The sequence below is a fragment of the Sarcophilus harrisii genome, chromosome 5 (assembly GCF_902635505.1).
Source record: "Sarcophilus harrisii chromosome 5, mSarHar1.11, whole genome shotgun sequence".
NCBI classification, from domain to species: Eukaryota; Metazoa; Chordata; class Mammalia; order Dasyuromorphia; family Dasyuridae; genus Sarcophilus; species Sarcophilus harrisii.
The window spans coordinates 267,063,457-267,135,545 of record NC_045430.1 but is presented as its reverse complement, the minus strand read 5'-3'; the positions used below and the strand labels follow the sequence as shown (position 1 = coordinate 267,135,545).

Here is a 72,089-nt window from a genome sequence, read left to right as displayed (position 1 = left end):
TCCTGGCTGCATTTGAGGTGATTATTGAGCTGAACTAAAATGAAGGCTACTCCCAGAAGCCCCCCAAGAAACCTGCACCCGGAGAATGATTATAATTTAGAAAAGAGAACATTACAGGATCAGAGTCAAGAAGACTCATATTCCTAAATTCAAATCTGTCTTCAGACACTTCCCAGCTGTGTTACCCTGAGGGAGTCAAATAACTCTATTTGCCTCATCCATAAAATGAGCTGGAGAAGGAAATGGCAAACAGTATCTTTGTCAAGGAACTACCAAATGAAGTTACGGAGAATAGGATACAACTGAAACACACACACATACACACACACATACAGATGCATGGACAAACACATCCTGGATTTGGGACCCAGTGCTGTTGTATATCATGTGTATGACTTTGGCAGAGTCACTAATCAATCTGGCTTCGGTATTTTGGTCTATAAAATGAGGTATATGTAATAGATTACCACTAAGATCCCTGCCAACTCTGAATCTATGATAGGGTGATTTTGAATCATGTAGAATGATGTATACCCAATCTGTACCTAAATAGGAACCCCCTCTAAAATATGTCCCACGGTGGCTCAGAGGCAGTTTCATGAAAAGAACCTTGGATTTAGGGCCAATGGAGTTGGTCAGTACTTCAGTCCTTTATAGCTGGGCAAGTACCATTCTGGACTCCAGGTTCCTCATATAGTGTAGAGGAGAGAGTCACCAAGATCTGAGTTTAAATCTTACTTTAGATATTTCCTAGTTTCATGACCCTAGGTAAATAATTTAAGCTTTCTTTACTTTATTTTCATTTGTGATATAAGGACAATAATATTACTGACTTTACAGGTTGTAATGATCAAAATGAGATAATATTTGTAAAGTGCTTCGAAAACTATAAAAGTATTATAAAATATATTCTGTTATTGGCTCTAAAATCAAAGGATTCAGCTAGATTATTTCAGCCAGTCAACAGATTTTTATGTCTACTAAGTGCTGGGGATACAATAAGGTGCAAAAGCAAGGATCCTGCTCTCAAGGAGCTTCCAATCCAGTGATTGAGACAGTATGGCAGTAACTCTGTACAAACAAGCTCTAGACAAGACAGATAAGAAATAATAGAACAAAGGAACTAGGATCCAGGGCCATTGGGAAAGGCTTCTTAGTGAAGTTGGAATTTTAGCTCTGGACTTGAAGGGAGCCAGGCAAGCCTAAAATCTGAGATGAGAGAGATTTCCAAGTTCCTTCCATCTATGATTCTAAAACTGCCGATATCTGAGCCTTCTCTTAGCGAGCTTGTTGTTCTTTGTAAAGTCCATTCTTGATCTTAATCTTATAATCTTATGGGTTTCACTTGATGACCTCCAGCAAGAAAAGAATTTGCTACCTCCCGAAATAGCCCTTTTTATTTTTTGATAGTTCTGTTAGGAAATTTTTCTTCATGAGAAGGAAAGCTAGGGTGCACAGTGGATAGAGTATTGGGCTTCAAATCAGAAAGATCTGAATTCAAATCCAGTCATGAAAAATTTTCTAGCTGTGTGATCTTGGGCAAGTCACGTAATCCCTGCCACTGCAGAAGAAAATGGCAAACCAGTCCAATATCTTTGCCAAGAAAACCTCATGGACAGAGAGTTGTGAAGAGTCAGAGATGAGTGAACAATAAGATTTTCTTCATATCCAGCATCAGCCACTTGGTGACTCTTGCTCACTCTTCCTCCCTCTGCCTAGGAGTACCCAAAAGAATAAGTCAAATGAATCAAAACTCATTAATATGGAGAGATGGGGGGGGGGGGAGAAGAAATAGGAACAATGACATTTTTTCTGATTCCTCGTTCCATAAGAAGTCAGGCTGAGTATGATAATGAAAGACATGCTATGAAAGTATGCGTGGGGAGGAAAAATGGCCACATTTTTGCCTTTTTGACTAATTCTTGCCAGGCTGGGGTGGGGGTGAGGGGTACTATACCTGACAGTGAGGCAGCTCCTATCTTTGGCCACTGCCAAAGGATTTGGCCACCAGCCTCTGTTTCCTGGGAGCTGAGAGAGAAGAATTTCAAGGTTCAGGAGACAGTCCTCCTCATGGAAACCCAATGGCATTTCTGTCCAACTGAAGAAAAAGGGCTGAGGGTAAATTGGGCAACTCTGCTACTCATAGGATGATTTCACTTCTGAAATGGCCATCTTTGCCTTTTGAGAGCCTAGGAGAAACAAAGAAGGAAGAGAAGAAAATTATCCCCACACAATGGTCGGCCACATGGCGGCTTTTATTGACTGAATAACTATTAGCTTTCCACAGGGCTTCCATTTCCCGAGGTCTTGTCAGGGGCAGCCCAGGCATTTAAATGAGATGTTTTGGCTGGAGTATTTGGAGCCATTACTTTGTAGTGACGGTGGGGTATTTTTTTAAAAACAGTTTTCTCCGGGGAAATAAAAGCCATCTTGGGAACTCACATGAGGAAGATTCTTTGACTGACTATAGAATCATCATTGGAGACATTTTCTAAAAGGCTTTTTGCTAAATTGCTATAGATATAGTCAATAAAATAATTTAAACAGCTCCGTTAGAGTCTCTCAAGCAAGTCTTTTCCTGTCGATTCTTTGTGGTATGGAAGTAACCCTAGATTCAGAGTGTCAGCAGGTCCTACCATGCTGGGAAGCAGGGGACAGACCGATTGTCTGAGAGCCAATCTGGCTAAGGTCAAAAATACTCATCACTAGCTTGGCTACAGAGGAAGGAGCCAGAGCCAATCTTAAAAGTCTATGTATGCAGTTCTAGAGGGGTTGTGATCTATGTCTGTGAAGGGAAGGCCCACACTTAGGGGAACCAGTAAGGAACAAAGGGTCCTTGAAATCAAAGATTATTTATTTTGGTTTTTGTGTTCCTAGGACATAGCCTGGTGTGTGGCTCATAGTGGGGACTTAATAAGGCTTATTGGATGGAATAAAACCATAGATTTTAGACCCAAAAATGTTACATTGGAAGGAAATTCTGAGTTGGGAGATCCAATCATTTATTTCACAGATGGGGAAGGTGAGGCCCCAGGAAGCTCTGCTTCATACAAGTGGTAGAAGGGGGTGTCAAACCTAGGTCCTATAGTTCTTGGTCTGATTCTGTTTTCATTATATAAATATTGGATCCTGATTCTGTCAAATAAAGAGTTGAACTTAGTGACCACTTGGATTTCTTAGAACTCTGCATCTATGAGCCATTGATTGTGAAAGCACTGAAGTCATCATGGTTTAATACTCTTGAGGTTTATACATCTCGACACAGAGGCTTTGCTTTTGAATGCCTATTTTTAAAATTTTATTCTTTTCTTCCCTTCCCCTTTTCATTTTATTTTTCCTTCCTTCCTTCCAAAATCTCATCTAGATGTGGAAGGAAAAAACATTTAGTTACTTGTCAGCTTTTCTCTCTCTCTTTTCCTTCCTCATTCTTTTCTTCTTTCTCCTCCTCTTCCTTCTTGTTCTTGTTTTTCCTTCCTTCTCTCCTTCCTTCCCTTATTTCTTCCAATTTTCCTTCCCTCCTTCCCTCCCTCCTTCCTTCCAAGTGTATAGAAGAAAATTTTTTTTTCAAAAACAGATCTAGCCCATCAATTAGAATTCACCAAATGTTGTGCAAGTGCTAGTAACCAACTCCATGGTGGAATAGGGATAAAAAAGCTGGAAATATTCAGTTATTAGGATACAATTACATTTCTGGATTTTCAAATTGCCACATGGTGATGAACAATGAAATGACTTATAGGTTTGATGCCTGGAATGAAAGGAGTCAAGCAGTCAGCACCATGTTACAGAAAAAAAATCTATCAGGGTCAAAAAAGAAGACCACATTTACAAAAACTATGCTAAAATGATTCAAAATCTCATCTGGGTGGGAAAGGGAAAGCATTTGTCAGTTTTTTTCTCTCTTTTTCCCTCCCTCCCTCCTCTTCCTCCTCCTCCTTTTTCTCCTCCTCTTCCTCTTCTTCCTTCTCCTCCTCTTCCTCTTCCTCCTCCTCCTCCTTTCTCCTCCTCTCTCTCTCCCTCTCTTTCTTTCTCTCTCCACACTTCCCTTCTTTCTACCTCAACACTTCTGGCTCTCCTCCTTTCCTAACTCCCTGCACCTTCCCCCCCCCCCCCCAGAAGTTAGTCCAAAGCAGGAAGCAGAATGAGGTGATCATTACTTTTATAAAACAAGATCAAAGACAATGATTTGTCTTTGTCTGGCTATTGGGCTCAGAGCCTAAGGTGTCTGATTTAGCTTCATTGCTTTGTTGAGGCTGACTTCAACTCTATTCAGGGAAGTCCGAAGCTCGGTGGAGCATTGCCAAAGGCTTTAGGACTGGAAATGCAGCCAATCTGTGGGAGATTTCTAAACCTCTCTTCCATACATGATCTTAATCTAGTCTTTCTTGAGCTCCCCCTAACTGCTGGTTCCTGAAATGATATGGTCTATCCTGGGGTCAGGAGACATGGGGAATCTTGACTCTGATACTACCTGTGGAACCTAGAAAATCACTCATCCTCTTTGGATCTTAGATTCCTAGTGTAGAATAAAGGGCTTGGATTAAATGGCATTTAAGTTCCTTCCTGCTCTCCATCAGGGACCCCAATTTTTGTTTCTTTATCTCTATGTGTGTTGTTTTCTTCCAATTGAATGTAGGGATGAAAGGAATGAAGGTTAGGAACTTTTCAATTCTGCTTCTGTATTACCAATATCTAGAACAGTAACTTACACATGTTGGTGTTTAATAATTATTTGATGGTTTTAATTGAACTTTAAAAAAAATCTGGATAATCCTTAATGGCATGGGGTTCTTGGACTGCCATTTATCTGCTATTTTTGGAAAAGAGGTTATGTCACTGGGCTAGGCAGCGTTGCTCAATGGGAAGAACAATGCCTCCAGAGTCATATGACTTGGGTTCAACTGGGTTTCAATTTCCTTAAGTGTAAATAAAGGGGTGAAATTATATGACTCCTCTCAAGCCCAGAATCTATGGGCCTATGATGTAGTGGGAGCAGAACACCATCTAGCCCAAGAGAAAAGTACAAGTAGGCTTAGCTATGAATAAGGAAAGAAAAAAGTCTTCATTAACTTGTCAGGAATAAAGAGGGATTTTTGAAAGGAGAGAGAGAGGGAAAAAAAGTATTGCCAGAGAATAAAACGAGAACAGATTAAAGATCTCTCATACAAGTCAGTTCCATCACCCAGAACCTCTCATGTGGGGCTGAAATCATTAACATCCAGTTTTGAGTGCATTGTGTCTGAAACACCCGGCCCCATCCACCGGCTGACAGCTCCCCACTCTGCAGACATTTTCTCTTTCTTCTGCCTTATGCTTGTAATTGAAATATATGACAAAATTTGATCCAAGAGATTTTCCTTGTTTCTTACCTCCTTTCTGTGGCCTCCCCCAAGGGAGGTGATCACAGTGAACCCAGTTGGTTTCTGGGATGTGGTTTTCCAGTTTCATGATTTACATGGCACCCAAGTCAATGGACTGCTCTGAAACTTGTCCCTGTCTATCCGGGGGGAATGACCAATGATCAGTGGGGAAACCTTGAGTCTTTTATGAACTGTGCCAATGAAATGGCAATGCCCTGAAGGTACCTTCTCTATGGGTGCCTCTCTATGAGCTAAGTTGCCAAGCTTTATCTGGCTGGATGCTCAGAAGGACTAAATATTAATGAATGATCTGCCAGCCAAGCATCTTTTGCATATGTTAGCAATCTTAATGAGGTGGAGTGGAGAAACAGTCATGGCTTGGGCTTGTTCTATGGCCAATCTACCACTGCACACTTCCAATGTAAGTGTGAATATTTAGATAAATGAAGAGAAGGAACAATATGCATTCTGAATTATTATGAAAAATATTATTCATACCGAGTGTGATTAAGAGTATATTAAACCCATTTTCTTTTAGATCACATTCATAGGAAGTTAATTGCAGGATGGAATGCTTAATCCTTAGAATTTTCTCTAGAGGGAGAGGAAAATCTCAAGTACATACTAGCTTCCCCCGATGATTTCTGTTGTTACTACCCTGGGCCAGGCTCACGTTACCTTATGCCTGGATTATTGCAGTAGTTTATTAGCTGGTCATTCCCCTCTGGTCAGTCTTTCCCACCTTCAAGCCATTCTGCCCACCACTGCCAGATTAACCTTTATAAATATCTTTAATCATATTATTTCCCTGCTCAAAAGTCTTCGATGGTTCCCCATTACTCATAGTTAAAATCCCAAACTCTTGGTCTCTCAATCAATTCCACAATATGACCCAATTCAACCTTTAATAACATTGGTATTCAGTCATTGCAGTCAAGTTTACTCTTCATGACTTTTCATCGATTTTCTTGCCAAAGAAAATTTTGCCATTCTTTACCTGTTCCTTCTCAAGTTCATTTGGCAAGATAAGGAAACTGAGGTAAACAGGTTGAAGTGACTTGCCTGGGGTCACACAGCTAGTAAGTGCTTGAGGCCATATTGGAACTCAGGAAGAGGAAGCTTCCTGATCCCGGGGTCAGCACCCTGTATATTATGGCAATCCCCTCACTACCTCTTTAATAACATCATTAATTAACATTCATATGGCATTTTAAGGTTTACAAATCCTGCACCTATGCTACCTCATTTGAACTACACAACAAGCCTGTGTGTAGGTGTTATTATGAGCCACATTTTAGAGATGGGGTGTGAAGACTGGATATTTCAAAATCAGTCGGAGTCAGGAATTCAGATTAGGGGAAAATCATCAATCTTTATTCTCAGTAGAGATGAAGAAAGATCGGAGGTGGAAGAGAATGGGCAACAGCAATGTGTGCAGCTGAATCAAGAAGCTAGCTAGACCAGAAGCCACTAGACCCGGAGCCACCAGAGCAGAACCCAGCCAGCAATCTCTCTCCGCCTCTCTTCCTGTCTTGCTGCCTCCACCCACCAAAATCATCATTTCCTATAGAACACATCAGGACTTGCACAGAGAGTGGGCCGGAGCCATTCTTTCTCCAAGCATGTAGATTAATAGAGTATGGTCCAATTACTATTTAGCCTCATGTGCTTGGGACCTCAGTGCATCAACTCAAGCCTCAGCTCATTACAATGGGGAAACTGAGGTTTAGAGAAGCTGAGTGATTTACTCATAGCTGATACATGTCTGAGGCGAGATTTGAACTCAGATTTTCTTGATTCCAAATTCAACTCTCTATCCACTGAATCACCTCGCTGCTTTTCTGGCATTGTCTCCAACTTGTAGCATAGTAGGATTTTATAACTGGAAGGAACTTGAAGAATCAAAGACTCATGAGTGGACTTTCTGGTTCTTTATTCCCTAAGTATTAGACTGAGAATGTTAATGAGAGCCATGACAATGTGAGTGGAGCAAAGAAAAGGGGCCATGACATTTCTGTCTGCTTGGGGAACTCTCACTGGGCTGAGGAAGACCATCCTAAGCTTTGAGCAAATCCCCATCTTTCGCCAAGTGAAAACGTTCCATGATTGAATACAACTGAGGTCCAAGGAGGAAGTTAAATGACTTCCTCAAAGTAGGTAGAAGAAAAAGTATTTGAACTCAGCAACCTTGACTCCACAGCTAATAGCCTTCCCATCATGACCTTCTTCATTTACATTAACTCTGCAACAGCCGAACTAATCTACTCATTTACCCATCAGCATCCCCATTTGAGCCGATCCTAGATTCCCTGCTCAGGTTCTTTTTCCTGGTAGACTCTCTCCCTTCCTCTCCACTTATCTATTTACCTTTCAGAACCTACCTTAATTTCCCTTTCTCCTCCCAGCCCTACTCTATGAAGTCTTTCCTGGCTCTCCAACTCATAGTGACCTCATTCTTTTGTGAACTCAAAGAATTTTACCCATTCACATGACCCTGAATCATCTGCCATTTGGTTCCATTTCTTGCACTGTTATTTAATTATTATTTCTCAATTGTCCAATAGATTGAAACTTTTCAAAAACAGGGACCATGTGTCCAGCTTCTCTAGGCTTCTGAAAATAGCCTCTCCCTTAAATTTCTTAGTGCATGTTATCTGGAACTGTCTGGTATTGCTCTCACAGACTACAATGTATGTAGTATTTTATGTACTTTATCTATGTGCATGTTGTGTTTCTTATTCATTTCCCCATTAGAAGGTAAGCTCCTTGAGGGCAGGGACTGGAGTATTTTTTTTTTTTTTTTTTTTTTTTTGGTCTTTGTATTCCCAGAGCCTAGCACAGTGCCTGGAGCATTGTAGACACTTTTTTTCACCTCATTTTTTGTTCTCCACAGTACCTAGTCTTGTGTTGGCTAGACAGTGGATGGCCAATAAATCTGTGATTCAGGGAAAAGGCAGAAACTCATCTAATTTTAACCATGACCCTAATTACCATGCTCTTGTCCTGTGACCAGATTCTTGTTGTGTGTGTTCTCTGTGGTGAGTTATCTGCCATTCCTTCACTATCCTGATATCCACAGTCATGTTATCAGACTTTCCAAGCACTTACAGGGACTTCACTGTAGCCTCTCCTTCTTTTTGGGGGCTATATTCCCACTGTTCCAGGACCTGGGATGTATTAACTGTGCAAGTCAAGCCCTTTCTCTGGATTAGATGATCTGTGTGGTCTCTTACATTTCTAAACCACACAATTCTAACCTGGGACCTGCTGCCCCTCACAGGTTTCTCTATGGTTGTAATTTAAGGTGATAATCTCTTTAGTACTTCAATTCTAGAGAGAGAAAAAAAGAGGATTCTAATTTGGAATGACCCCCATAACAAAAGTCGTAGTTGTGATTATAACTGGCATTCAAAGGTGGATTAAAAGTATCCTAGAATCAGAGGTTCAAAGCTGAAAGCCCCCTCATAGGTCACTGCTCCAAACTTTTTTATAGATAAGGTCACTGAGGTCTGAAAAAGTAATTGAATTAATTGAATTGCCTGAGTCACCCAGGAAGTGGAAAAGCTTAGATTTGAACTCAGGGCCTCTGACTTTAAGTGCAGTCTTTTTTCTCATGTACCTTAGTGCCTCTCAGAGCTCTTTACATACATCAACTCACTTGTTTATCCCAGTGTTCTGTCAGGTAAAATGCTTTGGGATTTCTTTTCTTTTTTTAAAGCAATATTTTATAAATGAGGAAATCGAATAAGAGACAAGAGAAATTCCTTGCCTGTAATCACTGAGTGATTGTATCTGAGGTAGCTTTTATACTCAGGTCTTCCCGATTCCAAGTTAAATAGCATTCCCATCACCCCCCAGTGCCTTTCAGAAGGAACTCCCGTCCTGATCTTCCCGAATTCATTATCCTCCTGGACTTGGCATTTTACTTGTGAAATGGCTCCAATGCCTGCCCTGCAGAGTTTCACAGCAATTAGGCAGGTTTGTTAAAAAAGCAGGACACTGCCTTTAAATAATGACCCCGCTCCAGGAATATGTTGAATCAAATTGTCACAAATGGGACATCGCTCCACAATGGAGAGCCAGTCCCTTCCTTGGGGAGGAGGCAGCTCAAATCACAGGGTATTGTTCAAAATCCTAAGTGCTAATGCTAAGGCCTGGTGGAGGTCCCCCAATTAACCTGCTTTCCATTTGGGCAGCTTTCCAACGAGCAGGAGAAAGCCATCTCTGCTCAACATGCCTATTAGCCAAAGGCCTCTGAGAGCCCCAGATGGGTAAATCCCAAAGGATGGGTTATTTTGGATTCTGTTCAATACTCAGAAGGCAATAGAATATCAGGGAAGGGTTTTTTTTTTAATTGTTTAATTTAAATTTTTTTTTTTTGGAGGGGAGATGTAAGCAGACAAATGCAGAAGGGAGATTAGTTGGGCAGTCAAGTGGGGGGATGAAGCTGGGGAGAGAACAGAGGAGGGAAGAACTGGTAGGGAATTATGATAACAGTATAGTTGGATGGCAATGAGAGCCTGCAGCAAGGTGGCTGGCCACAGTGGGAAAAGAGCAGAGAGGATGGATACGAGAGAGATTTGTTGTTGTTGTTCAGAAATTTACAGTTGTGTATGACTCTTCATGACCCCATTTGGGGTTTTCTTGGCAGAGAGACTGGATGGTTTGCCATTTCCTTCTCCATCTCACTTTATAGATGCAAGAGGGCAAATCAACAGCACTGGGTAATTTATTAACTATGTGAACTAAGGGAAAGGGGAGAATCACATGACATCAAGGTTTCAAATGTGGGAGTCAACGCAGAGGATGACACTAAAGACAGAATTTGTAATAAGAAAGAGGAGTGGCTTTTGAAGGGAAAATAATCAGTTCCATTTGGAGTATCAGTCTATGACAGGAAAGGGACCTTAGAGGAACCAATCAAAGGAATCAGGAAAGGCTTCCTGCAGGAAATAAAATAAGCTGAATTTCAAAAATGTTGGGGATTTTGTGAAGGCAAAGTAGGATAAAGGGCAGTCCAGGCAAGCAGGATGTGACTATACAATGACACAAAAATAGGAAAGATGGAAGACATTCCTTTGATTTCAACGCCTGTCCTTCTCCCTAATTACTTTCTATTTCAGATTTACTTTTCTTTGTGCATGGTGGTTCCTCCCAAAAGATCAAAAGTTCCTTGCAGACAGGATTATTTCAGATTTACCACTGAATTCCTATAATCAAGAATATTGCTTGGCATTCAGTAGGGGCTTAATAAATGCTTATTGTTTGACTGACTCGACTCAATAAATGAATCTCCTTCTTAGACACAGCAAGGAAGGAGACAGAATGATGTAGAGAAACTTTGAGTCATGTATGTATAAGAGACAGAATCTCTTCTGTTGAATAGAATAAGAAGCCCAAGGCGCCCACTCTAACTGGAAGAGTCTGAGTGCAGCATCATTCTTTGGGTGACTCACAGCTTTAATTATTTGGAGATCATGAGAATCCATGATTCATAGTCACATAGTAGCACTGGAAGGCCATTGGATCATTGTCTCAAAAAGAAGCTTGGGGGCCATTAAAAGTGGGGCACAATTTCCCAACCCAATCTACTGGTTCCTTTTTCTCTTATTTGATTGGGGACTGAGCTAAGCGCAGGGTTTGTTCATGTGTAATGCACATATGGGCCCGCAATCGTGGGCTGCTTGTTCCACTTGGTATCACCATCAGAAACCCAGGTACTGGAGCTCTCTTATAAGCGCTTTCTTTTGCTTTATTCCTCCCCCTTCTTGCTTTATGATCTAGCCACACTGGTCAACTTTCTCCTTATCACAGAAAGTGCTCCATCTCTAGATATGGCTACTCTTGTCTGCTGCTTCTATAACTAGAATGATCTCGCTTCTCCACTTGCCTCTTAGGTTCCCTCAATTCCTTCTATTCTTGGCTGAAATTGTGTGTCTATAGGACATGGGTCCTATAGGACCTATAGGATGTGGGTCTCCTCTTGGCTCACTCCCACTCCCATTCCTAGTGCCTTTCCTTTGAGATTACCTTGTGTTTATTCTGGATGAGCCTGCCCCTGGTTTTTATGGGTCCTTTTGGGATGTAAATGCCTTGAGGGCAACCAAAGTGAGATTTGTCTTTCTTTGAATTTCCCCTGGGTGTGCGATGCTGGCAGGAATGAATGGGTAAGAAACACTCTTGGACTGACTGACCCATCAAGACCCTAGGCCCTTCCAAGGGAGAGCATTGATGACTGGGAGATCCCGAGCTTGAGCTTATGTTTACAGATCATTGAGTGTGAAGGGATGATTAAGAAGAGATGAGGCTCTTTGGACCGTGACTCTGTGCTGTGGTTCTAAGTGGCCATGGCTCATTTGAAACAAATGGAAAGTGACCTGGCACAAAGGGAAGATTGCCTGTTCTCTCCATAAGTGGAGAGCACAGCTGCCATCTGAGTGTCTGGCCCTCTGCTGGACATTCTGGCAATGTCCATTTGTCTGGGTGGATAGTGATTCACCCAGAATAATCTTCCTTCCTTCCTTCCTTCCTTCCTTCCTTCCTTCCTTCCTTCCTTCCTTCCTTCCTTCCTTCCTTCCTTCCTTCCTTCTTTCCTTCCTTCTTTCCTTTTTCTTTTTTAGATTCCAGTACTGCCCTTGAACACAATGCCCTATTTTGAGCTGCCCTTGTCTTTGGAGAAATCTAACTCATTCCTTGGCCATTGTCACAATTTCCTTTCCTGGGAGCCATATTCTTTTAGCTTCTCTTATAAATATTACCCTTGGAATATTCAAAATCTGTTTTTCCTGGCTTCTCTGTTGCTAAATCTGGAATTAGTAGGAAAATCTTTCCCCCCCATCTGATTTTAATTTATTCAGTGATTTGCAAATTAATTCATATACACATGGGACTCCCTCCACATGGAAGCTGTGACTGACGCATTAGGAAATGCAGTTGATGCACCCGGCCCACACATTCTGGTGCAGAGCTCCTTAGATCTGACTGGTCTTGGATCAGCCCAGTCACTGAATCCCAAGATCTCAGAGCTGGGAATCATCCCACTATTCCCATAGACCAATGGTCTCCAAACTGTATAAAACGATCCTTGGTGGTTACATATTGACTGAGAAAATCACATATTACCATTGTCTACATTTTATTGTAATTTTGCTGATTTTGTTGAACATTTCCCAATTATATTTTATATCTGCTTCAACTGTCCTCTGGTTGTTGTGGGCTGTCTTTGAGACTGTGTCCCACACTTCTGCTGTATTAGGCTATGAACTTCTCCAGAGCAGGGATTGCCTTTTCATTTTCTTCATCCCCCCAGCCTTTAACACAGTAACTGGCACATAATGGGCCCTTAATAAATACTTATTGATTGACTGGAAAATGAGCAACCCAGGTTTATCTCACTTGCTCACCTGAATCCTAGATGCATGTTTATTGGTTAAATTAGAGCCATGGGAGTTTGTATTGAGATTTAAAAATTTTAAATTAATCTAAATCAAACCATAGGAAACAAGCAGAAGGACACTTAATACTGATGAAATGTTCATTTGATTTCACAGAGTGAGGCACCTGAGACACAAACAATCAATGACACAACACAGAGCCCATCCTTAAGGTGCTTATATTTAGATGCTATTGGAGAGATTTGACACATACACAATATGGACTGCAAGGAAAAGATCTCAGCAGTATGTTACAGGAAAGTTCGGGGTGGGAGGGAATCCTTGCTGCTTGGGGGCTTCTGGGAAAGTTTCACAGAAGTAGAAGCTGAACTGAACATTGACAGAAGGAAAAGAAAGAATGAAAAAAGTAGCGAAGTAGAAGTACATCTGCGATGACTGTGAAAAAAAGGAAAGAAGGAAGGAAAAAAGAGAGGGAGGGAAGGAGAAAGGAAAGAAAGGAGGGAGGAATGAAAGAAGGAAAAAAGAACTCTATGAAATAATATTGAGAAAAGCAATTCATTTTGAACTCCTAGTCTATTCCAATCAATATTAACCAGTTTGTTAGAATCATATTCAAGTTCTGTATACAAGCCCCCAGAGATATAAGCTGCAGATTCTAAGTTCACTTGCTTAACTATTGGAAGTTAATTAAGGGCACTCCACCCTTGTTTTGCCTCATCATGGTGACCAACTTTAGTGTGACAGAGCTCATAACTACATGGAATGTCCCTCCCCCCCCCCCAAATATTTTATATCTCCGGACCAATCACTTGTCCAGTAGGAGAAAGTGACTATCATATGACCACTGTCCATCTTATGACCACTTAGGTCACTGACTTATAGCTTCACCCATCTTGTGACCATTCATCACCAATGAAATCACTGTTCTTTATGTAGCATAACTGTAACTATAAAAGTATAGCTTTAAGGGGAGAAAACACTTCAGATTTTGAGGACGATCTGAGGTCCCCTTCATTAGTGGGGACCATGTACTCTTTAATAAAGTGCCATTGGCCCAGAGCTCTGTCTCAGTCTCTTTTATTGTAGGTGGGTAATTTTAATCCCCACACTAGGTATCAGGCACTTTGCTAAACGACTTACAAATGCTATTTGATTTGATTTTTAAAAATAATTATAACTTTTTATTGACAGTACATATGCATGGGTAATTTTTTACGACATTATCCCTTGCACTCACTTCTGTTCCAATTTTTCCCTTTGCTCTCTGCACCCCCTCCCCTAAATGGCAGGTAGTCTCATACATGTTAAATAGGTCACAGTATATCCTAGATACAATATATGTGTGCAGAACCAAACAGTTCTCTTATTGCACAGGAAGAATTGGATTCAGAAGGTAGAAATATCCCGGGAGGAAAAACAAAGATGCAAACAGTTTCCCAGTGTTCCTTCTCTGGGTGTAGCTGCTTCTGTCCATCATTGATCAATTGTAACTGAGTTAGATCTTCTCTTTGTCGAAGAAATCCATTTCCATCAGAATACAATTTGATTTGATTTTTGCAATAACCCTAGGAAATAAGGGCTATTATTATCATCCCTATTTTACAATTGAGAAAACCGAGGCAGAGAGAGGTTAAGTGATTTGCCCAAGGCCTCCAAGGGAATCAGAGGTGGTGTGTTAGCATTACAGAGATGAGAGATGTTTCTGCAAGTTTAGGAAGGAGCAGTCCCATTTAATAGGGAAATAAGAGTGAATGAAGGATAGCAATATGAGATAGTAATAAGAAGCGTTGTTTAAAAACTGGTTTTGTATGGTTTCAAATATCAGACAAAGGAGAAATAATAGGGAACCACTGACAATTTTTGGAGACAGGGAGTAACATGATTAGATCTGTGGCTTTGAACCACAGGACTTGGATTTAGTCTACCAAGTCCAACTTTAGCCCTTTGTCCACTGCACCCCCTAGGGGCCGCCTAGAAATTCTGCTGCAAAATTCTTCATTGACAGCATGCTGCAGCTGCCTCATGTCCACCATGAGCTTCTCCATTCCCTTTTGGATGACTCTCAATGTCAATCATGCTATCCTATGATTTCATAGACAAATAGCACCATAAAATGAACATTAATATTTAAAAAGATAAGACATTGTTTCAAGGAGAAGATTGGGATCACAAGAAACCCTCTGATTTTCTCAACTGCACCCTCTTTTAATTCCTTCTTCTAATCTCTTTTGGGACTATTCGTTATCAATTAACTATACCCCTCTGAAGGTATATATGTACTGTCCATCAAACTGCATTTTGCATCCTAGACAACAGACTCTTCATATTCTTCATCCACTTGGTTTTCCCCATGAGGAGAAGAAGATAGAACCTTTCCAAGTGATTCTGGATTTCATTTAGAAGGCTCTGCAAGACCTTCACATTGGAAGCATTTGGAAGATCTGGTTATAGCTATTTGTTTTGGAATACCTCTTTAAGTTCACTTTCTTTAAATTAAGACAATCCTGGAAAGTCCAGGGCACAGTCACCACTCTTATGTGATGAGAAGCCATTGAATCGAGTCACCCAGAAATCTATTGTGTTTTTTTGATGGATGCTTTACATTCCATTAAAATCTCTCTACATCTTCCAACCTACTTTGGGACAAGTGCCAGCCACTAATGGTTTTGCTTGTACTGTTAAACCATGGGAGCCTGGACATCTCACACACTCCCAGGTCCTTTGTCATGTCCTCACTGTGGTGAGATTGAGAGCAGGACTCATTAGTCAACAATGACAGAATTGTTCTCCCCCTCTCCTCAAATATCCAGGAATAATGGTCTTAAAGAAGGCAACTTGTAACTTCAGGTTATCAAATTTCTGGTTTTCAATAACTCTTCTGGGAAATAGGCATAGAAACCACCTTTTAGGCAGGATCTTGCTCACTTATTTGATTCTCCTCCAATGAAGTCACTTATTCAGGATCACACAACTAGTAATAGAACTGGACCCAGAGCATTGGTCTTAGAATTTCCAAATTAGTTGATAAGTCCCTTTTAAATAAATTCCACTGAATGCTGATTCTAACAACTCCATATTTTCCTGATACCATAACTATAAATTGTTCTCATCTTATTTTCCATTGTTCCAAGGTGTTGAAGTGTTTTAGAAAGATTGTGGCCCAAAGTGAATAGTCAAGACCTCTGTTCTAAATATATCAGACATTAAAGAGAAAATAAGAAAATAGTACTTTTCTGGAGCTGAAGAGAAATTTGTAGAGGAAATCTCAGAACTCTGGCCAATAGTCTTTGAAAATTATATGAGTGACAGAAGTGTGAGAAGACTATATATTCTGTGCTAGTTTTTAAAAGGATAAAAGAGGTGGAATCAAGAAACTATGTGAGTCTTCAGCAAAATTCTAGAGTAAATTCATTCATCAGTGGTGGGTGAACTTTTAGAAAAGTATCAGTGATCACCAAGAGCTACCATGAGTTCAATAAGAACAAATTACAACAAACTATATTCATATGGGTGAGTGTCTAGATCACATAAGAGATAGCTTCTTGTATTCTGAGCAGGTCAAGTAATGTCTGAATTATTATGTCCAGTTAAGGATACCACATTTAAAATAGTATATTGACAACTTACTATGCTTTCAGAGGAAGAGAATTGGGGTGGTTTGGGAGTCTGAACATTAAGTCCTCTTTAGTTGACTTCTGTGTTGCAGACAGCATGTGAGGACAAAGACAAAAGCTAAAGTTTCTTCCCTCACAGTGAATTCATCCTACTGATAGGAGTAGGGGTGGAAATGTAACATCGATATAGGTATCACTATACAAGAGAAATTCAGAATGGAGAGAGTCAGAAAGCTAACTGAGGAATGGTACTATGGTTTTTTGTTTGTATTTAAAATTCCTTGTGCTTAGAATAGTGCTTGCCATATAATAAGCTTTTAATAAATAATATTATATTATAATATAATAAATGCTATTCATCTCTCTATCTCTCTTTCTGTCTCTCTCTCACTGTTTTCTCTGTCTCTCTCCAAGCATTCATCTATCTATCAATTTGATTATCTATCTATCGATCTATCCATCTACGAATCATCTAGATATCCATATATCTATCTACCATCTGTTTATATATTAACCTATCTATCTATTTATGATCTCTCTATCTTATGGTCTTCTGAGTTCAAGATCCTTCAGGTCCCTCAGGATCAGCACAATGATATGTCATACATAAATTGAGATCTGAGATATGACCACATTTCTCCTTTTGTTTTCTATTCAAGCATTTGACATGTCATAAATATTTGATAAGTATTTTTGTGCGGTAAACCCCGTTATCTTTAACTGAGCCCCGTCTATCATGGTATTGAAGAGTCCTGGATATAAAAGGCTAGAGTGGACAGTTATCTCTCCCATGTGCCCAAGAGGACAAGTCAGAGCAAATTGCATTAAAAAGGAGAGAACAAAGTTGAACATAATAATAAAAATGACACTTACTCACATTTATTTAATGTGAAATCATTTACAAAACACTTCCTTCACCACTATTCTGGAAGATAAGTAGTGCTGGTTTTATTATCTCCATTTCACAGAAAAGGAAACTGAAGTTTAGGGAAGCAAAATTACTTTCCTCCAAATAATCCAATTAGCCCCTATATTATAATATGTGAGTCCTCATTCTGCTTTTGCCTCAGGGAGGCATAGTTCCAAGGACCAATTTTTCTTGTAGGAGATTGAGAACTTTAGACAAAGAAACAATGAGTATACTTTGCACGCCCAGTGTCATCAGGGCAGTGCCTGGAATTTGCATGAAATCTTTCCTCTTAGAGACTTAAAATGCTTTGCAGATGGTCATGATTTATGGGAAAATCCAACAAGCTGGGCCAGGAACTGGAAGATTGATTTTGTTCTTCTTCTAAGTGTCCCTCCCTTTCCACAGCCCAGAGTTAGAGGAAAACTGTGAAGAAGTCAGATCATGTGGCTGGAGAGGAGGACAAAAGTGAAAGAGGGAGAAAAAAAGTGGTCTTCCTCATTTCTTCTTCTGTTTCAGTTTTTAAAAAATTCTTTATTTGAAACTGATTTAAGGAGTTCTATGATCCAAGAAATTCCTTCCAACCCCCAAATAGTCCATTTGATCTTTAGATACTCCAATTGTCTCTAAAATAAATTTAAACCTTCTTCTTGGAGGTTTATAAACCTTCACAATGTAGCCTTCACTTATATTTCCATCTCCATTATGTTATTTCTCTCTTCCCACAACAAATTGGCTTTTGCTCTGTTCCCCACACATTGTAGCCCATTTCCTGTCTTGGTGCCTTTACCATGGCCATCCCCCATGGCTAGAAATCTTTGTTTCATGGGATCCCTCATTTTCTTCAAGCCCCAGCTCAAGCCTTTCCTGATCCTCCCCAAAGCTAGTGTCCTCTTGCCTTAACTAATAATGGACATTTATTTGTATTTGTTATCTTTATATATTTTTATATACACATTTGTCCAGGCATATGTGTTTATACATGCATGTACATAGACATACACACATGTGTATGCTCACACATATACCAAATATCATGTAAACTCCTTGAAGGCAGGAATTGTTTTTCTTCTATCTTTGCATCCCTGTGCATAGTGTCCAGTGCTTAATGAATGCTTGTTAACTGATAGAACTGCTTGGGGACACAGAGATTAAGTGACTTCGTAGGAATCACATGCTTGTATGTATCTGAAACAGGACTGGAATCTAAGCGTTCCTGGCTCTTGGGTGGACCCTGCATCTAATGAGCCTTGTGTCATATAAAAGGAACGAAGACTGAAGTTCAAATCTGGCTTCAGACTCTTAATGTGTGACTCTAGGCAAGTCACTTAATTCTTCTGGCCACAGTTTCTTCATCTATAAAATGAACTGGAGAAGAAAATGGGAAACTATCCCAGTATCTTTGCCAAGAAAACCCCAAATGGCAACATGAAGAGTCAGACATGACTGAAAAACAAGTTATTAACACTTTCCCTTTCTCCATCTCTCCCTCTCAGTTTTCTTCACTCTCTCCCTCCCTCTCTCATATCTTCTCTCTTTCATCCTCTCTCCTCCCTCCCTTCCTTCCTTATTCCCTCCCTTCCCTCTTCTCTCTCTCTCTCTCTCTCTCTCTCTCTCTCTCTCTCTCTCTCTCTGTCTCTCTGTCCCTCTCTCTCCCTCCCCCCCATCTCTATATATACATATATATGTGTGCATGTTTGTATTGGCTGTCCTTATCAATGGTAAATTCTATATAGATTACAATGCTATAATGGACTTGTTCACTCTCTCCCATTAAATTGGCTACATTAATTCCTTCAAGTATATGAGCATAATTTTGTAACACAGTAGTTTTCCAGAATATAGTTGATAAAGCATGACTGCGTGCATTTCAAGGCGACTAATGTGTTTAATGTTTATTCCAAAATAAAAGAAAAAGACTTGTTAAAATTTTTTCCATAAAGCCAGTCAAAGGACTTCAATGAGATTATTTTGTCTATCTCTATATATCTACATTTCATCATTCAGGGATGGAGCTAATGAAAGAATGAGACAAATTATATCTTCTTTTAGGAAGACAGAATAATAATGGAAGAAGCTGCTTGCCAGAGGAAATAGAATTCTTATCATCACCACCAGACACTTATTGATCACCCCTAGAGTGCAAGGCATGTGCTAGGGGTTTTCAAATTTTCTTCTTCATTTTTTGGGAGAGGAAAAATAATCTAACAAATCAACATCTCAGAGAAATCTGAAGTTTTTGCAATATTCCAAACTCAATTCTGTAAAGAGCAAGGTGGAGGGGGAGGTATTTGCTCACACCTCTTCTTGGGGGCCAAACTTGGATATTCTAATTTTGTAACTTTTAGTCTGATTGTTTTGTCTTTTTCCCCCCACTATGCTATAGAAGAATCTTTAATATATATGCATAATAAGAACCTATCTAAAACCAAATTGTTAAAGATATTGTATGTATCATTTTCTTGACTCTGCTGACACTATTTTGCATGAGTTCATATAAGTCTCAACCTACTTCTCTTCATTTATCATTTTCATCATTTCTCCAGCATGATAATATTCCATTTATATTTATGTGCCTAATGTGTTTAGCCATTCTCCGATGGAAGAACATCTACTTTGCTTCCATTTTTGTGTTATTATAAAAAGAGCTGTTTGTAATATTTTGGTGCATTTCTTTTTGTAAATGACTTCCCTGAGGTAAATGCCTAGAAGTGGAATTTCTAGGTTAAAGGGTATAGATATTTTTTACTTCTTTATTTGCATAAATCCCAAGAGGCTTTCTAGAATCGTTGTACCCGTTTATAGCTCCACCAAAAATTCATTATGTCTGATTTTCCACAAGTCCCCCAAAATTGACTATCACCATCTTTTATCATCTTTGTCATTTTCTGGGTATGAGATATAACTCGAGGGTTGTTTTAATTTATATTTCTATTATTTTTGGCAACATGAAGCCTTTTTTCATATGGTTGCTAACAGCTGTCAATTCTTTTGAGAAATGTTTGCTCCTTAGCCTTTTATCTATTGAGGAATGGCTTTTAGTCATGTATATTTGTTAGTTGTCTATATATCTTCAATATTAAAGTCTAATTAGATATTTGATTTTTTTCTTCCAGGCAACCACTTTCCTTCTTACCCATTTATTTAGTTTGTATAAAGATTTTCAATTTCATGTAATCAAATCAACTGTTTTAACTTTTGTGTTTATTTCTATCCTTTGGTTAAGAAATTACTCCTTACTTATAGTTGTACATGATCTATGTCATTTCTAATTTTTATGGCATTATTTGTAATTAACATCCTATGTTCCTCTGATTTTATTGCAGAATAAATGTTGGTCTAAGCCCAGTTTATTTCCAGCTTCTTTACTCAATTGATCTTTCCTTCAATCAATCAATTTTCTCAGTTGATATTTTCCAGTTGACAGGGTTATTGAGTTATATCATTTTTTATTTTTCCTTTTCTACACTGTTCCATTGTTTTAGGAAGTTGGGTGGTTCAATAGATAGAACACTGACTTGAGTTCAAATCTGTGCTCAAACACTTATAAGCTGTCTGATCATGGATAAGTCCCTTAACTTCTGTCTGCCTTAGTTTCCTCATCTGTAAAAGGGGAGAAATAGTAGCACCTATTCCTCAAGGTTGTTGTAAAGATCAAATGAAATAATAATTGTAAAGGACTTAGCACAGTACCTGACACACAGTGTCATACAAATATTAGCTATTGTTATTATGATGTACTTTTCTGTTTTTAAAATCAATACCAAATGGTTTTGATGATTGCTACTTTATAATGTAGTTGAAGGTATAGAAATATACTTCCCTTTCATTTCTACTCCTTTTTACCCCAATATTTCACAGAAAATTTTGAATCTTTTGTTCTTCCAGATGAAATATTATTTTGTCTGGCTTCATAAAGTATCCTTTTGGTAGTTTGGTTGGAATTGCACTAAACCTGTAAATTAACTTTGGTAGTTTTGGCATTTATATCGGCATGGTCTAGCCATGAGCACTGAATATTACTTTAGCTATTTAAGTTGTTCTGTATCTCTTTAAGCAGTATTTTGTAATTAAATTAAGAGAACTTTGTGAGTTAAACGCTCAACTATCTTATACATTTTATACCTATCATGAATGGGATGTCCTTTTGTTCTTTGGTCTGTTGAATTTTGTCTTTATTACATAGAGGTGCTGTTTTTATCAGTTTGTTTCAGTCTGCCATTTTGCTGGAGCTATTAATTGTTCTAATTAGTTTCTTTGCTGATTTCATTGAATTTTTAAAGTAAACCATCATGTCATCAGAAAATGGAGATAATTAAGACATTCTCCAATTGATAAATGGTCAAAAGATATGAAAAGACAATTTTCAGATGAAGAAATTAAAATTATTTCTAACCATATGAGAAGGTGCTCTGAATCACTATTGACCAGGCAAATGAAAATTAAGACAATTCTGAGATATCATTACATTCCTCTCAGATTGTCTAAGATGACAGGAAAAGATAATCATGAATGTTGGCGAGAATGTGGGAAAACTGGGACGCTGACACATTGTTGGTGGAATTGTGAACTGATCCAACCTTTCTGGAGAGCAATTTGGAAATGTTTGTGGCAGCCCTCTTTGTAGTGGCAAGAAACTGGAAACTGAATGGATGCCCATCAGTGGGAGAATGGCTGAATAAGTTATGGTATATGAAAGTTATGGAATATTATTGTCCTATAAGAAATGAACAGCAGGATGATTTCCCAGAGGCCTGGAGAGACTTACATGAACTGATGCTGAGTGAAATGAGCAGAACCAGGAGATCATTGTACATGACAATATCAATATTATACGATGATTGATTTTGATGAAGGTGACTCTTTCCAACAATGAGATGATTGATATCAGTCCCAATAAACTTGTGATGAAGGGAGCCAACTGCACCCAGAGACAGGACTGTGGGAACTGAATGTGGACCACAACATAACATTTTCACTCTTTTTGTTGTTGTTCACTTGCATTTTGTTTTCTTACTCATTTACTTTCTTTTTTTGATCTGATTTCTCTTGGGTAGCAAAAGAATTGTATAAATGTTTACACATATTAGATTTAACATATATTTTAACATGTTTAACTCGTATTGAATTGCTTGCCATCTAGGGGAGCAGGTGGGGGAAAGTAGGAGAAAATCTGAAACACAAGGGTCAATGTTGTCAAATTATCTATGCATATGTTTTAAAAATAAAAAGCTTTATAAAAAAGAAGGTAGGGATAATTTTGCTTTTTTCTTTTCCTATCTTTATGTTTTTTTTTCCTTTTTTTAAAAATGCTATTGGTAGCAGGTCTAGAAATTTATTAAATAATATCTGGGAAAGAGGACAGCCTTATTTTATCCTATATTTATTAGTAAAATAGACACTTTCCTCCATTGCACATAATTCTTGATTTTGGTTTTGGATCGATTCTTATTAAGCATATTTTAAAAGAAATTCCTCTATGGCATGGTATCTATGCCTATATCTTTCAGACCTTTAATGTTAAGCATAAATCAATGTTATACTGCTCACAGCCTTTTTCTGCATCTATTGAAACAATTATGAGGTTCTGAACTTTTTATTATCAGTTTCACGGTCTATTTCTTGAATGGATCTCTTAGCCTCCTCATTCTTTGCCCAATGGATAGAATGAGGGCAATGATGTCTTTTCTTCTACCTTTGCCCCCACTCCCAAAACATGGAGATTCTATTAAAATAAACAATGTCATCATATTAAGAACATCTGGGAAAATCTGCTAAATTTTATGTTTTATCACTTGTAATATTACATATATGCACATGTGCAAATATGTAGATAAGTAAATATATCTATATATTTTACATATGAATACATACATGATTTAAAATATTGAAAACTGGGTTGTAGATAAGTCCCAGGGAATTAATTGCCTCACTCCCACCCACCACACAATCCATGATATCATGCTTAATCAATATCCCTCATATACATGAAGTATATATCTCATCATATAATGGTGTAGATCAATTATTTCAAACTCAATTAGAAATGGATCCCTGTGGGCTGTTCGTTGACTTAGAAAACCACAAATTAACATTATGTTGTGTTATATTTTTATTTATTTTGTTAAACATTTATCATTTTAATCTGATTCTGGCCCGCTTAGGAGTTCTACAAGTCCTTGCTTGAGTTTGACCCCACAAGAAGATAGTATGTTAGACCTCTTTAAATCAGGAAATCAAGGGTTTGAATCTCACTCTAAGGTGATATGTGTGACCTTGGACACACCACTTAATCTCAAGGGATTCTCTAAGACTTATCTTTAAGTCATGATCATCTGTGACATCAAGTAACAAAACTTCAAATTCAGCTTATGAATTATGCATATAAGTAAAATCTGGTTTTGTCAGATTTAGTCATAAAAACAATATAGTTAAGGTCACATTGGATTGTTTTTATGATTTAAATACATTTGATTAAACTTTGAATTGTACACATGTATATACTCAAGTGGTTTATACTATGTTTTTTGTGTATATCTAACAGAGAGGAGTGTGGATTGCTAATACTACAATAGGCATAGGACCAGAAAGACCTGGATTAAATGCTGCTTCCTATACATACTAACTGAGTATGGCCTTGGGAATTCACTGATGCTCTTAATGCCCCAGGAAACTCTCTAAGATGAAAATTTGCAGAGAAAGTGGTATTGGTAGAGGAAGGTTTCTCATTCAGGAATTCTTTATACCAATGAAACCACAAGTCTAGTTTATAACACATACATAAAAACAAACATACAAGCATACCATCGTGTATAATACTGAAATGGATTGTTTTTATGAATATAAAATATGGTAATATTCAAATTAAATTTTACAGTGAAATAACGGATCCATCATACTTTGACATGACATTTCTCTTCAACAAGATGGATTCCATATTTCTCTTTTTCTCTCATAAATCCTTGAGGGAAGCCCCTCCAATATTTTGGGGATCTCCTTTTGTTTTCTTGATAATACCTCATTCTCCTGATTACCTTAATGCTTCAATGCTTAAAACTCCTTCCAGTGATGCAAATTGAGAGTCATCTCTGCCCATCCTGTTTCTACATCTTTATCAAGGGACACAATAAAATTCTTGGAACCTTCCTTCAGATCTCTTGTTGTTGTGTAGCCAGCTTCCAGTGGCTCACATGGAGTCTCCATCCATCATCTCTTTGTTTTGATCTGTGGCCAGTCCTCCTTTCTTTTGCCTTGTGCCTTCCCAGATATCTCTTTTAGAAATAATTACATTTAGATCATTATTTTTTTCCTCCTTCCCTTTCTCTCCCCTGGACTCCACCATTGAAGCTCCCAGATGATAGGTGAGCTTTCACCTTATCTCGGCTGGAACTAGGTTTTCACACTATTTCTTGGCCATATTCGTATCATGCCTATTGTGTAAGTACCAAATCCCTTTCTACCATTTTCTCCTAATGAATTATCTTCTATCATTAGAATTATCATTCTCTTAAAAGAGGGACTTTGTCGTGTGCTCGCTTTGTATTCCAAGAATTTTACACATTGCTTAACACATAGTAGGTACTTAACAAATACTCTGTTTGTTTGTTGTCTGTCTAATTTATTTAATCTATCTATCTACCTACCTCCTGTCACCCATTTCTCTAAAGACATCTTTTATGTAGCTACGTCTGTGCAATTCTTCACCTATAATATGCACCCTGTAGGCATTCAATACATGTTGTTAAATTGAACTGACATTTTCCCATTTTCTACTAAGAAGAGTTCATAGCAACAATTTCTTCCATTATGTTGCAGAATACTAGTTCCTAGAATAATGCTGAGATGCCAACTAGAGAATTAATTTTATAAAAAGATGTTACTATTAGTGTTATTAGGGTTAGTTATCATTAGCTTATATTTTTGTGGCATTTGAAAAATCCACAAAGCATATTTCTCCAGCTGTTTTATGGGAGAGGGTGGTCAGAGAGCCCTTACTAATGGATGAAAGGAACATATGATGTACTTGGGCTGGCTTTGTTCCTGGATTGAGTAGTTTTCCATAATGGGATTGGCCAGGAGTTGGAGCAAAGGTGTGATCCATTGAGGATGCGAGCCACATTCAGACTTTGCCTAGAAGGAAAATCTGAGGGAGGTAAATGCTAGAAATCAGTGATTTGGAACCCATGTGAGTCAAACACCCATGAGGATGTCCTACAGAGCAGTTTGTGAGAATAGATTCTTTGCATTTGTTGTATGTCAGCTTAAACCACTGAAATGGAGACAGATCTAGGGAGGAGACTTTTAGTACTTCAGCTAGACCTCCTCTTCAGGAAAGTTGTACAATAGCCCCAGGCCTCTCATAAACTGACCCAATGTGAAGAGCCTAAATGGGTACATATCCACCTAGATTATTTACATCCATATGAACTATTCCTTAAATGTATGTTAGCTGCAATGAATAAAATACAATCGAAGGAAAAGTGGTACTGAATTCAGAAGAGCTTTTTGTCATTGTGCATTTTCTTAATCAACAAATATTCTTATGTGGGGATGTCAACAATTTTTTTTTATTTTGAAAAGGGACCCAGCAAAAATGCCTGTAAACCATCAGAGTAAAGGAAAAAAAAAAAAAAGAAGGTATTTCTTCTGGGATCTGAACCTGAAGCATTAAAAAAAAAACCTTTCCCATTTCTTACTCTATACAGATGTTTTTCTTCTATCCCCTCTATGGAATTTCTGTGAAGCAAATGTTTTGTGAATCCTGAAGGACTATTGACAGTTAGCATAGGGCAGATAGTGAGCTGACTTGATTGAAGACCCACATTCAAATCCAGTCTGACACATATTGGCTGTTTCACTAGACAAGTCACTTAACTCTTCAGTGTCCCAGGAAATAATACTATGTAAATTGCCAAGCAGATACAGATCTATATTTATGAAGGAGTTTATTCATTGGAGTGGGGAATGAAATGAAATCCCAATGAAATCATAGGTCTGGACTGCCCCTTTCCCAAAGGTGCAATGCAATATATGCTTTTTTTATCATGCAAAACTAATTCTCTCCTTGACTTCACCATTTTCTAAATATGAGCTAATATTTGTAATATATTGGAGAAAATTGTTGCTTTAAACTCTCTTTAGAGAAGCAAGGGAAAATGTTGATTCAATTCCACCGATGTGTATTATTTAACTACGTAGTTCAAAACATGGTTTTAGATATTATGTCAAGAACCAAAGTTGAGTTCAAAAGGAATTATGGGAGATAGAAATATTGGAAAATATATAGTCTCTGCCATCATAGAGCTTATAATTTCCCTAGAGTACAATAATAACTGGAGTGCAAAATATTACATAAATCTATTAGAGCGTCTACTGACCTCTATATGAGATCAATAAGGAAAAAGGTTGTTACTGATTGGATGAATCAGGGTAATTTTCACTGAGATGGTGGTATTTGAGTCAAACACTGAGGAGCAGATAAGAATTTAATAGACAAAGATGAGGAAGGGTGGCAATCTAGGCATAGGGTATTTCGTATCAGAGGAAAGGAAATGAGAAAACAACAATTCATTTTTAGAAGACAGAGAATAGTCCGGTTTGATCAGAACATGAACTACATTTCAGGGGAGGAGAAAAATATGAATAAGGATGGAAAGGGAGGATGCTACCAGACTGGGGAAAGCAAGAATTAATTTAATTCAGCTCTCTTCCTGACTCTGTGGCAATTACCTCTTTACCCTGAAGATGTCTTCATCTTTGTAGTCTGTCCTATGATTGTTGGGTTGCTTTTTTAGCATCATTATTTCAAGAAGGAATCAGTCTGTCTACAATTACTTCCCTTGTAGCTTCACTCCTGATTCTTTGGATCCATCAAGGTATATGAAGTGCATTCTCTCAATATTCTTCCTTTCTTGCTTTCCAGCTCTCTCTCTCTCTCTCTCTCTCTCTCTCTCTCTCTCTCTCTCTCTCTCTCTCTCTTACTTGTCTCTTTGTTAGCCCATACAACCTTTGAGGATTAAGTAAGTGCCTTTCTTTGCTTTTGTTTGTATAATCATCACTTAGAACAGTGTCTGGCAGATAGTAAGCACTTATTAAATGTTCCATCCATCTATCTACCCACCCATCCATTTATCCATCTATCTATCTATCTATCTCTCTATCTATCTATCCACCTATCCATTCCCCCCCTCTCTCTTCCCCTCCCTCCCTCTCTCCCTCCATCTATCTATCCATCCATCTACTTTGAAGTAAAGGAGTGATACTACTAGCTCTCTAACCATAAAGAAGATGATTTTTGGTAGCAGCATGAAAAACAGATTGGAAGGGGGAAGAGAACAGATATAGAAAGATGAATGATTTAGACATGTGTCAAAATGATGGTGGGAAGGAAGATAATGAAAAGGGGATGAATGTAAATGGTATCTTGGATCTAGAATCATATATATAGGAACTGCAAATGACCTCAGAGGCCATCTTATTTTACAAATGAAAAATCCCAGGTCCAGAGAATTTAATCAAAATATGCAAGCTGATAGTAAATAGTAGAGATAGAATTTGACCCATACCCTCTAAATCCTAATTCAATGCTTGATAGGGCTGAACAACCCATTGGGTATGTGAGATGAGTAGAAGGAGAGTCATTTAGAAGAAGAAAGCATAGTACTAATTTACTTAAATACAAATTAAATAGATTAAAGTTATTACAACTGTCTTTATACTTTAAATTTTGCATTAAAATCTTTCCAAAAATTTTCTAATATTTTATTGGTGGTAGGCTTGAGGGCAAGTTTGGGTCAGTCCTACTGATCTGGAAAGTGTTGGGACACCGGTCTGGTAATAGAATCAAAAGTTGGGTGATTTTTGGACAATGGCTTCTCCTAGTTCAGAGAGGTATCTTCCGGTTAGCTTCAGAAAGATCAAATTTTCATCCAAAGTCATTCTTAAAGACTGCTGTGTTCCATGGGACAAAATCATGGATGCTTGTTACATTGAATTTTACATGATGAGAACCTATTACTAGATACCATTCATTTTGACATTATTCACACCCCCTCCTGGGGGCCCGAGTAATATGTACCTCACCCAGTTGCCCACAAGATGTCAGTGCTTTCCTATACCATTGTAGCCCCAGAAGTAATCATCTGGTAGTGGAAAAACCCTCCCACACATGGCATTTCCATGTAAAAGCCCACCAAGAGTTCCCAGGTGTTTGTTCTCTTGGCAGAAGTCTGGTTTTATCTTCTAAAACTCCATTCCTATTCCAGCTGGAGAGAACTGAGCTACCTTCTGATCGTCAATTGGAAACTCTAGTTTCTTTCTTTGGCCTGTTATGTTTCTGGCACTGATATCTCTAATAGTCCCTCTGTTGTTACATGGTAGGCACAAATTGAAAATTGAGCATGGAGCTGGTGTGAACTGGAAAGAGTAATCAATGCTCTGGGTTCTAGCTTTGGATTAATGACATCACAGAGCGGAATTGGATGGCCCCAGCAGATGATACACAAAAGAATGTGTTTCTGACTCATTTGGCTTATTGGTAATGACCCTTCGGTGAGCCATTATGAAATCCGATTACTGCAGCCATCCTGTTTACTGCCCAAATTAGCTATGAGCCATTGGAAGGTGAGAGGCTGCATGCTAACTCAGAATGGGAATAGACAGTACATTCAGTAGGATAGGAGCAGATGTGCTTGGTGTACCATAAACCAGCCTTGGACTGAGGTTGCTTTGGGGGCTGTATCAATTAATGTTTATGTGGGTGTCAGCTCTGGCTTCAGAAGCTCATTGGAAGGGAAAAGAGGCAAATACTTCACACCGATGTTCTCCAAATGGTGTCTAGTTGACTTAAAGAACAGCCAATACTCTTCATAGCTCTTCAAGGCTTATTCTTATTAGAAAAGTATAGTAAACAACACGTTGGGTACAACTACTTATGATTTCTGTATATGTCAAGATGAACAAGCTGTAGATATGGTTGATTCAGGTTTTTAAATGTGAACATTTTCTGTCCTTCATATATGGAAGTGCTTATGTTTGTTATTACCAGTAAAGCTTATAATAAAAAATTACTTAAAAACAAAAAAATATGGTAATAGAAGGGAAGCAAGAAAATTTTAAATGCCTACTAGGAACCAGGGACTATTCTAAGCCCTTAACAAATATTACCTTATATCCTGAATAAGTTATTGATTAAAAACAGAAGAAAATGGTTTAACATGGAGAAACAGTAAGTCACAGGATGCCATAGAAATTACTTTTTATTTTCTATATGCTTCTCTGGGTACATGAAATGGAAGCTTCACAAATTGGAGCCTCTTCAGGAGCAGGATTTGTTTCATTTCTGTCTTTATATCCCCAGCACTCAGCACAGTGCTTTGCTCATAATGGGACCTTTATAAATGGATATTTCTATTGTTATTATTATGAATGTCTAAAACTAGGGAAAAAAAAAAGCCTAGCAACTGCCCATCAGTAGGTCCCAGTATTTGCTTTTTTCTCAGAGTTTTGTCAGGGATGTAAATAGCAACTTCTGGTGGCTTGTTCTTCTACATTCATTTTTTTAAAAATATATAGCTTTTTATTTACATGCTATATGCATGGGTAATTTTATAGCATTGACAATTGTCAAACCTTTGTTCCAATTTTTCCCCTCCTTTCCCCCACCCCCTTCCCCAGACGGCAGGTTGACCAATACATGTTAAATATGTTGAAGTATAAGTTAAATACAATATAACTATACATGTTGTAACAGTTATTTTGCTGTACAAAAAGAATTGGACTTTGAAATAGTGTACAATTAGCCTGTGAAGGAAATCAAAAATGCAGGTGGACAAAAATAGAGGAATTGGAAATTCTATATAGTGGTTCATAGTCATCTCCCAGAGTACTTTCGCTGGGTGTAGCTGGTTCAGTTCATTACTGTTCTATTAGAACTGATTTGGTTCATCTCATTGCTGAACAGGGCCATGCCCATCAGAATTGATCATCATATAGTATTATTGTTGAAGTATATAATGATCTCCTGGCCCTGCTTGTTTCACTCATCATCAGTTAGCAGGGATAGGAAATAAGAGATATATACAAGCACAATTACAAAGTTGTTGAGGAGTAGAATTTATTAGAAAAAAAGTAAAGCTAGTAATCATTGATCTCAGATAATGTCAAATTTGAAGATTCAATCAAGATAGAAATCTACATTAAATATCAGCCATGTTAATGTTATTTTAGATATATGCCTATGTATATGTAAATGCATATGTATATATATGTATATGTGTGTGTATGCATGTAGGTGCTTGTGTTTATATAGATACATGTATGTGTATGGGTATGTTATGTAGGTGTATATGTATGTATGTAGCTATATCTATATTTAAATCTATGTTTAACTGTAGCCTACTTGGAGTAGGTAGGGAAATGAAAGGAGGAAAAAAGAAAAAAGAAAAAATGTACAGCAGAGTACAAAAGAATAACTTACAAGGAAGCAAAGAAAAGATGGACAATCATGAATATGATGTCTTCTATTTTTATATATGTTTTCTTGAAATGCAAATTTATTGTTACATATGTTAAATATTCCTTAATGTTCTGCTGGGTACATGACAATGTTTTGTTTTGTTTTCCTTTTTCTTTCTTTTTCTATTTAGTTTTTCCTTATTTTGCATTTGGTTTTAAATAAATAATTTAAAAAGTTAGAAGACTAAGAATCTTGCTCTACTTTGCCCTGGCCAGTCCAAATCTACAGTATGTTCATCACAATACGTTGCATGTTAAAAGGGACATTGAAAAGTAAATAAATTTCCTTAGCAAAATGATGACAAGGGAATCTTAGGGTTATAGCACATGGACATTAGCTGAAGGATAAGAAATATTTAAACTCAAGAAGAGAAGAATCAAAAGGGGGCAATAGAATGTAAGCTCCTTGAGGGCAGGGACTGGATTTTTTTTTTGCCTTTTGCCTTTTGCCTGGCACACAGTAGGTATATTATGAATCCTCCTTGATTTGTATCTAATTGAATCAAATTGTACTTCTAGAAAATGACATCTGGTCAGTATGGATTTAGTCTTTACACTTGACAACTCAACTTGGTTAAACAAATGTTTACTGAATTCTTACTATATTCCAACACCAACCTTCAAAGTTCTTCACAACTGGTAGTTGATATAGGGAGGGTGATTGTCAGGATTTGCAGGTGTCCAAATGCACCTTCCTACAATGAAAGCATGGCCCTTCCAATGTGAGCACTCTGAGACAAAGCTCTAGTTATCATTCTGACCATGCCTCCATTGTCTGTCTATTGACAACTGCCTCAGTTTCTCTCAGAAAGGTGTCACCAACCATCACTTTTATTCTCTTATTTTTTTTTTCTGACCAACACTGGAGGAAATTTTCCCAGGTAGAACCTGTGGATTTCACAATTATCCCTTGGAATACCCAAAGTCTCTTTCTCTTGAGTTCAGCTTCATCATTCCTACCTCACACTGTAAATGTTTCATACTTGTTAATTATACTAATGTTTAAGGGCTCAGGGCTGCTTCTCTTGGGTTTCATTATCTGAGGACTAAATCCCAAATTTCTGTTCCTTACTAGGAGAGTGATGGAGTCAAATCAAGGGAAGGCTAGATATGAGGATATTCCTCTAGAAGTTGGTTTATTCTTGCACCCTCTGGTCTCTTTACACTGATCAGATTCCTTCACTATCTCTTCACATCCCTTGTCTTCTAGATTTCCAACTTCCATTCTTCCAAGGAATGTTTCATTCTTGATGACTTGGAGAACATAGACGTATTTCTCCAGCCACTCTGGATCCACAGAGCTGCATGAGCTACCAGCTCAAATATAAATATAACCCATCCTCTCCTGCTCATGATAGACTTCCTTCCCGCCCCCCCCCACTTGTTTGGAAGGAGATATTCCATCCTTTTTCTTTTCTCTTTGTGACTCACTGCTGTTTGACTATCGTTTTTCTGCCATGTCATTGGGTGCTCTTGACAGGAGGTTTAATGGCTAGTCTATGTACTCAGCTGCCTTTAATTGCTTTTTAACACATTCCTGCTATGCCCTAACATAAGCAGAAACAAATTGAATCTTTTTCACAATCACAAATCCAATCATTTAATTAGAGGCAGCATGGCATTTTGGGAAGAGTGCTGGACTTGCAGACAAGAAACCTTAGGTTCACACTTCTTAGTTATTTTGCTTGCTAGTTATTTGCTAACTTGCTAGTTATTTGACCCTGAACAAGTCACTTAACTCACTTTGTTCCTCAACTTTATGATGAGGAGTTAGACTAGAGGTTCCAAAGCCTCCTTCTAGTTTTAAATCTATGGTCCTTTGACCTCAGTGTTTCTCTTTACCAACTCTTCTCCCAATATCTGTATTTCCCAAGACATCTGGATCTGGCTTTTGGAATCCATTTAACAGTTATCATCTAGTCTACATCTCTCTGTCTTATCCACAAAGAAATCATAAGCTTTATAAAATACTTTACTGAACTATGTACAAAGTAAAAGTAATATTGTAAGATAACCAGCTGTAAATGATTTAGCTGTTTTCAGCAACGCACTGATCCAAGACAACTCTGAAGGACCTCTGAAAATTGCTATCCAAATCTAGAGAAAAAACTGATGGAGTGTGAATGCAGATTGAAGCACATTTTTTACTTTATTTTTCTTGAAGGGTTTTCTTTCATAACATGACTATTATAGAAATGTTTTGCATGATTGCACTTGTATAACCTTTATCAAATTGCTTGCTTTCTCAACAAACAGAGTTATGGAGAGAGGAAGGGAAAGAATTTGGAACTCAAAGTTTTAAAAACAAATGTTAAACAATTGTTTTTACATGTAACTGGGGAAAAGTAAAATATTAAATTTTAAAAATACTTATTGAAATTCAGATCATTTCTTGATCTGCTAGTCTAGAATTCCCATCAAAAAAAGAAATAAGACTATTAGAATTTTCATTCTTACAAATTTCAGGATGAGAGCCTGAATTAGTTTCCATCTTATTTAAGTACTCTATAGTTTAGAAAGATAGACAGACAGACAGAAAGATAAATAGGTAGGTAAATAGATAGATGACAGATAAATAGGGAGGTGAGTAAATAGAGAGGTAGATACCTTGTATATATAATCAAAAGAACATTGATTTTATGCCTCTAGCCCACAGCTTTTTTTAACTTTTGCCATTTGTGACCCCTTTCCACCCAAGAAATTTTATGTAAAATAGATATACAAATCAAACATTTACTACTACTATTATTTGTAGAGGGCTGAAACTGTTGGATTGATGCACTGAGGTCCGGACTGCTGAGCGCTTGAGGCTAACTACTGATTGGACAATACTCTATGGGCATATGCTTGGAAAATGGTTCTTTCCACTATCTGTACTGGCTCAATGATTAGTGTATAGAGGATTGTAGGAGGGACTAGAGGGTGGAGTAAGACAAGCAAGGGACACACTCCTGGCAGTGGAAGAGGAGGAAGGCGGTTGGGGAGATCTGCTTCCATCCTGTTCAATCCTGCATCTAAAGACTAAGAATGAAGATTAAGGACTTTTTCTTGTCCTGACTCCGGCTGATTCTGGGGTGTCCTGGGTACTAGCGTGGTCGTTACAACTACTAGCTTCATGATCCCCACATGCAATTTCATGACTCCATATGGGATCACAATCCACAGTTTAAGAAGCTTTGTTCTAGCTGATAGGATTACTATAGCATCTATGAATTTTTTTTAAATCACAGAAAAAAACAAACTGATACATGCATTTTAATATAATTGTTTCCTTTGAAATCTTGTTTTTTTTTATTTTATTTATATAAAAACATTTTTTTTCTGAGAAGCATCATCTCACTGCCAAAGAGGTCCTTGACACAGAAAAGTCCCAGAGTCCTTTCCCTACTCTATCAACTGAGATCAAATGAGATAATATTTGCAAAAACTTGCATGGTACCTGGAACATAGTAGGTGCTTAATGAACGCATGTTCCCTTCTCCTTTTTCCCATCACCTCTCTGCCGAGATATGAGAGAGAGCTGTTTTCATCTTAAGGTTTTTGACCAGGATTAGTCATGACTGAGAACAGAATACTAAGGTCTTTCAGAATTGTTTTTCCTCACATTATTATCACGGTCATCTCATAAATGTTTCCCCTGCTTCTGTTTACTTCATCCAGCCCCATTGGTTCTCACAAATCTCTCGCTATTCCTCTGAATTTCATCATATTCCTTGTTCCTAATGGGACAATAACATTTCACTGTGTCCTGGTCAGTTGAAAGGGCCTGATGATGGTTCATCTAATACCAGGCTTTGGATGGTGCTTGCTTGGTTCCATTCAGTTCAATTTAACAAATATCCATGAAAAGTCTCCTATGGCATGACTATAGCACAAATCACTAGCACTTACACAATTCTTTAATGTTTACAAATGTTTCATTGATATGTTCTCATTTTATCCTTTTAATGATCCCAGAAGGTAGGGGCTATTATTATTCCCATTTTACAGATGAAGAAACTAAAGCAGTCAGAGTTTAATTGATTTACCCAGGTCACACTGCTAATAAGCATCTGAGGTCCACTTTGAAATTATGGCTTCTTATTCCTCTATCCACTGGGCTATCTAGTGGCCTCTGGTATATACCACATGTAAAACATGAAAATACAAAGATAAAAGGAAGAAATCCCTGCCCTCAAGGAGTTTACATTCTACTAGAAGAAAAAGACAATGAGGTGGAGAAGATGGGAGACTGAAACCTTTTTGGAAAGGCCGCCAAAAATAGGTCTCTTTTAGACTTTGCAGAGAAAGAAAGCCCCCAGAAGCACAGGGAAAGCTGTGCCTTGGGAATATCTGAAAGTCTCTGAAAGCTTGCCTAGAGGAAGCAGGAGTATGCCAATCTCAAGGCCAGTTCAGATCACTAGAAATGCAAATGTGGGTAAACTGAGGCCAGGGAGGGACACCAGCTCTTGGGCTAGCAGAATGTAGGTGGGAGTCCTTCCTTCATCAAGCAAAAGCAGATTTTATTAGAGGTAAATAAGAAAGCCATGTCAGGGGCTGGGTCGGGGGGAAGCTGGTATGTTCAACAAGGATGGTCCAACCTCCCTACCCATTTGATGTCTTTGTGCCTCTGTTTCTAAATAGCCGAGAAGAAATAGGGGAAGGAGAGCAAGATAGTAATGGGGGGGGGGGCAACGACAAAATGGCTTTCTCTAGAGAAATCATATAATGCTAGATGCTATTAAAACAAGAGATGGAATAGGGTTTGGCTGGGCAGGCACAGGATTTAGAGTTGAAGGGGCTCAACTAGTTCGACCCTTTCATTTTGATGGAGAAGGAAACTGAGGCATGCAGGGGTTAAATCATACATACAAAGTTATGAAGAATTGGAAGGGACTTCAGAGCCATCTAGTTGACAAGGAAAATTATTTCTAAGCAAAAAAAATTGACTTGTCTCTCTGTCTCCTTCTCTTCTACTCCCCCCTCACCTTCTGTCTCTCTGTCCCCTTCTCTTCTACTCCCCTCCTTGCTCCCTCCTTCTAATGTCAAATGCTGGCCTCTTCCCTCTGGTAAAGTCTGCCCTACATGACCCACATGGCATTGCTGGACACCAGTTTCTCTATTTTAAGAAAGTGCTTTCAGTTAGATAGATGTGAAATTGGAACTAGGGCAAGGCAACCTGGGCTTTGTCCCAGAATGCTGGCATTAAGAGGGCATTGACAAACCTTGAATTCTTCTGGTAGAAAACAACTAAGCTGCCCCATAGCAGGGATAGTTAGGGATATTTAGTTAAAATAGGATGCTAGCAAATAGCAAGTTTCCTCACCTCCCCTTCCCCATCCTTACCCTGTCTTGTTCCTTCTTGCTGTGGCAGCATCCTCAGTAGCATTTTCATAGTGTCTCAGGGTCTCTGTGCACTGGACTGATATTTTAGAAAGCAAGCTCTCTCAGACTGCCTTCTGTCCCCCTCAAAATGGAATTTATTCAAGCTCCTGCCCCAGGCAGACACATTTCATATCCTTCGTGCCAAGTTACATCTCTGCTACGTACCTGCCTCGGTTATCCCTCTTTCTTCTTCTGCCCCTAAATTCTAAAAGAACAATAGATTATGTTGAACATTCTTCATCTGCTCAAGTCTGCAGATGTTCATGTTATTCAAAAATGGAAAAAAAATAGATCCAAAGGAAGTTGTTGGTTGAACTGTTCACCTCCTTGACTCCTACCGCTGGACGAGGTCCAGGATATGCTTTTCATCATGTTTTATTTTTAGAATTGAAGTGTCTTTGAGAGAAGGGGGATGAACTCCAGTTTTAACATCTGCATTTGTTTCATTGCTAGGACCTCAGCAGGATCAGCACCAGGCAAAATTGCTGAGTTATCCAAAATAGCCTTTGTTGTATGGCTTGAATTGATTCTACAAGATGGCAGCACCAGGGAGCTGGATGATTAGAGGAAAAGAGGAATAATGAGATAAAGAAGAACTGTCTTTTGCCCCGACACTGTCTTGCCCCAGCAAGATGCTATTTTTATTTTAGACTAAACTTAGGGCCAAGTCTTCATTGTGATAGACTCAAAATGAAGTCTGGTTTCTTCACCCTGAAGCCAATTTAGATTCACCATGGGGAGGCGAGGATATGAAACTGATCTGGCCTCTCCAAGGTCTTTCAGATAAGTTAAATATAACTACATTTATTAAGCACCTACTATGTGTCTCTATTAGTGTGAATACAAAGACAAAAAAGAAATAATTCCTGTTCTCTGGAGCACATACAATATACAAAGCTGGACCTCCAGAATGACAGTTCTAACAAAATCCTGGAATGATCCAGATGTGTAACTGGCTTTTCTCCCTCTGTCAGCCTCCTATGTACCCTTGGAATGTATCTCATGTTTCCTCTTTGGAAATCTCCGATTCTGCTTTGGAATCTTTTCCAATTCAGACCCATGACTCTCATTCTGGATCAACAGATCCCAGGAATGGGAAAGAAGGGTATGGGATCAACTATGCTCACCTCATTCTTCCCAAGTTACATTTTAGTTCTGGTATAAGACTTGAGAGAACTAACAGAGGACAAGTTCTGAGGAGGGAGAGCTATTTAAATACTAATTACCCTTGGGTCAAATCCATCTTCTATTTACGATTCCAGGGAATCTCTTTTAAATATACCTACAAAGGAGGCAATAATTTATCCTTATTATGATCAATATTAATTATAATAAGAATTAACCATAATCACCTCTGTGAAAAGAGAGGTATAATAGAGTACATACAGAAGAGCCAGAGTTCTCCAATAGCCATCTGTTGGATGACTAAAAGGCTGTAATTAATGAGATCCTTTTAATCAACTCAAACAGTTAATGGAGAAAATAAAGCATTGGACACAGTTAGGACAACCTAGGTTTACGTCCCCCTTTCAAATACTTACAAGTTGTGTGATCCTTGCTACATCACTTAATTTGTCTAGATTTCCACTTCCTCATCGGTACCATGAGAAGATTTGACTCACTGATTTCTGAGGTCATTTCCAGTTCTAAGCCTTTGCCCCTCAGGATTTGATGTAATTGGGATAACCTCTAAATAAGTCAGAATTTTATTTCCTAAATCAATACATAAAACAAATGGCAAAAGTAATGCATGTAAGTTATTTTTGATAAAAATCAATAATCTCTGCAGACAATGGGTTTCTGACCAATTGAAGGTCTTCAAGCAAAAGCTACATGACCACTTGTTGGATGTGATGGAAAGGGGATTCCTCTAGTCTATAAAGAAGTTTAGACAGATAGAGAGTTGATAGAAAATTAAGTAAATAGCTGATAGAAAATAGAGACAGATGAGAAGAAAATAGGTAGATAGATAGACGGGAGGTAAATAGGTAGATATATAATAGATCAAAGATGACACAGTTAGATGATGCAATGGATAGAGTGATGGGTGTGGACTCAGAAAGACCTGAGTTCAAATCTAACCTCAGATACTTACTAGCTGTGTAATCCTGGGCGAATCAGTTAACTCTGCTTGCCTCAGTTTCCTCATTTTAAAAATGATCTGGAGAAAAAAAAAAAGGTCTACACTAGAGTATATTTGCCAAGAAAATCCCAAAAGCAGTCAGGAAGAATCAGATATGACTGAAAATGACTAAACAGAAATAAATAAATAGATAGATGATAAATAGAAAGTTAGTCAAGTAGATAGGTGTCAGAAAATAGAAATAAATAAGTGATAGGTAAATAGCTAGAGTATATATCAAGTTACTTACTATATTACAATTATTAGGGATACAAATATGAAAGTCAGTCCTTCCCCATAAGGAGCTTACATTTTCATAGGGGAAGAAAATCCATAAAGGGGAGCTGGAAAATTGAGGGTGGATATTGAAGAGGGCCCTAAGGGCATCACCATGTTGGGGTCAAGGTACAATATATCTGACTGTCACTGATCAGATCAATGTGAACTCGGAAGGCTCTGCCCTGGGTTTTATTTTTTGTTTTATTTATTTAATATTTTCCCCCAATTATATTCAAAACAAAAAAAAATATTTGTTTCTAAAATTTTTGAGTTCTAGGTTGTCTTATTCCCACCCATAATTAAGAAACCATTTGTAAAAGCACAAATAATTCATGTGAACATTCGGGATGGAGATGTGTCTAAATTTACACCTCTCTCATTTCTCTGAGTCACCATGATTCTGCTTTGCTCTTGTAGCTCAGCATCTTCTGTGATACAAGCACGCCTTGCTGGGCGGTACTGTGCCAGGGGCTTCCATGGCCCATACAACATCCATATATCCATCCATACAACAAGTACCAAGGTCTTCAGAAATACCTTGAGAGTGTCCTTGTATCCTTTCCCAGGCCTTCTGTGTGAGCACTTGCCTCCCGTGAGTTCTTTGTAAAATAGTCTTTTAGGCATCCAAACAAAGGGACCAAACCATCAGAGTTGAGTTCTGGGCAGTAGATCTGAATGTTGACAGTTCAGCTAGAGGGAGGACCTCAGGATAACTCTGAAGGATAAAGCTACTGGCCAGAGAGTAGAGAGGACTGGAGAGTGAGGACTGAAATGAACAAAACCAGGGGGCTTCAGGAAATGGGAGTCTGGGGCAGCGACCTACGTGAAGGGAGGGTCACAGAGTGAGACATCCCTGAGGCAGCTTCTGAGATCCCTGCCAATTCTAAGATTCTCTTATTGGTACAAGTTCTTCCTGTTTTCAAAACTTAATTTAAGTGAGGTCTTACCTGTTCATGTATTCTCCCAGATTACCTCAGTGTTCCAAAAGACTTAGGGCAGTTTTAAGCTCTTAAAACTTAAAACTAAAACTAAAATGAAAAAAGACTTTGAAACTGCTTAAAGACTTTGGGGACAGCCTGCATTTTCTTTGGAGTGTGTGAGTCTATTTTTATATGTCCAAATTGTTTCCTTGGCTGGAATGTAATCTCTTTGTAAGCAGGGACTCGTTTTGAGTTTGTATCCTCGGGGACTAGCTCAGTACTTGGAACATAATGGGAACTTAATAAATGTTTGTTGATTGACTGACTAATATACAAAAAACACAGAGGAATATGGGTAGTTTGATAAAAGGAAAATGAGAAGAAAAAGAGGAAAGGGACAGATGGAGAGGGAGAAAGGAGCAGGATGGGGAAAAGAGAAAAAGAGGAGAGAGAGAAGGGAAGAAAGGAAAAAAGAAGAGAAGGAGGAAGAGTGAGGGAAGGAGAAGAAGAGATGGAAGGAGGGAGAGAAAGGCAACCAGGGAAAAGGAGATAGAAAGAGAGAGGTGGGAGAGGAAGAGAGAGGGAAAGGAAAAAAGAGGAAGAAAGGGGGAGGAAGAAAGAGAGGGAGAGGGAGAGAGAGGGAAGGAAAAAGAGAAAGGGAGGCAGGGAAAGCAAAGGAATGAGGGAGAAAGAAAGGGAGAGAGAGAGAGAGAGAGAGAGAGAGAGAGAGAGAGAGAGAGAGAAAGAATATGGTTTAGACCAGACTCAACTAAGTCCAAGGCCATTTATACAGAGCTTCCCTTTTTTTCTTTTCTCTGACATGGTCCATTCTTTTATAGCAAACACTCGCTTAGAATACAATAAACATCAGTTTATCTTTATATGGACATAAAATCTTTCATAAAAGTATAAAGAACAAGTAAGCATAATGTAAGAGTAAGTGATACCAGTTTGTCAGGGAGCGGGGAGGGAGAGGAAGAGTAGGAAGCAGAAGAGAGCATAAATTCCCTGAGTCTCAGTGTAGCACCGAGGTCCGTCCAGGAGGTCATTCTTTAATGAGGTCAGTAAGCCAAAAGGTTTCAACTGCTCATTATTCTCTTCATCTGCTGCCAGCCTCATCCTCCCTTGGCAGCCGCTTGGGCTCTGGCACTGGTCTGAGTTCACATACCACCGGATTCCCTTCCTTCCTCCTGCCATGCTGCCTCCAGCTCTAAGTCCTATAGTACAATAAGAAGCCAAGAAGGAAATCAGAGTATGGAATGAAGATGGTGGAAAAAACTGGGCACTTTACCACAAGCATCTGGGAGGACTTGAACGATGACCTTCCTGCCATAACTTAGGAGCCTGGATGTCCCCAGGGGAGAATTGAGTCAGAGGCAGCAATAAGTTAGGCACGTGAGCCTAATGTGTTCTCAAGAAGAAGTCATTGAAAGTCTCTAAGCCTGGGGGCTCTGAAAATTTGAGATTTCAACCAATTCCCCCAAGCAATAAATCTCATATAAGATCACAGAATTCTAGCATTTCCTCTGGGCTACATCCGTGACTTGCAATTGCTATCCCAGGTTGGGGCCCTGGACAGGTGACTGCTCCTCCCACGTTCTAAGGGTAACCCTGTAAGACTTGATTCCTACTGCTTAACTCGTGAATCCCAACTGGTGTGCTTCCAATTAAAAAAAATCAGCCATTAAACTTAATTTAATAACAAAGGCATTACCATGATGGTATAGGAAGAGCAATTCTCATAATCACTTTCCTCCAAAATCCTAGGGCACATTCTCCTACAAATGTACCCATCATCCATGCTTCAATCTTACGTCTTCAATCACCATGATGGTGAGGTACATGTGTAGAAAAAAAAAGTGTGTTTATATATCCATATATACACACATATATAAATATGCGTGATTGCACAAATACATAAGTACATTATACACACATATGTGTATATTTTTACAGTATATATAAAAAAAACACTTCTGGGTACTGAAAGACTTTTCTGACTTTTCCAATCCCTCACAGCGATCCCTGTGCGTATAGTTTTGTGTTGGACAGCTCCCAAGGTTGATTTCCTTCTTTATGAGTGGGCGTTCTTCTCCAAAAGGTGGGAGAAAGTTGTTTACACTTCGCAAAGTTGCATCCTCCCTCAGGTAAGTTGTCTCTCTCTATCCTTGTCTCCTTTGGTAGATATATTCTATTCTCTATATCCCTATTCTAGATATATACTACTAGTCAAATGTCTCTAATAACATGATTGATGGAGGAGGGAAGTGGAGAAAAGAAATGGTCCTTTCTTTTCCATCCCTCTAAGATTTATTTCTTCTCTGGCCTGGTACTTGTTGCATTTCCTGTGGTGACTCTTGAATTAGGGGATTCCTGAACTGCTGAATGAATTACTGTCTCATATATTGGCCCAAGGGGTATGACCTAACCTCTTAACCAATCAAGTTTCCTGCTTACCCTAATTAGAGAAGAGCTTGCATCTGATAAAGTGATCAGGGCTAGAAGAATCTTATTTACACAATTTAATCATGTGGAACTAGCCTGTTGTGGGGTTGTAGAAATATTCCTGAACACTGCTTCTGTGCTTTGTGATTCCATTAAGGGGAGTGGAAAGGTCATCAGGTCCAACTTTTTCATTTTACAGATGAGAAGACTGAGCTCTGGATGTAAGGCAATTTACCCAACTTAATATACAAAATAAAATAGAACAGCCAGAATTCAGGTCGGATTCTGGTAGAGAGATATCAAGGAGGTTCACTAGCCCAGGAGGCAGAAAACTCAGGTTTAATCTTAGATTGCTCTCTAACTATCTATGCAACCTTGGATATGGCACTTTCTCATCTCTAGAAAGACAATACTAAAGAATCAGTGTGGTAGAGTGGAAAAGAGGGAGAGAATGCTAATCTTGGAACTAGGAGAAATCTAGATTTGAATTCCTCCATTCTCTACTATAGACAGACCACTTGATTTCTCTGTGCCTCAGTTTCCTCATCCTTGTAATGGGGATAATAAAACTCACTGTGGCTACATCCCTGGGCTACTGTGGGGACAGGACGGGATAATTTATAAAGGATGCTATAAAGATGTCTAGTTCTTATTGCTGAATCATCTCTAAGGAGACTATCCTACTCTTAATGCCTTGCTGCCCTCCAGCAACACTGGTAGAATGTTGGCGATAAAAGATGTACCATTGTTTCTAAGAATTGCTTGGGGGTCAGTAAAGGGGCTTTGCAATTTAACGAAGGCAACCTAGCTAGTTCTTTTTGTCCTCTTCAACTCTGATCCTAATTTATTATTCATGTCTGTTCTACATATGAATTGCTGGTTTTTATCTATTGGCCCTGGGACAAATCGAGTGCTGAACCTGAAGTCAGAAAGACTCATCTTCCTGAGTTCAAATCTGACCTCAGATGTTTGTTAACTGTGTCAGCCTGGACAAGTCACTTAACCCTGTTTATCTCAATTTCCTTATTTGTAAAATGGGCTGGAGAAGGAAATGGCAAGACATTCTTTGCCAAGAAAACTCCAAAAAGAAGTCATGAAGAATCAGACAGGACTGCAAAGACTGAACAGCGAGGATATTGGTCCAGATCCTCTTAGCCAATCCTTCTTGCTTCCTTCTTAACCTAGTAGAGAGAGGAATTTTTATCTGATAAAGTGATCAGGCCTGGGGGAATCTTATGGGAACAAACATTGCTCAGTTTTTCGATCCCATCAGATCTATGGGTTGTCCATCCGATTGTATGCCCTAATCTGGGCCATAGGCAATATTCATCCACTTCTTCCTTGGGTAAGTGGACAAGTCAAAATCCTTTGAGTCAGGAGGCGGGAATTTAGGGTAGGGAAATCTTTTCCAGGAGGCTCTGTTCTGTCTTGTTCAGTCCTGGGGCTTGATACAACCTGCTGTGGCTGCATCTCTGGGCTACTATGGGGACAGGATGGGATACTGTATGAAGGATGCAACAAAGATATCTGGTTCTTATTGCTGAATTATCTCTAAGGAGACTATTGTCCTCCACAAAAAGATGTCTCTAACCTAGGACCTCACTCTCCATTGGAATTCCTCTTCAACTTGGATTCTACATCAAATCTCCCATTTTTGTCGCAAACCTTTTGGGTAAGCATCTGTCATCTTGCTTTCTGCCTTACCAATGTCTATGATCAGAGGGTCCAGACACATGTCATTTATGTTGTTCTTTCCATCCAAAGATGTTGAGTCACAGGCAGCAAGAAGTCAGCCCAAGAAGCCCTATGCCCCCTTGGGAGCCCCAATGACTAATGGATGAATGGAAGCTATCTACTTGCCCAAGAGTCATTAAGGAGTTGTGGAAAAACAAAGTCTGAGAATTTGAAAATGAATGTCACACAGAGGGTGATGGAAAGATGCAGGGTGGGTGAGAGCAGCTGGAAACACATTGCTAATGAGGAACATCAAAGAAAAACAGGAGCAAAAGATGCCAGCGGGGAATTGTTCGGCAGGAAAAAGAAGGGCTGGTCACCTGATGAGGGAGAGAAATGGCAAGTGCACAGCCAGTGTTACCCCAGGGGAAGGCCCTAGCACATTGGTGGAACTCCCTCTGATAATCTTATGGGAAGGTATGGACAAGAGCAGAGCAGGATGGGTGGAGATGGGTGAGCTGTGACCTGCTTGCCTCTTTAGAAAGAATAACCAAATCAGGGAAATCATGGACCCCTTGAAAATAGTTCAAAAAGGTGCCTTTGTCCTTTGCCAGAGGTCTGCCAAGGAGCCAAATTGCCTCTAGTTCCATCTTCCCTGGAGTAAAATGCAAATCTGGGAGGGGTAGCCCATTGCTTCTTTATGTAATAATTATTTTCTTAGCCCCGTTGTTCTCCTAGGAAGACCCTGAGGAACTGTGTCCCTGGATAGATAAATATTGATGAAGGGGCCAGGACACAAAAAAGTTCTAGAGAGGAGGATGGGGGCGGGGGGCACTGGCTAGGAAAGTAAGCCTTGGGAAGCTTGGGAGCAGCCTTCGTTTCAGTTCAGTAATCACCACAATAACAGCCAGGTGTTAAAATCCAAATCCTTTATTATCTCTTTCAAAGTCCTGTTTCCTTTCCTGGGACCTGGTTACATTTCTTAGAGGCCTATCTCTCTCTTTGGTTCTGAGAGCTTGAGCTCCCACCTGGCTTCTCTGGCTTCTGAATTTCCCAAATCAATCCTGGCTGAGGCTCCCAGCTTATATGCTCTACACTGAGTATAAACCAATCACTATATCACTAGGAAACCATTATTTGTGGTAGGATTAAATCAATGCTAAACTACATTTAACCATTGTCTCCTCAATTCCACTTAGTACCTTGTTTCAAGTTCTGGCCCATAACAGATCCCCACCTATAAAATGAGGGGGCTGGATTTAGATTTCCCTCCCAGTTCTAGCTCAATCATCCTCTGATAGAATCATCCAGTCAAATCCTGTATATTTCCCAGAAGGGGAAACTGAGGTTCAGGTATGTAAAGAGATTTGCTCAAGCTCATTTCCTGTCAAATCAGGACTCAAAGCAGTTCTCCAGGATCTCAGATCAAGGGTTTTTCCTCTTCAGGAAGTGGCTTTTCTCAGAAATTTCAGGTCAAGTTACTGACTACTGTTCTTCCCTTGTATTGTATTCTTTCCTTGTGTCTCACAAGCGGGAGACAAGGGTGTTGAGTCTTGAGTAGTGTCGTGTCTGGAAATATGAGCTCTCCTAGGGGTAGGTGGCCAGTCCTGTGTAAAAGGAAAATCAGAAGATCTGGCCTATTTAAGTCCACTGGCAGCAGCCAAGCTGGGAGCTTTCTAGGGGCATGATGCATTACAGCTCAGGCTCTTGGTAGTTCAGCTGACTGGGAAAGGGTTTCGATGATTAAGAGCAGCAAGGGAGGCTGTATATACCGATGTAGCTCTGCCCCCACAGCCCCGACTTATGTTTGTCCCAAGAGATGGAGTTGTGAGGTGACATAGGGTTTGGAGGAGGAAGAGATGGGTTTGAATCCTGACTTCCTTTTGGAGCTTCTTTCCCACTATTATTTATGGTCTCAGTTTCCTCATCTGTAAGATGGGGTGAAGTTACTAAGTAAAACTTAAGGTCCCATCCAGCTCTAACTCCCATGATCCTAGGCTGGTCTGCAGTAACAGCAGAATGCTTTCCAGAAACCTTTTGTTCTCTTCATCTGATCCACTTCAAAGGATGAAGAGTCATTTTAAGTGTCTATTCAGTGGGGAAAGTATTGGCAAAGTGAATTGTCTAAATAAAAATCGAACCGGAGCTTAGCAGCTGTAACCACCCTGGCTAATGTTGAGCAATGAGCTGGGGAGAGAAGTATCAAGTGGCTACAGGAGATGAGCCATCAAAAAACCTTCATCACTCGCTTTGCTTCTTGTTGTAAATGAAGGGAGATAGAGAAAGGCACTTGAACTCTTGTTTCCTTGTCAGTTACGTGGCCCAGTGAATAGAGCTCTGGTGTCGGGGAGCCCAGAATTTGGATCCTGTCTCAGACATTTAGTGCTGTGACCATGGGCAAGTCACTTTATCTCTGTTTGCCTCAATTTCTTTATTTATAAAATGGGGATAATAATAGCACCCCTCTCCCATGGTTGTTTTATGGAAAAATGAGAAGACATGTAGCATTTTGGAAATATTAAAGCACAAGCTCTTCCTCCTCTTCTTCCTTTTTCTTACTCCTCCTTTTGCTGTTGCTGCTACTGGTATTTTTACTACTATTACTATTATCACTACTATTAAACTATACTACTACTACTACTACTGCTGCTGCTGTTGCTGCTGCTGCTGCCTGCTACTGCTCCTGTTCCTGCTGCTGCTGTTGCTATTGCTATTACTATTACTACTACTACTACTACTACTACTACTGCTGCTGCTGCTGCTGCTGCTGCAGCTACTATTACTACTGCTGCTGCTCTTACTCCTGCTACTCCTGCTATGATTACTTCTATCACCACCACTATTGCACCACCACTAATACAACTACTACTGCTGCTGCTGCTACTCTTAGTACTATCAGCAACATGACTGCACTGCTACTACTGTTGCTATTGCTATTGCGATTACTATTACTACTACTGCTACTATTGCTGTAGCTGCTACTCTTACTGTTATTATTACTACTGCTTCTGCTATTACTACTACTTTTGCTATCATTGTTACTCTTGCTGCTGTTGCTGCTACTATTACTACTACTACTACCATCACTCTATTGTAGTACTCCTATTACTGCTGCTGCTTCTGCTTCTGCTGATTCTATTGACGCTACTACTGCTACAATTACTATTGCTGCTACTACTATTACTGTTATCATCATTACTACTGCTGCTGCTCCTGCTCCTGCTCTAACTGTTGCTGCTACTATATTACTACTATTGCTATTATTATCCTTGCTTCTTCTTCTGTTATTGCTACTACCGCTATCACCATTACTGCTGCTTCTACCATCACCACTACTGTTACTGCTGCTGCTGCTCCTATTACTGTTACCACTATCACCATCACTACTATTTGTTTAGGGACCTTCAGTCTGAGGAAAACCCTGGTCTGGCAGATCTCTGCAACTTTTAACCTGAGTTCTCTAGATCACTCCCCAAGAGATCAGATGATTTGCCCAGGGTTTCATAGCAAGTATGTTAGTGGAGCCAGCACTGGAACACAGATCTTGGTTCCCTAACCCTAGGTCATACTGCCTCTCTGTGTTCTCTATGCTTTCAAGTTTTCAGATTTGATAAAAATTTTATTTCTGTCATCCTAATCATTGATATTTATTTATTTGCTAAGGCAATTGGAGTCAAGTGACTTGCCCAGGGTCTCATAACTAGGAAGTATTAAGTCTCTGAGGCTAGATTTGAACTCAGATTTTCCTGACTTGAGGGCTGGTGCTCTACCTACTGTGCCACCTATCTGCCCCAATCCTTGATATTTATGAATGTGTTTTGAAAGCTGTCGGGCACTAAGCTATATCAATATAAGATATAATTGATGAGAATCTGAGGGCAACCAGGTCCCTTCCTTCTCTCCCCCCTCTTTCCCCATGACATTTTAACTTGAAATCTGGCAGAAGTTGCTACCTTAGGAAGGACCATGCAAATTATATGCCAATTTTAACACAAATACATTTGTGATCCTTCTGACTATCTCATGGAAAACAGGCCTTGGGCAAATCCTGGTGGAAATTCCTTCAGACAGAGAAGAAAAATCAAGGAGTAACAAAAATGATTCAGGCTAATCCCTTTGCCTGCTAAGTACAGCAGAGTATAATTGTTATTGTCCTTGACTCCAGCATGTTATTAAGTACAGAGTATCATTATGATGATGGTTACTATTGCCATTGTGTAATAAATTGACTCTTTAAAAGCATATAGGCAACATTAATTAATTTCCTCTAGCTGTCTCTGCCCCCGCTTCCCATGGAGGGATGCCTAGTGAGGCTCGGGGTGGGCTCGGAGATGAGGGGGTGCTTTGTGTGTACCAGTGGGGGTCCCACACATGTGTGAGCTCTTGGCTCTGTGGGGCAGTTCATGGATCAGGAAGACTCAGAAGTGACTTTATTTAAAGGTTTCTGGGAAGGAACATAGGAGGACCAGTGTTTAAAGCTGGAAAGGACGTCTTTAATTTACAGATAAGAACAAGAGAATCAGAGATTTCAAGTGACTTACCCAAGATCATGCAAGGAGTCAATAAAAGTTCTGGCTTCATCATCTCCATTGGCATCACCATCAAGAATAACAACAATAATCAATGAGATGTCTACTGTGTTCCAGGAGATGCTATTATGGCAGGGAGGGAAAAAGGGGGGGGGTATCAAGAAGGGCCAAAACCCAGTCCTTCCTAACAGCTCCAATCCACTATCCTGTCCATTAATGGGTTGAAATCTCATCTCTGACATTTACTAGTTATGCCATATTGGGTCCTTCGCTTCCCTCTCTGAGCCTCAGTTTACTCATCTATAAAATGTGTATTCATGGTCCTATTTCTAGCATCTACCTCATAGGAATTGTGTGAAGGTTTGTGTTTCAACTTCAAAGAATATATAAATATAATTAATGATTTTTATCACTACCTACCACCACCAGCACCATCCTATTTTTCACCAGCTTGTCTGTAGTTCTTGAGAGCCTGCCATTAGAGATTTATTCCTTTGGATTAATAAGGTCTATTTTTAAAAAAGAAAAGAAAAAAAAAGTAATGCATCCCAAGAACAAATGCATTGTGCCTTCTAGAAGTCCTATCATTTTAGTGCGAATGAGATTGATCATTTTCATTATAAATAGCAGGTGAGGGATAAAAGTTCCAAGAAGGTGAGGAAAAGAGAGCACTCTGGGCACCCTCTCAGGGAGATCTGGAAGGGTCTGGGTAGGATGATAGCTGACGTGGCAAGAAGATATTAATAACAGACTTTGATGACTTGGCAATTTTGCTGCTGTGCTGGTACTACTACAAACATTTCGGGCAACAAACATTGATCAGACCTTTATTATATACCAGGTGTTTCTTTGGTTATCCTCCCAAGAAGCTGGTGATTGTCCCGGACATATAATAACCACTTCTGTTTATGGAGCACAAGCAATGACCTCCTGTTGCCAGGCCTTTGTGGTAGAGAGTATTTCCAGAAACAGAGATTTAGAGCTGGAACCCCAATCCTCTCATTTATAAATAAGGAAATTGAGATCCAGACATGGGAAGAGATGAGCTCAGTGTCACACAGTCAGCAAACATTAGAGCAAATTGTTGAATGCAGGTCTTTCTGCCTTCGGGTCCAGTGCCCTCTAGACCATGCTATGTATTTCTGTTTTACAGCTGAGGAGGCTGAGGCTTAGGGAGAAGTCCCTTGCCCATCGTCACATCGCTAATGTCAGGATCTGAACTGGCTTTTGACTCCAACACCAGTGTTTCCTCCACTCTGCTTTGCCTAGTGTTGACGTCCAGGTTGGTAAGTCATTGTTCACACAGATGGAGTTGGATGCGATATCACACCTGACACTGATTTTTCTCTCCTGTGGCAAACATCTCCACTCACTTTTGCTTCTTGCCTTTCCCCTGGTACTAAAGTCAATGTCTGATTCCTAGTTAATAATGGCAGATATTTGTATAATCCTCCCAAGTTTGCAATTCACTTTCTTTACAAACTCGATCCCGTTTGAACTCATCAGACTGTGGAAAGTGAACATTGTATGTGTTGTTTTCTCTTTTTTGCAGATGAAGAGACTGGGACACAGAGAACTCATGACTTGTCCAGTAGATGTCAGAGGCAGGATTTGAATCCAGAGCTTCCTGATCCTAGGTCTTGTATTCTGTCCACTACTCCATACTTTTTCATTCCTGTGCTACGTCACTTAGGCTAATGCTTCTATTGCCTCATTGTTTCATGTCCCAATCCTGTATGTCTTCAACTTTCAATATCTTTGGAACTCAGGGACCCCAAAGGCCAATCTTTGGGCACTCTTGGTGTCCTGCCATCCCGTCCCAACCAACTCTTTCTATCATTCTAAGGGCAGGTACATGGAGTAATTGAATCCACATATACTGAGCCTTTGTAATGAGCCCAGAAAAATACTGAGCCAAGGAACATCCCAAAGACATCGTCTATATCCTTTCCCAACAGTGATGGAAAGACCCCAGGAAAGGGATGGATGGCTAGGATAGGAAGTGAACAGGTCATATAGTGAAAGCAAAAGTTGAGAAAAGAGCTGAGCACTCCACTGACCTCCCTGACAGAGTAAAAATAAGCAATTCGAATACTGTTATGTACTGAGTAGACCCAGTCTCAAGGAATGATATAGGAAGACATGGAAAGAATGGAGAGACATGTGATGGACCAGTTGTGAGCTGTATTGATGGAGAGACTATGCACGTCAATGAAATTTCAGCTCTCTGATGCATCAAAGATTAAGCCTTATAGCATCCCCACTCAGTTTTTAAATAAAAATCTTGGGAGATAGAAGTTATAGAATTATTATTCCCATTTTGTAAATGAAGAAACTGAGACTTGGAGACATTAAGCAAGTTCTCCAAGGAACAACAACTATAATTTCTTATAGGTTTTGGAACTAGATTTGTCACCTAGGACAACACCCGTCATTTCATAGATGAAGAAACTGATTCAAAGAAGGGACATGGCTTTTTCATGATAGAACAAATTAGTCTTAAGCAAATAGTCAAATAACTCTAGCAAATGTTACAGGATTGAAAGTTGTAAGGGTCCTTAGAGGTCACGTCATTCAACCCCCTTATTCCTTTTAAAATATATTTTTATTGATATTTTTGTTTTTATATTACCTACATTTTCTACTATTTTTCCTTTCTAGCTCCTCCCAGAAAGCCATCTTTTATAATAAACAATTTGAAAAAAAAAGAAAGAAAAGAGGTGAACAAAACTAATATTTTGAAAATGCTGCCATGTACAATATTCCTCAGACATGACCCCTGCCTCTGAGAGTTGGGGGGATAGGTCTTCTCATATATTTTAGGGACCAAGTTTGACCCCCAATTTTGGCAGCATTCTTTTGAATTGCTTTGTTGTTGCTTTTGTCGTGGTGGTTGCACTTTGTTGTGATTGTGTTCCTAGTTTCACTTCATATCAATTCACACAAGTCGCATTCATCATTTCTTAGTTATCACATTCATCATTTCTTAGCATGCAGAAATATTCTTTCTCATTAATATGCCAGAGTTTGCTTAGCCATCTCCCAATTGTTGGCCATCTTTTTTTATTTCCAATTCTTTGCTCCCACAGAAAGGCCTGCTCTCAATATTTTGGTGTGGCTATATTTGCTTTTTTGTTTTTGAGCTCTTCGAGGAAGGGAAATCTCTAAGTCAAAAGTACATGGACATTTTAGTCACTTTACTTGCCGTCATTCCTAATTGCTTTCCAGGATGATTTCTTCCTAATTCACAATGCCACCAGTAAGCCACTAATTGCCTCTTTCCACCAATCCTCTGACATTGACTAGTGCCCTCTTTTGTCATCTCTGCCAGTCTTCTGGATCTGAGGCGACATCGCAGGTTATGTATATTTCTTTTATTTGTTGGTGATTAGGAAGATGCTTTCAGATGCCAGCCCCATCACTTCAAAGAAGAGAACACTGAGATTTGCGAGGATTAGGAGTGACTTGTCCAGGGTCACCCAGGTTTTTGTTTTTGTTTTTAACAACAGTACACCTATTCTATGCCATAAGAAATATGGTACGACTATTTCAAACTCCAATTCTTTTTGTACAGCAAAATAACTGTTAGGACATATATGCTTTAACATACTTAACATGTATTGGTCAACCTGCCATCTGGGGGAGGGGATGGGGAGAAGGAGGGGAAAAATTGGAACAAAAGGTTTGGTAATTGTCAATGCTGTAAAATTGCCCATGCATATAACTTGTAAATAAAAAGCTATGATAAAAAAAATTAAAAAAAAAAGAAATATGGTACCTGACCTTTGAAGTGAGAAGATACACATATGTGAGTCATTTTTTAAAACAAAGAGTTAAATCAATCTTCCCCTCCCTTTTCCTCTCTCCCTTCCCTTCCTTTTTCATCCTTAGTCTTCTCCCCTCTCCCCTCTTTTCCTTTCCCTCCTTTCCCTTTCCTTCCCTTACCTCCCTTCCCTTTTTGTTCCCTTCCCTCTTTTTCTTCCTTGCCTCCCTTCCCTTCTCTTCTCCTCCCTTCTCTTTAACTCCACTTCCCTCTTTTCTCCTTCCCTTCCCTTCCCTCTTTTCTCCTTCCCTCTTCTTTTTTTCCCTTCCCTCCTCTCCCTTCTATTCAGTTCCTCTACCTCCCCCTGCTCTCTTTTCTCCTCCCCTCTCCTTCCTCCTTTCCTTCTCCTTTTCTTCTCCTCCTCTTCCCCTCCCCTCTCTTTCCTCCCTTCTCTCTCCCCCACTTCCCATTAATAATGGTATGAGCCAACATTCAAAGAAATAGCAGCAAGAAGTGGAGCCATATTGCAGCATGGAAATACAACTTGCTACGCAAATGTAGGGTAAGGCAACTTCCTATCACTTTACAATTGAACAGACTGGCCTAGAGACCCACTTGGCGACTTCTCTCCAGAACCCCACGGGTCAGATCCTCTGGCAGCTCCCAGAATGATCTCATTAGTGTGGATGCCACAAATCTGATCCCTGGAGCAGAAGAGGTGAACCTCTTCATGAATGCTGTAGAGTCCCACTGAACAGCTTGGAAGGCTGGGAGGCTCAGCAGAGAATGTGCAAACCTAATCAGAAAGAGTCTGAGAAAGAGACTCTCCCCATTCAAGTTCATCCTTCATAGTTAGAGGAGCCCAATGGATATTCCTACAGGACAAGTCTGACCATGTCACTCTCCTCCTTTCTTCATGGCTTCCTAAAGCCTCTAGGATTAAGTGAGAACTCTCCTACTGAGGATGGAAAGTTCCTCCAATAGTCTGGCTCCAGCATGGCTTTTCAGATTAATTGTGTGTGGTTATCGCCCACTGCCACTCAATGTTGTGGTCAAATTAGCCATCTTAGCTGTTTCAGATACAGGAGATTTCATCTTCATTGTCATGCCTTGGCCTGGGCTGTTTTGCTCATGCTTGGGATTTTCTCCCTTCTTCCTTCTGCCTCAGGTCAAGGCTCAATTTAATGGACCATCTCCTACAAAAGGCCTTTCTTGCTCCCCTCATCATTAACGCTTTCTCCCTCTTGAATTTCCTTTATATTATTTTAAGTAAAAATTATATTTACTCATTTGTATATAAGTTTCATTTTCCTATTAGAATGTCAGCTCTTTGAGGGAAGGGACTGGATTTTTGATTTTTATCTCTCTGTATCCCTAGCACAGCACCAAACTTTGGAAATCCACATTAAATGGCGGCTTTGCAACCCCTGTCACACTTGTGCTTTTATACATTTCTTGTATCATACGGATCCCTTTGGCAGGCTTGTGAAATCTACGGACTCCTCCTCAAAATCATATTTTCCAAAATCATAATTAAAAGACATGCTAAATTTTAGTTAAAGATCGGTGAAAATAAAAATATAATTTTTTCCCCAGCCAACCTTAGGGAAAGCTAATGAAATCCATGAACTCCATCCAAGTAAACTTGTCATTTAGCACTAGAAGGGCCCTCAGGGATCTTCATTTTAGAGAAATGGAAAATGAGCCTCTTGAGTGGATTGCCCAAAAATCACACAGGGAATAAGAGATTGGGGCAGAACTAGAACTCAGATCCTTTGGCTCTATAGTCAGGGCTGTTTACCCCCTTCCCCCCCCCCCGCCCCCAATCCTCATTCTGGGTTACTCCTCTTGCAAACCAGGCTGGGGCACAGCTGATGACAGATTACAGATAGGCTTCCTGGGGACAGATGGCCTTTTCCTTTCAAATATTTCTTTAGGTCATATGTCATCTCTTGGCAATGGCGCCCGGCTTTTTATAGAACAGCGTCTGATTTGTCAGCAACCTTTAGGTAGCTTATTGATTTAGCATTTCTTCAGAGATATGGAGAAATATATGGTCGACAGAGTGGCCAACCTGCAGGCTTCCAAAGGGGAAGCTGATGGGCTGCTCACAGCTTCCTGAGCCTCGAGTGGCCATTAGGGCTTTGGGGATTGGTATGAGACAAAGCGGCGGTCGCCCCCTCCCTCAGTGATCGGCAGGGATGCCCCGTCTCAGGGAAAACACTATAAACACCCCTGTGCTGGCTGGAGTCATTTCACCATGAAATAAATGCAGCGGAAATCCTCTCAGGGAGCTGCTGGAATTGACCATGTCAAAGCAATCTGGGGCTGAGAAGGCTTTGCTGGAAATCACAGGATTACTTTTGTCCGAGGCATTGAAACAAGATGGAGGTTATGGGACTGTGAGCCTGCCAAGTGGTGATAAATGAGGGCTGGATCTGGGGCTCATATTCTGCTTCCTCAGGAAAGCCTCCCCTAATTTTGCCCAGTTGTGAGTAATCTCTCCCTCCTCCAATTACCTCCTAAGTCTGTCTACATGGTGTATCTTCCTGCCCATAAAATGTCAGCTCGGAAAAATATTTTATTTTTATCTCTATATCTCCCACACTTAGTAGGGTGCCTGGCACATAGTAGGAGCTTAATCAAAACATTTAGTGACTGGAACATAGTAGTCATTTAATCCAGCTCTTAGCACAGTGCCTGGCACACAGTAGGAGCTTAATGCCATTAACTCTTGCTTGGAAGCCCTCTTGTAGGGTGTTCCCTAGAGATAATGCCTGAACTCAAAGATCAGGAGCCAGTTCAGCTCTGCCCAATGCTCAGGCCAGGACTGAGCAAATCATTTCAGATGTCAACATAAACACGTGAACTCCTTTAAATTAAAAGAAACCAAATATAATGTTCCTGCTCTCTTCCAGGGTGAGATCTGTGATGTTCTTAGGAGTGATCACTCACACAACACACACACACACACACACACACACACACACACACACACACACATCTCCTTTGCGTTCTATTTTGCCTTAAAATGACTTCATCTTGCTGCTGGAACTAGAGAAAAGAAAAAAGGAACAAAATGGGAGAAATGGTTAAAAATGGACAGAGCTGGAGCAGCTGGGTGGGCAGTGGATAGAGCACCAATCCTAAAGTCAGGAGGACCTGAGTTCAATTTGATCTCAGACACTTAACATTTCCTAGCTGTGTCACCTTGGGCAAGTCACTTAACTTTAATTGCCTCAGAAAAAAAAAAGAAAAAAAGAAAAAAAATGGACAGAGCTCCAGAAGGGTGGGTGATGCTACTGGGAAGGGTAGGTAGTTGGAATACACAGCGCGCTGAGTAGGGCCAAAGAACTTGCTCAACGTCATGCATTCTGTTAGTGACAGAACCAGGAAAAGAAAGGAGTCTGTTATTCTGACTTGCAGGTTGATGGTTTTGTGTTTTTATCTCCAATTCAATTCAACGAGCATGTATTATGTTCCCACTAGATACTAAGTAGGCATTGTATAGTCAGTCAATAAATACCAAGTGCCTAATATGTGCCAGATACTGGGCCTAGTTCTGAGGAGTGGCAAAAGGTAGTTCTTGCCCTGACAGAGCTTGCAATCTAACGGGTACTAGGGGACAGGGATTCAAAGACAAAACTGTAGCCATCCTTGTCCTCAGGAAGCTTACATTTTGAGTTACTTAACACAAATACAGACAAATATATAACATATATAAACATATATAAATATAAAGAGTATGTAAATATAAAATAATACAAAGTAATTGGAACAGGGAGTTAAGCACAAGGGAATCGGCAAAGATCTCTTGGAGAAGAGGGATTTGAGTTGAATCTTGAACAGAGCTAGGAGTTCTCAGAGGGAGAGGTTAGGAGAGGTACCATTTCAGGTATTGTGGATATTCCAGACTGAGGCACAGAGATGGCTGATGGGATGCCCTGGATGGACAACTGAAATGGAAGCTTTTTTGACTAGATTGTGGAAGGTGTACAAAATGAAATGAACTTGCAAAGGAAGACTGCCTTGACTGGGTAGGACCATCATTGCCAAACAGAGGTATTTGCATCTTATTCCAAAAGCATTATGGGATCATTCCCCTATCATATCTCTTCCATTCATTTAGCCCTTTCTCCAACAACTGGCAGCACTGTAGGCGGGGCCCTCCTAAAAGTATTGAAGGACTATCACTGAAGAAATTCTGAAAGCCAAAGGGGGCATGTACACTCTATTAGGAATAATTAAGTTGTTTTTATGGTGGGGGTAGGGGTGACATTGACTGTGCTCTAGCTCTTTGATAACCTTCCTCCAGGTTGAACTTCTTTTCCTCCAAGGTCTACTTCACATACCAGCAACGCCACGGGCATCTTTCCTAATCACCTTAGCTCATTAGTACATAAGGGCAATTCAGGAGGGCTGTGGGAACAGGTTTACTTACTCAGTTGTAATCATGCTGTTTTTCTAGGAGTATTCAGAAGCTGGGCCATCTCCAGTCATCCTGATTTAGACATGTCCACTGAACCTGGATGGCTCTGGTGGGGAAAGTGAGAAAGGTGACGTTGCATAGCCCTTCCTCACTTAAATCCTATTCACTTTCATATCACAGTATCACCTCTTTGATGTCGTGGTCCTCTGAGACCAAAGCACAAACAACAATAACAGCAAAAACATCAATTTAACTGGGAGCAACCAAGGAGAAAGAAGGGCAACCAACTCTGTATGACTGACGTAACTGGAGAGAGGAACTGAGTCAAGCAAGTCTTCTGGACATGGAGAAACATTAAGGAGAATTGTGTGGGGATCCTAAGAAAACAAATGGACTATTCTCTGTGCTCTGTCACAGTGATCCAAGAGCTAGGGAGGCACCTCTCTTTCCTGATCCCTATTGTCAAGATCTTTGGTACTGTGACGGTCTTGGTACCTACCCCAGAGGTGAAGATTTGTTCATGGGGAAAAGTACATCCGGGATGGAGAAGACCCCTCTTAGAAGGTCATCAGGCAAAAGCTGGATGACTGGCTGTTTGTCAGATATGTTATGAGCAGATATTCTTCACAGTTTCAGAGATGTTGGATTGTAAAAGACCTCGGGCCACTTAGTACAGTCTTCTCATTTTCCAGAGGAGGGAACTTGGGTCCAGAGAGGTGAAAGACTTTGTCCACATAGGTAGTACACAGATACACTCAGACTAGATCATCTCTGTATTCGAATCCAGCAAATCTTTAATTCACATAAAGCTTAGGCAAGTATTTGGTAAAATCCATTAGGGTGAGATTCCGTTTTCCTCCTTCTTAAGGAGTGTGTCTGAGAGCCCTAGATGTCACATTATTAAAGTTGATCTCCCCCCTTCACCCCCGGCTCCCCCAAATCTCAAGTCTTTCTGCTCAATTCCTTCTGGTTTTTTCTCATTCAAACTCAGGGTATAATTTCTTTGTGTACATTTCTCACTGTTAAACTGCAAGTTTATTGAGGGCAGAAACTGTATCAATTTATATCTTTGTAGCCCAAGTACCTAGTATCGTTTTTTAGACATTAGTAGATGCTTAATAAGGTTTGCCAAAGGAGTGAATCCTCCCGAGCCCTGCATGCTGTCTGTCTTTCTTGACTGAACAAAAAAATGACATGTTCTATGAATATTTGTTTTCAAAATTCACTTTTATTTGTAATTACAAATTTCTCCCTCTTCTCATTCCCTCCTGTCTCTATTGGCTTTCTCTTCTTTTAAGGGAGGATGGGGAGGGAAGTGGTTGGGAGAGAAGGGAGCATGGCCAGACAGCCAATCTTGGTGTCTCCTTCAGCTTGCTGCTACTGCTGCTGACCAGTCAAGTGGGATGGTCTGTCAGTTGGGTCAGTGATGGAGATTGCGCTAGTGGAAGTGAGATCAGAAGGCCCGGGTGTGAATCTTGACTTTGCTACCAACAACCTGGGTGAGTGAATGAGTCTTTGGGTTCCATTTCCTCATCTGTCAAATGAGTAGCTTGGATTTGACAGCCTTTACAACCCCCATCTTGTCCCAGAGGTTGCCATGCTCTAAACATGAGGAGAATAGAAAGATTTCAGAGGGTGAATCTGGTTTTATAGATTTTTGGGTTTGAACTCTGGCTCATCCTCTTACTACATGTGATCCTAGGTAAGTCATGCTATTTTTTAGTCATGTCCACCTTTTCATGACTCCGTTTGGAGTTTTCTTGGCAAAGATACTATTGTGGTTTGTCATTTCCTTCTCTAGCTCATTTTACAGATGAGGAAACTAAGGTACACAGAGTTGAGTGACTTGCCCAGGGTCACACAGCTAGTAAGAGTCTAACCTTGAACTTGAACTCAGGCAGATGAGACTTCCTGAACTTCCTGTTCCCTGCAGCACCAACTAGTTGCCCATGTAGGAACATGCTTATATGACATTCAAGTTTCTCGGAGGTTTTCATTACTTCCCTTTTACCAAGCCCAGGGTCAGGTGCTGTTATTATTATTTCCATTTTACAAATGAAGAGACTGATTTCAGAGTACCTAAGTGACTTACTCAGGTTCCATTATGATGAGTGTTATTAGGCTTTAGGTATGAGGTGGGGTATGAATTCAAGGTCTTGACTCCAAGTTTGGCTGATTTAATTTCTTAACTTCTAGATCCACTGGGGGCAGTGGGTTGCTCTGCCAATCAACCAACAAGCTTTTATTCAGTGCCTGCTGTGTGTCAGACACTGAGTTAAAGGCAGAGGATAGCAAGAATTTCCAAGGTCCCTTTGATTTCACAAGCATTTATGAAACATCTGCTGGATGTTAGGGATTGGGTACACAAAGTGAGAACACACTGAGCACACACCAAGTGAGAACACACCAAGTGAGAACACACCAAGTGAGACCACACCAAGTGAGAACACCGAACAGCTCCTGCCTGGATGAATTTATGTTCTTTTGGATCTAAAGTACATGTGATCAGATTAAGTCATAACAAAATAATGACAGAGTTGGGAGTGGGGTGAATCATTAACAAGGGAAGGTCTCAGAATGGAAATGACACCTGAATTGGACCTTGAAGGACCCACTAATCCCATGAAATTGGCTTTAAAAAGATTTAATATTTTATTAATTATTAAGCATCAATTGACAAGCATGGTGTATGTGTATTAGGTGTTGGGGAAACAGCACAAGAAAGAACCAGTCCCTGCCCTCAAGAAGCTTCCATTTTCCCTCTTTGCTGAGCCTGCTGATACAGCTTATCAGGACGCTGAGCTCCATCTGAAAACTTGAAGGAGAGCTGGCAAGAGGAACAACTGGGCTTAATTAGACCTTAATTAGAAAGGCCTGTGTTCGAAAGAGCCAGAGCCTGAGAGCTGTGCGGTGCAGTCTCTCTTTGAGGTATTCTCTGGTGATGTCCCAAGATCTCTCAGACTCACAGAGACAATTTTATGATCTAACATAAAAGACACATTTTTCTCAAGATTCTTGGAGCTCCATTTAGTTCTGTGTCCTTGGCAATTTATTAAAGTGACATCACATTGCTCCTGAGATGGCCCATTCTCTAGCCAGAGGGGCAGACTTCCGCTGAATCCTCAAGGGCATAATTCAGGCTTTCTTTCATAGCCCCGATTTTGCTAAAGTGTCTAGCTAGGGGCTGTTCCACGATCACCCCACAGTGAGGCTTCTTTATGTGTTCACTTTCTAACCTGCTAATCACAATCATAGAGGACTCATTACTGCTTAAATGGAGACCCAGAGGTTGAAAGGGACCTACCCAGAAGTCATCACTGTATTCTCCTTGTATTCCCTATTCCCCTTCACCTCTGACCCCTCAATGGTGCCTCTCCCATCAAGCAATTCAACAGGGTATGACAGAGAATTCTTGCCATCATCCTATCTATTACTCAATCAACGTTTCAATTCAATTGACAAACATTCATTAAAAACTTACTATGGAGGGCAGCTAGGTTATGCAGTGGATAGAGCATCAGCTCTGAAGTCAGGAGGACCTGAGTTCAAATCTGGCCTCAGATACTTAATAATTCCTAGTTGTGTGACTCTGGGCAAGTCACTTAATCCCAATTGTCTTGGCAAAACCCACACCAAAACAAAAACAACAAAACAACAACAAAAAATAGCTTACTATGTGTCAGACACTGGCACATCATAAGAATGAAACTGTCCTTACTTTTAAGGGACTGACTTTCTTTTGGAGACAACATAAACATATTATATATATATATGTATATATATATATATATGTATATATATATGAAGAATAATGTGAAAAAATACAATAACATGACAATATATTTTGTATATGTGGTGCTCTCAACAACCCTGGGTGGGTGGGGAGAAGTGCTATTGTCCCTACTTTACAGATGAGGAAACTGAGGCTGAGAGGTCAAGGGATTTGTCCAAGATGTCTGAGGCAGGTTTCATCTTCAGGTCTTCCTGACCCTGAATCTAGTACTCTTATCCCCACATCTTCACTTAATTATTCTTCTAGTGCAGGAACTGTCTTTTACCTTTCTTTGTATCCCTAATACTTAGCGCTATGATTGGGACACAGGTGTTTAATAAATGTTTATTGACTGAATCCTATAGAACAAATAAAGACAAGGGTTTTGGAGAGGGGGAAGGGAAATCTTTGTGTTAAAGGTGGTACTTGAGCTGAGATTCAAAAGAAGTGAGGCATTTTTCATGGTGGAGGGTTCCAGGTACATGAGGGCTGTCAGTGCAAAGAGACCAAGGTGGGAGATGGGATCTGGGTGGGAGCGAGAGCAGGAAAGTCAGTTTCTCTCGCCATCAAGTGTGAGGACGATAAAATGTAATGAGCCTGGAAATGTAAGAAGTAGTCGGGTTGTAAAGGTCTTTCAAAGCAGAGGAGTCTATATTTGATCCTAGAGACAGTTAGGAACCCCCGGAGTTTGCTGAGTGGGAAATGACATGGTCAAGCCTATGCTTAAGGAAAATCACATCAGTAGCTGTGTGGGAGATGTATTGAAGTGGGGAGAGGCTGACAGCAGGGGGACCTATTCAGAGACTGTTGTAATAGTCTAGGTAAGAGGTGATGAGAACCTGAACTAAGGTAGGAATTGTGTGTGGAAGATGGAGCACATCCAAGAGGTTCCGTGAAGGCAGAAATGGCAAGATTTGGCAGTTGTTTGGGTGTGCGAAGGGAGTGTGCATGAGAAAACACAGCTAAGGCTATGAACCTGGAGACCTGAAGGATGGTGGGACTCTCCATGGAATAAGGGAAAATAGGGACAATGAGAAGGGAAGAGGGGAGGGAATGAAAGATCACAAGTTCTGTTTTGGGCTTGTTGAGTTTGAGGATCTTGCAGGACATCCACTTTACAATGGTCATCACCAATCATTTTAATTTTTGTCTTACCCCTGGACATAGATGACTCTGGAGGAGAGATTGAAGTTGGTGATTTTGTGCAGATCTGACTCACTTAAAATACAATTTGTGTACAAATCAAAATATAACCTCATGATATCCTTGTTCCTCTTTGAGATTGAATATCCTTCCAGGAACAGCAGCATAGATGAAATCGCCTCCATTGAGCAGTTGATGGTACCAAACTTTGGTGGTAAAAACTCCTTTTTTCCTGAGTCTTCAGTAGTGGGGGATGAAGAAGAAGTGGGAGAGAGGCTGCAGAAACTGATGAAACATTTGCCATCTTTCATTTCCCTAAGAATTGTGCCATTGGATGATGGCTTTGGAGGCTGGGCTGGAAGCCCAACTGATGGCTTGGAGTGGGGGTGAATTTACTTAGCCTCTTGGTTTTTTGAACTCGTTGGTATAGATGGTAGCAATGGAGATGGTAGGATCGTTTTACACATGATTATCTTATTAGGTAATAACTATGAGAGTTAGGCTGGGGTGTGGGTCATAGAAGTTCCCAGGGATTATAGTATTTTGATGACCTCCATTCCTGTGGCCCCTACCACAATGCCTTTGCATTGTGGCACCTGCTCGTTATCCAATGAATGGCATTAATTAAATTACATTTACCCAAGCCAGTTGTTTCAATTATTTTTGTGATGGCTATCTGATTGCTCAAGATAATATTTTTAGTTTGTTAAGGGAGTTACAGCTTTGAAACTAGAAGTAGATGGATGAAAAAAAAATAAAGGATTGGGGCAGCTACATGGTACAGTGGATAGTGGTACAGTGGATAGAGCCCCAGCCCTGAAATCAGGAGGACCTGAGTTGAGACCAAATCTGGTCTCAGATACTTAACACTTCTTGGCAATGTGACCCTGGGCATGTCGCTTAACCCCAATTGCCTCAGCAAGAAAAGAAAAAAATAAAGAAAAAAATTAAACACTTACTTTATGCCAGATATTATTCTGAACACTGAGGATGCAAATAGAAGCAAGAAACTTCTCTGTCTTCAAGGAATTTATATTCTAATGGGAAGGGGAAGGGGATAATCCATGGCAAAGGGTGCAGGAATTTGGAGGACTTATGTACTTATGCAAGAAACATCATTTAGAAATGGTAAATGGTGAACTGGTTTCAGTTGAGAAAAGGCAAAATATTTAAGTCTAGGGGATCACATAGTCCAATTCTCTCATTTTGCAAATAAATAATTTAGGTCTAGACAAGTTGGTAGAGCTCTGTACCTGGAATCAAGAAGAACTAAGTTCAAATGCAGCCTCAAATACTTTCTATGTGACCCTAGACAAGTGACAATCTCTACTTGCCTCAGTTTCCTCCTCTATAAAATGAGGATACTAATGGTAACTATCTCCCAGGAGTATTGTGAAGGTGAAGTGAGATAATATTTGCAAATGGCTTACCTTGAAGTGTTATATATAAACAACTAGCTTTTAGTTACTGAGAGACATGACAGGTACCAAATGGATGAATATAGAAGAATGTGTGGGTTTATCTTTCTGAGGCTAGCGGTAAAGTAAGAAATGCTGATTTATGTGTTAACATTTTTTTCTGACACAGTACATCCTGAAGTGAGGAAGAAGTGGGAGCATTTTTGCTGCTCTGATTTTGCTGAGACAAAGGACTATATACTAAAGATAATTCTGTAAAACCAGTAGTTGATGTGCTGGCTAAGAGAAAGTAGGAAGGGGCTTGACAGAAGGATCTGAAAAGGTGTTCACTAGCTTTGAGGTATGTTGTCCAAGCCAAGTCACTCTAAGAAAACAACAGAACGTCCCCATTAATGTAGCAGCTGGGTGAATTGTTATTTGGTCAAAGAAGCAAGGAGTGCCAGCTTTAAAAATGAAAAAACTGGCAAAAGTAGAGTGCGTTAATGGTGGCAAGGGGGCTCCTGGATCATGCCAAGAAGCTCTGGGTATATGCCCTCCCCAATCAGTAGCAACGAGGCTCAGGTGTTGCTAGAAAGACAGAACTTTGAGAACTTGGGCAGGTAAGGATGCTTCTTCAACATAGTACTGAAGCCAAACTTTTTCTTAATTTCAGAGCATATCTTTGTAGGGATTTATTCTCTTTTCCACTGGCACATGGATTTGTGGGACATAGCATATCTTTGTGTATGGGTCAGGGAATGACCATATTATATGAACTTTTCTTTGCTATTTATTTTTTTCTTCTGTTTTAATTCCCATTTTAGATGTCCATTTTTACCATTTTAAATTTCCTGTCTTTGTTATCTGATTTATATTCTCTGAGTAGAATAAATAGTAGACGTGACCTTTCTCTCTCCCCCATATTGTACCCTAGCTGTAAATGACTCCAGAGCTCAGTAGGATGCCTGTGCTATCCCATCACTTATTATGGGTAAACATTGCCTCATCAGTCAGACTGTGAATTCCTCAGAGTTCAAGACCATGCTGTACACATATTCTCTCTCCCATTGGGTTCTGGACAAAACTAACCATACCTTATAGAAGTCAGTCAACAGATACATTTTATTTTTTTTTATGGTTATCTTTTTTCTTTTCTTTTTTTTTATTATAGCTTTTTATTTATAAGATAGATACCTGGGTAATTTTTCAGCATTGACAATTGCAAAATCTTTTGTTCCAAATTTTCCCCTCCTCTCCCCTCCCCCCTCCCCCAGATGGCAGGTAGACCAATACATGTTAAATAGAACAGATATGTTTTAGCCAATGGATAGAGCACTGGACTTTTTATCTTCTACGTGTCCTGTTTGTATTTTTAGTCATTGTAATTGTTTAGTTGTTTCAATTTAGTTGTTGCGTTTGTAGTTGTTCCCATCTTGTCTCTTATGGTCAAAATATGAGCTCTTTGAGGACAAGGACAGTCTTTGCCTTCTTTGGATTGCCAGTGCTTAGCACATAGTAAGTGCTTTATAAATGTGCATTGACTTGATTTGATGTAGAATCCAAATACCTCTATCACTTACTAGCTGTCTGACCCGAGTAAGTGACCTGAGTGAGACTCAGTTTCCGTACCTGTGATATGAGGAAACTCCTTTGTTCACAGCATCCCTATCAGGGTGGCTGTGAAGAAAAAGCTTTGCAGACTACAAAACACGATATCAAAGTGAGCTTCTATTTTTGATTAAGCTGAAACATCTCTGTTTGCTTACTAAGCCACAAGGCTATCAGAAATAGAGGAAAAGTCAGATCAGCTGAAGTGGGTGCTTTGAGAGAATAAGCTTTCTGAAGTTGTTTCTAATCATGCAGTCCTTAGAAGGGGGCACTTATCATTGAGTAGAGCTGTATTCATTAAGTCCTCACTTGCTTCTAGGAATGAACTGATGGAGAGCCATTCATTCCCTGAGGATTCTGCAGGCACACCTTCATGGGATGGGGGACATCAGAAGCCCCAGAAATCATCATCTGCCATAAAGGTAGGATGAAGGTTACTAAAACTTCATCTATAGAGTTTTACTTTGTGCAAAAAAATATAATTCCTTAGATGAGGGAAAAATAAAGTGGAGCTGTGAGTTCAAATCCTGTCTTGGGCACTTAACAGTATAACTTGGGGCAAAGCTGAACCCTCTAAGGCTCAATTTTTTTCATTTCTAAAATGGAGATAACAGACTCATGATGTTCTAATGAGCCTTAGTATTTCGAATTGGACCTGGAATATAGTAGGTGTTTAATAAATACTTACTGATGAATATTTGTGGATTGCTGATGTATTACTGAAACCCAGCATCCAGAAATAAATTCTATTCCTGTTTGCTGAATGACTTTGTAGTTTATTTGTATGGTATATAGTTGTAGTGTATATACAAATGCACATATATAGTTTATATATGTTGTAGATGTATATTTATATTCTTTTTTCTTTTTTATTTATTTTTAACACATATTGCTTTATGGAGCATATTGGGTGAGATAAAAAAAACACAGAAAAAAGTGAACACAGCATGTGTGGATTTACATTTAGTCTCCTTAGGTCTTTTTCTGAACAGAAATGGCATTTTCTATCCAAAGTCTATTGGTATTGCTTTGGAACACTGAACCATTGAGAAGAACCAAGTCCATCATAGTTGATCATGGCACAATCTTGCCCTTACTGAGTACAATGTATTCCTGATTCTGCTTGTTTTTCTCAGCATCAGTTCATATGAATCTTTCCAGGCTTTTCTAAAATCAGCTTGTTCATCATTTTTTTATAGAACAAAGATATTCCATTATCTTCATGTGCGAGCTTGTCCAGCCATTCCCCAATGGATGGGCATCTACTCATTTTCCAATTCTTTGCTATCACAAAAAGTTGCTACGAACATTTTTGCACATGTAGGTCCTTTCCCCTTCTTTATGATTTCCTTGGTATACTGACCCAGTAATGGTAATTTATACATGTTATATATATGTGTGTGTATGTATGCATATATATGCGCATATACACACGCCTTTGGTATATATATATGTATGTACACATATATACATATGTTTATGTATATGTGTGTACACACACACACACATATACCCACCTTTGGTTGGGAGAGCCATTTCAAATCCTCAGAACTCCTGACCCAGCTCTTTGGTAAAGAGTTTGGGTGGGAGTGGGATCAGACGAGAGGATCAAGTTGAAGGAAGGAGAAGAGAAGGGATTTGGAAGCCCAAATTCAGGCTCTTTCACTAACCAGATGTGTGCCCTTGGGTATATGATTTCCCTGATCCTCAGAGTTTTCCTCTCTAAAATGAAAATAACACAAATAATTTACATTTCTATGCCATTTTCTGGAATTGGGAGGCTCCTGGCAACCAATAGAGATAGAGAGCATGAATATTATTTCTCTCATTTTGTAATTCTGTTACTAAATAAAATTGTCCTGTCTTCTATATACATATATACATATACATACATACATACATACATACTTCTCTCTGGGATCTTTGCCCTGTGTTATTTTATTGATGGGGATTATTTTTTTATTTCTTTTATTCTTCCATTTCTCCCCAGCTTTTAAATTATTTTTCTGGTTTAAACCTGTGATTTCATCAGTATGGGGAATTCCCAGCGTGGAAATTTCCTTAAGTGATGCAATCAGATATCTGGGCTGTGGCTTATAATCCTGGAGCACCAAGATTGTAACTTACCCAGAGTTATTTAGCCAAGAGAGGCAAAGACAGGAGCAGACCCCCAGACCCTTCCTAACTCCTACTCTGGCTCTCCAGTCATTATATTGTATTACTTCCTTTCCTCTGTTCTTTCTCTCCCTCTTTCTCATTCTCCCCCCTCTATTCTCTGTGTGTGTCTCTGTCTCTCTATGCCTATCTCTCTGAGTGTGTCTGTCTTTCTGTATCTCTGTTTTTCTCTTTCTCTTTCTCTGTCTCTCTGTCTCTCTGTCTCTCTCTCTCTCTGTCTTTCTCTCTGTTTCTCCATGTTCTTGTTTCTCTCTATGTGTCTGTGAGACTCTCTGTCTCTCTCTTTGTGTGTCTCTGTCTCTCTGTGTCTGTTTCTGTCTCTCTCTGTCTCTTTTTTTGTCTCTCTGTCTCTCTTGTCTGTCTCTCTACATGTCTTTCTGTCTCTGTCTCTGTGTCTGTCTTTCTTTGTGTGCCTGTCTTTCTCTGCATCTTTCTCTGTGTTTCTGTCTCTCTATATCTGTCTTTCTCTGTCTCACTGTCTGTTTCTGTCTCTCTGTGTGTCTGTCTTTCTCTCTTTTTCTCTTTCTCTGTCTCTGTATGTGTCTATCTCTCTGTGTCTGTCTCTTTGTCTCTGTCTCTGTCTCTCTCTCCATAGACAGATTTTTCCCTTTTTGATGTATTATTTGTAAAAGAAGGGACCAAACACACTGACCCCAAAGGCTTGCCGATATATATTTCACTTCTAAGCATCTTCCTGGGCTCCTTTCATTCGCCACATGTTTCTGTTTTATTCTCTGAGCCTGGGGTGGGGGTGGGGGAAAGGAATACTGATCAAACCCAGTGATGTGGAAAATTTGATTCCCTCAAATGCAGCACTGGTTTCATTGGAACGTGTTTCTGGTCACATTACAGAGCAGCCATTGTGGCTCAGGTTTCCATGGTAGAGCTCTGCCCCACATGGATTTTGATCTGCTGCCTCAGAAAGCTCACGAGATCCCAAGGTGCCCCTTGCCCCTTGCCCCTTGCCCACTCTTCTACTGTGAGTTATGATCAGGTCTGGGGGATTACTGGGCTTTTCTCATTTCACTGCGCTCACTCCCCAAACTTGGGGATCGACATCTGGAGTCTAGCCCTGTACTCTGCACAAACTTGATCAAGACCCTAGACAAACCTCTTCCATTTGGGGCTCAGTTTTCACTTATGTCAGATGAGGGGCTTGAGCTGGATGGTATCCAGGATCCCTAAAGGCTCTAAATCTATGACTTTATGAGCTCTAAGATATTTTCCAGATCTAATATTCCCTTTTCTGGGATCTGCTAATAGGCTTGGCAAAGTTGATTTAGAAAGAGACAAGTGCCGAGTCTCAACTGCTTGGAAACAGTCCCTCTGGTCAGCAGAGTTAGTCCAAGTAGAAATGAGGGCTTCTGCTGAAGCAATGGGCTTCTATCGGAGTAATAACTGAGAGGGCAAACTGGGAATTTCCCTGGGATACTAAAAATAAGTGATTTACCACTTAAAATTTTTGCAACTTGGATAGAAATCCTACAATTTAAAGATGTGTTATTTTCACACTTTACAAAAAAAAAAATGGGCAGGGAAGTTAATAATATGCCCGAGATCGCATGACTAGAAAATGTCCAAGATCAGGATTTGAATTTATATTCAAGAAACAGTAATCAGACTGCTGATCCTGTCATCTTCTCTAAAAAGCAGTCTTTCCCCCCTGCTTTTCTGATAGAAGGTGACTCTCCTTATCTCTTACCTGGGGTGTGCTTATGAAACAGATCCACTACACCCCACTCCTGATAAAAGTACCAGTTCTAAGGCGGTGAGCTTTGTTAATTTGTCTCACTTCTTTAAGATACCATAGAGCTCAGTCACATATATTGTGGAAAGGACTCCATACTTGATATCAGGAGAAATGACTCTATAACTGATTTAAAGAGAAACATAGGTTCAAATGGCAAGCCTGACATTTTCAAGCGATAAGAACACAGGGAGTTTATTAACCTTTTCTTATGGCTCAGTTTCCTTATCTGTAAAAAATGGGAATCATTTTTATAGTACCTTTCTCGTAGGGTCATAGGACACATCAAATGAGACAACATATATCCAAGTGCTGATGAAAACCTTTAAATGCCATATGAATGTTTGTTATTATTGTTACCATTATTTCATAGACTCTCAGATTTGGAAGGAATCTAAGAATCTCATCCAACTTGTCCCAAAGCAAGACTCCCAGTTGCCATGAGTCCTATCCAATAGGCAGTTCAAGGGGAACCCACCATTTCCAGAAGTCCATTATACTTTTGGATAATTTTTATTCTGGTTTTTGTTTACATGGAGAACACTATCCATGTACTACATTAAGAACCTTAAGATGTCTGGAAAAACAAAGAAAGATCTCCGACACATTGGGTGGCCCCATTGTGGTGACTGGGGGCATCTAGATAGTGGGACAGTAGTTAGAGAGCCAAGTCTGGAGTCAGGAAAAGCAGAGTTCAAAACCAGCCTTAAATACCTAGACCTCAGCTATATGATTCTGGGCAAGTCACTTAACCACTGTTTGCCTCAATTTTTTCAACTGTAAAATGGGCATAATAATAGTACCTACCTCCCAAGATTCTTGTGCAGATCAGATGAGATATTTGTAAAAATCTTTGTCTACTTCCTGGCACATAGTAGGTGCTAAGTGCTATATCAAATGTTAGCTTGTCTTTTTTATGGAATTAGATCTATTCTTAGTGTGAACAGATGTGGATGCTTTGAGACTTATATTATCAGAGGGAATGCCCTCATCAGTCAAATCTTAGCTCTACTGGAGAAGTGTAATATGATTGTATTTCTTGTGCACTTTCTTCAGTGCTTAACAGAGAGTTGGGGACCTATAAATAACATTTCTGAGTTGATTTGGCATGAATAAGGAATGTGTCCAAGATCACATGATTGATAAGTTGAGTTTGAAACCAGGATTTGGTTTCTTTGAGCTCTGGGCTTCCTGGAAGGAAAAATAAAATCATACAAAGGAAGGAAGGAAGGGAAAATGGAAGGAAGGAAGAAAGAAGAAGGGAGAAAGCAAGGAAGGAAGAAAGGAAGGAAGGAAGAAAAGAAGGAAGGAAGGAAGGAAAGCAGGAATAAAAACTTCAGTCTTCCTAGACTACTTAACACCACAGAACCTAAAAAATGGAAGATACAACAATTGCCTTCTGGACTAACCAGTAGTCCCACAACAATTGCTTGAGAACCTCTCTGCAAGAAAAGGCTCAGATTATCAGTTATTTATACTTTAGTAAAATAATAGCCTGAGCCAGTAGAAAGAATATCAGATTTGGAGCTTGAATTTGAGCCCTGCATTTTCCACTTATTATCTGACAAGTAGATGGCAAGTAGATTGCTGAACCTCAGTTTCTCTATCTTTCAAAAAGGAATAATAACGATTTGTATTAACCCACTTCAGAGTTGTAAAGAAAGCACCTTGTTAAATGTTAGAGTTGAGAGGGGTCCCAGAAGTGGTCATTCTACAACTGAAGAATTTGATTCCCCACAGAGAGGACAATCTAGTTGTTCTCACAGGTAATAGGTACCTGTGGTAAGTTTGAACTCAGGTCTTCTGCTTCCATAGCTAAAGTACTGTAGAATATGAAGTATTTGTTACTGTGTCCTCTCCTCAGAGAACGTGTATTGTGTTTCTCTCTAATTGGGAAATAAATTGCTGTGCTCTCTGTTGGAGAAGTTTCATATGTTGATCAACAGATAAGAAAAGGCTTGAGTCTTTCCTGATTGTTTTCTGATTCACCTGTATGGGCCTGGCTTATGTGCAAAATAATCACCATCCCCTTCCCCTCCCCACCACACACACACACACACACACACACACACACACACAGAACAGATGTTCAAGAATCCTGATCGTCACAGGACCACCCACAACTGCCGAAGAGCCATCATGGTGGCTGCCCACCTCTTGGCAGAGAGGAGTGACTCAGAGTTTTGAATAAGACAGCTATATATTTTGAACATTGTCAATGTGGAAATTTGTTTTTCTTGACTATGCATATTTATTATAAGGTTTTTTATTTTCATTTCTTTTCCTATGGGGGAGATGGGAAAGAAAGAAAATAGAATGTTGCTAATTAAAACATTTTTTAAAATTAAAAACTCAAAAAAAGAAGGATCTTTTAGACTCCTTCCAACTCTGAAATCCTTTGATTTCTCAGGTCTTTTACGTTCATTCATCCATATTTGCTATTCTATGATGTTTTTCTATGGCTGGGCAATTTTTAAATCTTTTATGTATCATGTTCTGAGATTCTGGGATTCAGGGGAAGGATGCTGGAAAAAAGGAGGACATAAGGAAAAGATGCAAAATTCCAAGAAGAGCATCCTGCTCTGGAATACCGTACTTCCCCTGCCCCCTCCCCTCAGTTTGGTGATAAAGCCATCAAAACAACTTCTCCTCCCCATCCCACTTCCCAAATCTTACCCACTCCTTTACCTGGCCCTTGAGAGAAAACACAATATTCTTTATTATAATTACAAACAATTAACAAGTTACTTCCTAGGCTGTTAGCTGAGGAGGTTTAGAATGTACCATAATAAAAATGCTCCATTGATTTAAAGAGTCTGGGAGTGGGATGGGACGTTTCCTCCTCCTTTAGCCGGGTACCTGCCTTTTCCCACCCCCAGAGTCTTCAGATAATACACATGCAGACAAGATTTTAGATTAAATAACAAGAAGGTTTATTGGATTAATTCATCATGGCCTGGTTTCTACCTGAAGTAGCCTTCTCAGATGGTCCAGTGGGGCTCCTACACCAGATTTAGTGCAAGACTGGGTTTGGAAATCGTAAGAGGCCAAGGTAAAGGGAGCTACCTGGGAGCCATAGAGTTGGGCTTGGGAGGGCTCTTCCCTTGGGCCATACTCTGCTGGGCTGCTCATGGTAAGACATCCTCCTGGGATGGGACCATTGGAACTGGTCTTGCATCTAAAGCCCTTTTCTCCCCTGGTTTATCATTCATCACACAGTGTTGTAGGGTTTTGAGTGGAAAATGCTGTGTGGTTAATTATTACACTAATGAGCTCCAGGGAGCTGGTTTTCAGATTTTTTTGCTTTGGGCTAGGAGTGGAAAAATTGCCACATCATGTTTTCTGCCCTTGGGGAATGACTTAGCTGCCCTAAAGGCAACTTTTTTAAGAATTGGGGGTCCCATCTGTAATGTCGGTACCCAACTGACAAGACCTTCCTGCAATGTTTCCTTCTCCACCTTGTTGATGAAAAAACCTATTTATGAAAGTCTCCTTTTTCTCCTCTCTAGCCCAGAGTAGCTTCAGTTGCATTTTATAAAATAGATGTGTGACTGGGTGGAAAGGGGGGGGGAGACCTCTGCTCCCCTGAGATAGACTAGAAGTTACAAAGGCAAACCATTTATTTTGCAGGTCAAGCCGCTCTCCTCTCTGACAGTGTTCTTCTGTGGGATTCAAAGGCTTTAATTATTAATCAATGCCTCCCCTGCTTTGTTGCTGGCTTTAGAATGTTTGAGAGGAAAGTGGCAGCCTCTGCCCTTGCATATACTTCATTAAGCTAGGGTCAGACCACTAGGGAGCCGTACCCAGGGAGGAACCCCAGCCTCTTGAGAGGTTTCTTTAGTAAACAATTTAAGGAGGGCAGGATGTGGTTGAGTGTTCTTGGGAAGGTAGCTGGTTGGAATTATAGAAATCGGATATATTTAAGGCTCCTG

General features: G+C 39.7%; 1 long non-coding RNA gene across 1 annotated transcript; it reads left to right on the top strand.

Annotated features, from left to right (window-relative positions):
• The first annotated feature begins 28,817 nt into the window (after positions 1-28,817).
• Positions 28,818-50,692, top strand: LOC116419312. Its single transcript, XR_004229583.1, has 4 exons — positions 28,818-28,897; positions 41,495-41,622; positions 49,277-49,409; positions 49,676-50,692. It is a non-coding gene; the product is annotated as an uncharacterized LOC116419312 (long non-coding RNA).
• The last annotated feature ends 21,397 nt before the right edge of the window (positions 50,693-72,089 follow it).